The sequence below is a fragment of the Helianthus annuus genome, chromosome 11 (genome assembly GCF_002127325.2).
Source record: "Helianthus annuus cultivar XRQ/B chromosome 11, HanXRQr2.0-SUNRISE, whole genome shotgun sequence".
NCBI classification, from domain to species: domain Eukaryota; kingdom Viridiplantae; phylum Streptophyta; class Magnoliopsida; order Asterales; family Asteraceae; genus Helianthus; species Helianthus annuus.
This window is the reverse complement of record NC_035443.2, coordinates 77,307,837-77,379,925: the sequence shown is the minus strand read 5'-3', so window position 1 is coordinate 77,379,925 and position 72,089 is coordinate 77,307,837. Positions and strand designations below refer to the sequence as shown.

Below are 72,089 nucleotides of genomic sequence, written 5' to 3'. Positions count from 1 at the left end.
TCGGAACATCGAGATGACCAATAAGCTTTCTAATTGGATCCGATTCCTTATACTTGGACATGGACTTGAAGATCAGGAGTGTACGCTCGTTCATAGGATTGACAGGTAGAACATCTGCTTCAGCCTTTGGAAGATCAGGAATCTGATCATCAATCATCATCTGCAAGAATCTAGGATATAGCCAAAACTTGGTAGATGTTCGTTGAGTTGCTGACGGGAGTGGCCTTCGAGCATTTTCTTTCAGATTGTCGAAAATATAACGTGATATGTTGAACGGCTTGTTCAGAATCAAAGCCGTAAACAATCCCGTCAATTCAATCGGCGACAGATCATATCCAGATCGTTTGTTGCTCAGGCAGTGAATAAGGATATGCAATAAGAACTTGTATCGAAGCGGCATAAACCCTTTGTTGATCTGATTTGCAAGAACGTTATCGCTGTACCGTAGCCTCATCAGTAAGCCCCGCTGACATTGTAAATCAATAGAAGTAAAATCTTCTGGTTGATCTCCTAGTTGCAAACGTGCTCTGATGGTGTTCTCTGTAATCACCACGGGTTTCTCAGCAACTGATCCACTAATCACTTCCTTGTTATCCACTGTTTCAACCACAGCCGAATTCCAGAACTCCTTGATATGAGACTGATAAGCAGTGTGCTGTGTAGTGATGGCATAATTGATACGAGCGCGATGAAGATACTCCATTATTCCCGTGAATTCCGGACTGATCTTGCCTTCAGGTTGTAGATAAGCAGCCATGTTATGTCTAGGTTCAGACATAGATTCAACCTCAGATTTTTCCTTCTTCGTTGGCTTTGCCCGTTCCTTCCTCACTTTCGGTGCCATTTCTGTACATCAAAACAATGACACGTAATGAGAAACCAGTCAAACAGTCAACAAGGATTTCACACTTAGAAAAATTTCAATTTCTTGAAAAAATTCTAAGTGTTGAATCCTCGAAGGATGCCATTTAGCCATCGAAGGATGCCATTTAGCCATCGAAGGATTGAAACATGGCTCGAAGGATGACAGACTGTTCGAAAGATGTTACTTTCCTCGAAGGATGAAATTCCTTATCGAAGGATCATCTTTCGAAAGATCATAAACTTGAAAGATATCTTGATCATTCGAAAGGTCTGATCAATCGAAGGATGAATCCTTCGAGAAACTCAACATCTTTCGAGTCTCAATTCGAAAGATATTTTGCAACACATCTTTCGAAGTTGAGAATCAACATCCTTCGTGTTGAATTCCGGCAACACAGTTCATCGGAATATTTTCCGGTGGTAGTTTTTCAAGTGATTTCCGGTGATAGTTTTAAGTGGGATTCAAGTATATTTCATACCAGATAAAAACAACACTAAAAACCATTTAAAACATCAACATTTTAGAATCAACTCGGACACTAAACACAACCCGGATAATAACCACAAACACATGAATTGATTTAGACCAAAACCCAAACAAGCTCTGTTTAACCCAACCCAAAACCCTTGACATCAAGATTCAAACCAAACCTCTGTTATGAACATTATAATCATCAAAAACTTATCATTAACATGTTTACAACATTAGCACATTACTTTCATCACATGTCATTCATCATTTTCAGAAGTACAAAAACAAAGAAAATTAGAATCACATGATCAATGAGGATTATCCTAACACAAAATGTTGTCTGTAAAGTGTATTAGGGTTATCCTACCGTGAATGTTGTTATAAAACCGATAGCCTAAGTTTTGTTTTGATTTTGACAGAGTTTCGGGATGATCAGAGGTTTTGTGATGATGAAATTTGAAAAGTTATGTTGAAATGAAGAAGATGACCACTTTTTATACTCTGACCTCGAAAGTCGAACCGTCTCGAAGGATCAATGACCTTTCGAAAGATGAAAAGGTGTTTCGAAAGATCAGCTTTGGGTCGAAGGATCCATATCTGGATCGAAAGATACCAGATATTTGAAAGATCTGGATCGAAGGATACAAGATATTTGTGGGAATCCTCGAAGGATATCTTTCAACCTTATCCATCTTTCAACAAGGTCTGATCAGCTCGAAAGATCAAATTGGTCAAATCCTTCGTTGACCAATTCATCTTTCGACTGAGATGATTGACTTTCATTGACTTTCATTGACCATCTGATCTTTCGAGGGCCATTGCTTTCTCGAAGGATCAGATTTCCACCAACACTTTGGATTTTGGGAATTTCCAATTCAAACCCTTCAAAAATTTAGAGGTTTTCAGAATTGACCATTTTGAAAAATTGTCCGTTATGAAGTTTTGCAAAGGTTAGTTTTATGAAGTATCTCGGCTTGCCAGGTATCGGATCGAGCACCAACATCAGTTAATCAAAAATAAGATTAAATTGAAAATCTTTTTGGATTTTGATAAAATAAAAGACAACAATTTTAATATCCTTTGAATGTTATCAAACGACATCACCGCTAATGTCATGCTGATATGCACCAAACGACAAAACTGTTTAAAAATAAGACAATAGAAATTAAGCAGTAAATAAATATGTACAAACACAACAATATTTTTGCGAGTTTCTGGCGAAGAGAATCATATCAGCTTGCGGTCTTTTGTCAAAACACATTTCCTGGTAAAATTCTTTTACAGACGCGGATAAGTATTCTACCACAATTACCGATATTGTTATCCACTTAAACTCGGCGATCAAGTGTAATCATAATACAATGAGATACATTTAAGGTATGATTTATACTTACCGACCGGTGTTTATCCACTCACGACACATTCCCGTATCAAGGTATGCACGAGAGTTCATCTTACTGGGGAGTATACCATTTATCATCCGTTTTTAACGTATATAACATGTGAACAAGTCACTTATTTGACTTGAAAACAAGCCCTATGTGATAGAATCACTTATTGATGAGGAACTTGATTTTCGATGCATGAGGGCACAGGAGCAAGTCCGTGAACAGGTCAGTACTTCCGTACAGCAGAGAGACGAACTTGACTCCCGGATAATGTGATATTTTATCACTTATTTGTATGGACATGTGATTGTTTATCACTTATTGAGGCCGAATGCAGTATGAATTATGTACACGTATGTATGGTATCATGGAAGAACTAGACTTTGTCTTTTATAGAAACAACCATGATACCCAGATGATAAACAGCATAAACCCCGAATATCTCAGAACCTCGGCAATCTATCAAACGAAATTTCGGTACCAAGACCATATGCCAATGAGCGGTTCCCACGCGGTTTTCAGTTCGTTATATTTATATCTCCTGCATACTTTAAAATGATCGTGAGTCTACCGGTACATCATTAGTAGAGCTACTTATCATTTTCTTTTTCTTTTGATTTCTAGAAACATGTTTCAACCGACCTCTGATGTAATATCATTTTCTCTTATATTACCAAGAAACTCATTTTTGTTTTTCTATTGTTTTTGTGTTTTTCTGAATTTTCTCCCCCTTAAATGCAGAAGGTAAATAAATTAAAGACATATTTTTGTATTTTTGTGGTTTTTCAATGTTTTTGTATTTTTCTTGAAACTTTCTCCCCCTAAAATTCAAAAATAAAAAAGTAAAAACATATTTTTGGATTTTTGGTTTTAGAAAAATATTTACAAAAACGATTTCCCGATGTCGGTTACTCTTGCTTCACCTTTATGCCGTTTACCAAAAGTAAATAATCGAATCTTGATTTATCAAATGCTTTGGTAAAAAGGTCGGCACGTTGGTGATCGGTATGAATGTGAACCACATCGATAAGTCTCTTTTCAAAGCAATCACGTATGAAGTGATATTTAATATCGATGTGCTTCGTTTTTGAGTGCTGTACAGGATTTCTAGTGATCTGTAAAGCAGCTTCATTATCAACATAAATAGGAGTAGTTAGGAATTCAAAACCGTAGTCCCGCATCTGCTGTTGGATCCATAGAACCTGGGAGCAGCAACTAGACGCAACAATGTATTCCGCTTCACATGTAGATGTAGCCACACATGTCTACTTCTTGCACTGCCAAGTGACTAGGCGATTACCTAAGAACTGACATCCTGCTGTAGTTGATTTGCCATCTTTCTTGCAGCCGCCGAAATCAGAATCACTGTAAGCCTTGAGATCGAAGTTATCATCCTTAGGGTACCATAACCCGGTGTCAGGGCAACCCTTCAGATAACGAAAAATCCTTTTGACAGCAGCATAGTGAGAGACCTTCGGATTCGCTTGGTATCTAGCGAGAAGACAAGTTGGATACATAATGTCGGGTCTTGATGCGGTGAGATACATTAAAGATCCAATCATAGCACGATAAAGTGAAGAGTCTACAGCTTCCCCTTTTTCATCCGGAGTAATCCCGTGATTCTGCGGAAGAGGAGTAGAAATTTGCTTCGAATCGGACATCTGGAACCGGCTCAAGATGTCTCCGACGTACTTGGTTTGATGGATAAAAATTCCAGATTCGGACTGATTAACTTGCAAACCCAAGAAGAACGTCGTTTCACCCATCGCACTCATCTCGAATCGATCTTGCATCACCTTCTCAAATTCCTTGCATAACTTATCATCAGTAGAACCAAAGATAATGTCATCGACATACACTTGTACCAACAGAAGATCTTCACCTTTTTCTTTGATGAAGAGGGTACAATCGATCAAACCCCGTCTAAACCCGTTGTTCAGCAGGTAGGTAGACAATGTCTCATACCAGGCTCTGGGCGCTTGATGAAGACCATATAACGCCTTGTTAAGCAGTAAAACTCTGTCAGGATGTAATGGATCTTCAAACCCCGGTGGTTGCTCGACATATACTTCCTCTTCGACTACTCCGTGAAGAAAAGCACTTTTAACATCCATCTGGTTCACCTTGAATTTCTTGAAGGATGCGTAGGCTAGAAAGATTCTAATAGCCTCCAGACGTGCAACAGGTGCATACACTTCATTGTAGTCAATACCTTCGATCTGACTGAAGCCTTGAACAACTAACCTTGCTTTGTTTCGGACAACAACCCCACGGTCGTCCTTCTTGCACTTAAACACCCAACGAGTTCCGATCTTCTTGTAGTTGTCGGGCCTATCAACCAATTTCCATACGCCCAACTTCTCGAACTACTGAAGTTCCTCTTGCATGGCTTCCACCCAGGAATCATCTTTCAATGCCTCCTTCCAAGATCTAGGCTCTTCTTGGCTAACATAGCAGGCGAACGACCAATCATTTTGTTGTCCCGATTCTCGTATCTCAGCATACAAGCCAGCATTTTCGTTATTTCTGATTTGATTCCTTGTCCTTACACCACTGAGAACATCACCTATAATATTCTGCTGAGGATGAATGTTATGAATTCGGGTTTCAGAAACTGGAGGAATTTCAACATTTGGCCTCAAGTTATTGATATTTAAATTCCCGATATCATTCTGAAGCTGTTGAGTTGTAGAAGATGATGCATTTTCTTCTTGGATAATTGGCGCAGACACTGGATCCGTTGCTTCTGAAGTACCTTGAACCGGACGCGGTGCTTCACCATCATTTGCATCAACATACTCCTCATCTTCCGATGACAAATTGTAATCGACAGCATCATTAAACACCTCATTTGAAACGAGATTGTTGACAGAAGAAGATGCTTGTGAGTCAACAATGATTGGGCGAGCTAACTGAGAGCCAGTCGCATTCTCGCTTTCAGACAACATTTGAGCAATTGCATTGTCATCATCAAATGTCGGCAGATTGAATGAGTCGAAAAGACCATCATAATCGAACATCCATGGATCTCCAGAAGGCTTCGGTGGATTAGAATATCTTTGAACTCTTACTTCACCCCATTCTTCAATCTTCTTGGTAGTCAGGTTCCATACTCGCAGATTAGGAGTAGCATACCCAAGGAAGTAACCTTCGATAGCTTTGGCACCAAACTTCCCGTCAGGCTCAATCATGGTACATGGTGCACCAAAAGGTTCAAGATATTCCAAATCAGGAGTCTTCTTGTGTAGGAGTTCGAAGCACGTTTTGCCATGTCTTTTCACTGTGAGAACCCGGTTTAACGTGTAGCAAGCCGAGGCAACAGCTTCAGTCCAGAATTGAACTGGAAGCTGAGACTCAACCAACATGGTTCTTGCAGTCTCAATTAAGGTTCTGTTCTTTCTTTCAGTGACTCCGTTTTGTTGTGGCGTGTACCGAGAGCTGTATTCATGAAGGATTCCTTTTGCAGTGCAAAATTCATCCATAACCCTGTTTTTGAACTCGGTTCCGTTGTCGCTTCTAATTCGCCTCACCTTTAGATTATAAAGATTTTCCAACAAGGTGATCAAATTCTTTAGAATTTCTGGAGTCTCACTCTTGTGAACCATGAAGTCGACCCATGAAAATCTTGAATAGTCATCAGTAACTACCAAGCAGAAAACCTCCCCATGCACACTCTTGTGTTTGACTGGGCCGAAAAGGTCCATATGCAGACGTTCGAGTGGCATGTTTACAGTGTTAACCTTTTTCAATGGATGTGATTTCTTGATCTGCTTCCCTTTCTGACACGGCACACAGACATCTTGAAGTTGAAAATTCTTCACATTGACACCTCTCACCAGATTATTTTTGACAAGGTGATTCATTTTTCTGAGGTGAATATGACCCATCCGTCTGTGCCAAGAGATCGTCTCCTTTTCAGTGGCTTTTGAAATAAAGCAAGTAACTTGTTTGGACTGAGTTATTGCTTGGCTCATATAAAGGACATACAAATCATTAACTCTTGGTGCTGATAAGAGAATCCATTCTGCGGGAATCTTGAATCCTGGCTTCAGCACATAACAACCGGCATCATCAAAATGCACGGTGAACTTCTTGTCGCAGATCTGAGAAACACTCAGGAGATTGTGATCCAACTGTTGCACATAATTGATTTTGTCGAAACTCACAATTCCGTTTGAGATCATTCCCTCGCCGGTGATATACCCTCCTCTGTCTCCAGCAAACGCAACATATCCTCCTCTTATACTTCGCACATCGAAAAGAAGACGATAGTCGCCCGTCATGTGCCTGGAAGCCCCACTATTAACAATCCAATGACTATTAATATTTCCTCCTGGAGCCGCCTGCACATGCAACTAACTTATCAGTTTGAGAGGGGGACCCAAGCCTTTGTGGACTTGGGTCGTCCTTGATCATCAAGGAAGGTGATCTCAATCACTTGATGATTAGGAAAAAGAACCTGTGGTGCTCCCCCTGATTGAATTACCTGCTTTTACTTCAAAGCTGTTTGTCGTTTACCAGTATTTGAATTTATTGTTTTAGCATTTACTGGTTTTATAGTTTCAGGTTTTGCTTGTACAGGTCTTTCTTCTTTGACCTCTGATTTTAAGGCCTTTTCAGTTACCTTTTGATTCTTTTGCTTTAGCTTCTTTTCCCTTTCTTTCAAGACACGTGGGTCCTGTTTCGGGGAAACTGGTCGTTTTTGGTAATTGATTTCTTGGGGAGCACTCGTTTTTGACTTCAGCTTTTGCAGGTATGGGCAATATCTTACAATATGCCCAACTGTGCCACATTCAAAACACGTTCTCCGCTCTACAAACCTTGGAGAAACATGTTGATGACCAGACGAAGAACCTGACAATGAACTTTGTGATCTAGACGTACTAGGACCTAAATCACATCCGTTGGTGTGTTGGGTGTAATTATTTTGATCATTTCGTTTTAAAATTTTAACTTGTTTTACAAAATCGACGTTAGATTTATCCTGAAATGTTTCAAGTTTGTCTGAACCAGTGGATCCAACAAAGTTCGTTTTTGGTTCTTGTTTCTTAACAGGAGCTCTTTTGTTTTGCACCTTTTGTTGTTGAACCTTAGGTTGCTCAACCCTTGATTGTTGAATTTTAGGTTGTGCAGCCTTAGGTTGAGTAGCCTTAGACTGTTCAACTTTAGGTTGTTGAACCTTTGGTTGTTCAGTCTTAGGCTGCTGAACTTTAGGTGCTTGAACATTCTTGTTCTGAGCCTTCTTTCCCTGTACCTTACCCTTTCCGGAGTTGACTTGTTGTTTTCGCTCAATTGGTAGTTTTTGGTTTCCGTATTGTTTTCTAATTTGTTCACACGGAATTGGATCACATTGAGTGACTGTAACTTTGCCACCTTTGTTCCCCAAAAACTTATCAGTGCATCCTTCAAAAATTTGCTCAATTAAATCTTGATTTACATTTTTAATTGGAAAATCTTTGTTAGAGTAGATTTTGCTATCTCCTTTGAGCGTATACAACAAGTTATTCCCTTCAGAGCTAACTACAAGGGATTCCATTGCTTTTGACATTTCAGTCTTACTCGGTTTCACTGGTGGATCACACAGAATGTGATTCTCGATAGGAATATCTGTTGTGACCGAGTTAGACTGTTGTTTCACAATTTCTTCAGATTCATCGTCCGAAGAATCAGCATCCTCAATAATGGGAGGACTCTGTTCCTTAACACACGATGAATCTGTCACATTCTCAGATTCTGATTGACCCTAGGATGATGTACCAGTTGTGAAGCCGAGGCTTGCTGCAAAGTCATCTAGACCGAGTGGCACAGTAGGTTCAAAACGGGGCATATCCTCGTCATCAGGCAATTTGGAGTAATTGTGATTCATTGGGGGAGGGCATGATTTGAATCCAATACATTTTGCATCCCCCTTTTTCCTTTGAACGTCAATGATGTGATCCAATACATAGCGGGAATTGGAATAGCTTTCCAATTTCTGCTTAATTGTCTCACATTCACATCGAGCTCTTGCTAACTCTACCATTTGCTTTTCAATTGTGTCAATAAGATTATTGTTAGCATGTTGTTTTCGCAAAACAGCCTTTTGTAATTCTGAAACATCATGTCTTAATGACGCAATTGTTGCTTTAAATTCCTTTTCATTTCTGGTTAAAAACAAGTTAGCTTCGGTTGCTTTAGAAAGATCTACAATCAATTCTTGATTGTGTTTGTGTGTGATTTCAAACTGACTTTCCTTTTCTGCATATTTTAAACACTTTGCACATTCAATAGGAACAGAAATAGAGTCAGAATTAGTATCACATACCTGAGAAGTTTGACCTTCTACGTGAGCCATAAAGGCTGTATGAAAAGAAAAAGATCCATCTTCAGAGAAAAACTGAGCAAGCTTCTCGGAAGTTCCAGCAGATTTCTGGCAGAGAATAGATCTCCTCTTGCATAATGCTTCAGCTTCAGCCAAAAGCTCATCAACCTCCAAATCTAAAGCATCACTTGATAAATCACCAGCATCAAGTGATTCCCCATCCATGCTCCCACTATAACCCGAACTATCTTCATCTTCTGAAGACTCACCAGCAGACACGGGTTCCACAACCTTCTCAATCACTTTAGCATAGCATGCTGTTCCACCATTTCCTCCTTCTCCGAGCTGAAGGTTCCAGTTGCAGATCTCATCAGCTTGAACAACCAATCCTCTGTGGGGATTAGTGTTTGTGGATCCAGATGCATTTCCTCCAACAGGAACTATTGATCTGACAGTATTGTTGTTCTGTTGCTGTTGTGGCTGTCCTTGATTCCTGAAGGGATTCTGATTTCCTTGCTTAGGTGGCTTCTGACACTCCCGCTTGAAGTGACCCTTTTCACCACAATTAAAGCAAGTGACAACATTCTTATCAAAACCATACTTGGTGTTGTTGTTTCTTTCCAAGTTGGTTCTCCCCGTCCTTTCCATAAACTCCTTTGCTCTTCGAATTGCACTAGCAAGAGCCCATTTGATATCCATCATTTCAAACTCTTCTTTATCCACTTGCTGATAATCTTCATTGGTTAGATTGATATTCCCAATCTGACCTGCAACTAATCCACAATAAGCACTAACCAAGGTATTCAACATCTCCATATGCTCCTTGGCTATTTCAACAGTGACTTTGGAAAAGTTGGAAGTGTCTAATCTGACTGTGTTCGGATTGGAAGTGGCTTGAAAGTTTGAAGAGCTTCCATAAAACCCTTGCTGTTGCGGTTGAGCTCTGTTTGGGTCTAAGAAAGGCGGTGGTGTGAATTGCTGAGCTGTCTGTTGTTGTTGAGAAGAAGAATCTGGTCTTGAATACATCATCGTGTATGCTGAAGGATCAAACTGATTTGTTGTGGAAGGTCCGGTGTTTGAGATGAAAGCTGTTTGAAGCTTCGCGTGTTGAGAGGCTGGTTTTTCTCCACTGATACCTCCTGCAATCCCATAGTACATCTCTGGATTTTGAGGAGTTAGTGTTCTTTTTGCCTTAAGCTTTTCTTCTACATCCTTGTTCTCCAATCTTTGAATTAACTCATAAACGGTGATTGTGTCTAGAACACCATTTTCTTTAAGAATTTCAAGAAAACTGCTCCACTTTGATGGTAAGCTATCAGCAAATCTCTTCACCATTTCTTGTGGAGTGGCAGTGACTCTAAAAGCAAACATCTCGCTCAGTAAGTGATGGAATCTTGTAGATAACTCTGCCAAAGTCTCATTCTCCATACACGTGAATCCTTCAAACTCTTTCTTCAGTAATTCTTGCTTGATCTTTCTAGATTGAGCATTTCCTTCACATCGTAACGTGAGCATATCTGTCACACCCCCAAAATCCACCTGCGGAGTATCACCGCTTGGGAGCGTGACTGACCAGGATCAAGCCACCAATCATATCGAACATGTTATTAATACCAAATATAATAAATGTAAACCAGTCATTCAATATGAAAGGTGTTCAAACATAATCATAGTTTTAAAGTATAGCGGAAGCATAAGTACGAAAACCCAAATGTGTAACATAAGTTCAATAAGTTTCAAAACATAATCCATGCTCCACAACGACCTGCTCCTCCCTGTGCAAGCTCCATAAGTATCTAACGACCTGCAAGGCATGTAACAGAGGATCAACAACTAGTTGAGCGAGTTCACAGTTAAGAGTTCAGTAATAGTATAGTGTGAGTAGTAGTATGTTCGTTCGTTATGTCATGTATCGTATTAATTTCCATCGCGGCCTCCCAGGCAGGTATGCGAAGATATTAGGGGATGTTCATCCCGAGTATTCTAGACTAGGTTTACCTGTATCGCGGCCTACCAGGCAGGTGTGCGAAGATTAGTAAATTACAGTTCGCGGCCTTCCAAAGGCAGGTGTGCGAAGTCAGTCATAATATCGCGGCCAACCCTTGGCAGGTGTGCGAAGATCAGTTCAATAAGTGTTACTAGTCTAGTAGAAGTTCTAACAGTGGAGTACGTACAACAGTTCATCAAATCACATCACTACGTTCCAGTATAGATAAGTACCAGTAAATAATCAAATCCCATTCCCACCCTGGGAACCCCATGCCTTGGCTGTGTGAACTCACCTTGGTTTGCTCGGTATGCTAAAGGAATACGCACGCTCACAGTTAATTAATCACGACCTATAGTATGCACGTATGTATAATCAGTTAAACTCGTAAAGATTCACATGCCATTCATGTCACGAAGTGTCCAAGCAATTATCATGTATCACATAAACAATTAATCAAAGCCACGCAAATCCATGCATCACACGAGGGTTGTTTCAGTTTATTCGAACGATACTAATCATTAGCATGTCTAACCGCGTTTAACAGGTTTAACGAAGTTCCACACTTGACAAGATATACGCACTTAGCATAACGAACACACGCAACAAAATCACTAAGAATTAATCGGAGTTATCATACATACATAACATACTTACATGTTTAATAATGTTAGCAACTTAACACAACCAAGATACTTGTGCCAAATACCCATGTTAATAAAGTTCATCACATGCAAATGGTTGGACAATATTATTAAGCCCAAAACTCGGACATAAGTTTCCCTGGGCACAAGCTCGGACCCTTTGCACATAAGTTAATAAAATGCGGACACTTGCCCTTTAACATGAAAAAGTCGGACTAGAAGGGCTTTCCCCCTTTAAACTCGGACATGGGGAACACCCCTCAAAACTCGGACAGGGGGGGGGGGTTCCATTCACAAGATCAAACAACATATGCAAGCCAAAACTTCGGACCAAGCATGCGTTTTTAAAGTTCGGACCCCCTTTGTTGGCTTACATAAAAATTAGGACTTCATTTATCAAATACTCGGGCCAAAGGGATTCTTATAAAACTCGGACTATCATCACATTACTTTAAAAGGTCGGATTTTATGTTAACAGGAAACTCAGACCACATACATATGCATAAAATTCGGACAAGGCACTTTAGTACAAAAGTCGGACCCTTCTCTACACAAAAGTCATTATCTAATACAATGCACTCACTTGGTTCTCTATCACTATTGGGCCGAAGCCACAGCCAATGGCTTTCGGTCAACAACCGCCCACCCCCACAAATCATATGTTTACTTATTTGGCTGCACTTTATGCAAAAAAAAATCATTTGTCAAAGAGTTATAAAGTGGCCGACAACTCTCTAAAAAAACATTACATGCATTCTTTGAATCAAATAGCAACTAATGAATCATTTGTTGTGACAATTTAATTGGACCTTTATTTTGATTGCAAGACTCAATGCTTATAAAAAGATCCTGACAGAACCATGTGATGATCTTTCATCTTTGGTTCACTTTTATTGATTTACCATGGTTATCATGATTAAACAACACATACATATAACTAAATTTGGCTATGCACATATGATGAAGACAAAACTAGCCGCCCTAAAAGAAAACTATTGGACCGATTCTACATGTTGGTCGACAACTCCATAATCAACCCTCATCCATTCGTTTATATTCATAAAGTCTTCATGATAATGACAATATTTGATACATGAAATAATATGATTGGAGCTTATAAGGGTTGCAATGAAATGATTGGACCAACAAGGGTGTGATTACATGCTCACCAATTTAATAACATGAGTTTTCTAAAAGGAAAATCGATGCATACGATATGTATGATAATGACTGATGACAACAAGAATAAAGACAAACAATGAACAATAACACCAACCTAGATGGATATCGATTTAAGCCAGAAATCGAAGGAAATTCAGTGATGACAATGATGCCTGCCGTCGCCCACTTAATGAAAATTTAGGGTTTCGATGATTGGTTATGTGCACATGTATAATACTAAACTGATGTAACTTTGGGCCATAACTGGGCTTTGGTGGATCTGGGCTCGGCGAAACACATATGTTTCGTCGAGTGGCTCTCGGCGAATCAACATCCATCTCGTCGAGAATTGTATGGCGAATCACATTTGATTCGTCGGGTCCTTAATGGGCTTTATTCAGTTCGGGTTTATAAATAAGCTTTTCACACTATAACACACTATAACCACGAACACTAACACATATTCAATAATCACGACACGTCTTGACATATCACATCGTGTACAATTACTAGTCAACCAAGTCACACACCTTAAATAGTCGAAGTCAACGGTCAAAGTCAACGTGCATTTAATGTGAAAATGAAAGTCGAAAGTTCGAGTTGTCACATTATCCCCAACTTAAAAGAAATTTCGTCCCGAAATTTGGTACGCACTCACTGAGCAAGCTAGGTAAACTGTATTATTCACTGGTTTTCCTGGGGTGTCACATTATCCCCCCGTTGGTTTGGAATTTCGTCCCGAAATTCTGTAGTAGTAGCTTCAGCCTCAGTAGTGGTTGCATTGGTTTCGAATAACTGGGGGTACTTTTCTTTCATTTGGTCTTTGCGTTCCCAGGTGTACTCTGGGCCACGTCGGGAGTTCCAACGAACTCGAACAAGAGGGATTCTCTTGTGTTTGAGGACCTTAACATCCCGGTCCGTGATTTCAACTAGCTCCTCGACGAACTGCAACCGCTCGTCGATAGTGAGTTCCTTAAAAGGAACTATGAGGGTCTCATCTGACAGGCACTTCTTCAGATTCGACACGTGAACTACATTGTGAACTGCACCGAGTTCAGCTGGTAGGTTCAGTCTGTAGGCTACTGGGCCTATTCTTTCAGTGATTTCGAACGGTCCAACATACCGTGGATTAAGTTTGCCTCGTTTACCAAATCGAACCACACCCTTCCAGGGTGAGACTTTAAGTAAAACCCGGTCCCCGACCTGAAATTCCAATGGCTTCTTACGCTTATCCGCGTAGGCTTTCTGACGGTCGCGTGCTGCCGCCATGCGTTATCGTATCTGTGCAATTCGTTCAGTAGCGTCAACTACCATTTCTAGGGCTGTAATCTAACTATCCTCCACCTCTGCCCAACCGAGAGGTGACCGGCATTTACGTCCGTACAATGCCTCGAATGGAGTGGCTTGAATGCTGGTGTGGTAACTGCTATTGTACGAAAACTCCACTAAAGGGAGATGCTTTTTCCCAGCCGTTGCCGAAATCGATAACACATGCTCGAAGCATGTCTTCAAGAGTTTGGATTGTTCGCTCAGACTGCCCATCGGTCTGAGGATGGTACGCTGTGCTCATGTCTAATCGTGAGCCGAAAGATTTGTGCATCGCTTGCCATAGCTCTGACGTGAATCGTGCATCCCGATCCGAAATAATGGAGGTGGGCACCCCGTGCCTTGAAACAACTTCTTTAAGATAGATGTCTGCGAGAGTGGAGAGCTTATCCGTTTCCTTTATAGCTAGGAAGTGTGCAGACTTGGTGAGTCGATCCACGATCACCCATATGGTATCATTCTCACGCTGGGATCTGGGTAGGCCTGTAACAAAATCCATGGAAATTTCTTCCCATTTCCACTGTGGTATCCTGGGTTGTTGAAGTAGGCCTGCGGGTTTCTGATATTCAACCTTGACTCTCGCACAGGTCAAACACTTGCCGACGTAAGTGGCGATGTGGGCCTTCATGCTAGGCCACCAATATGTTGTTTTGATGTCGTGGTACATTTTATCCAACCCTGGATGTACCGAGTAGCAAGACTTGTGAGCTTCATCCATTACAAGCTCTCGTAGACCGCCATAAGGTGGGACCCAAATACGTCCCGTTACATAGTAGGCACTGTCTTCCTTTTCTTCCATTCGTTGCCTTGAACCGCGTAAGGCTTCAGCCATGACGTTCGGGTTTCAATGCTTCTATCCGAGCAGCTCGTATCTGAGAAGGAAGGCTAGACTGGATAGTAAGCTGTAGCGCTCGCACGCGCTTCGGTAGAGTGTCTTTCCGACTGAGGGCGTCAGCCACAACATTGGCCTTGCCTGGATGGTACTTGATGGCGCATTCGTAATCGTTCAGTAGTTCAACCCATCTCCGTTGACGCATGTTCAAGTCCTTTTGCTTAAGAATATGCTCGAGACTCCTGTGATCGGTGTAAATCGTGCACCTGGTACCGTACAGGTAGTGTCGCCATATCTTAAGTGCGAAAACAACAGCTCCCAGCTCTAAATCGTGCGTCGTATAATTCCGTTCGTGAACCTTAAGTTGCCGCGAAGCGTAAGCAATAACCTTATCCCGTTGCATCAATACGCAACCAAGACCCTGTATCGATGCGTCGCAATAGACCATAAAAGCGTCTGTGCCCTCTGACAATGAGAGAATAGGAGCACTGCAAAGCCTATCCTTTAAGTACTGAAAAGCGGTTTTCTGGGAATCTCCCCAACGGTAGGTGACACCTTCCTGTGTCAGCATAGCAAGCGGCTGCGCGATCTTCGAAAAGTCTTTAATAAACCGTCTGTAATACCCCGCCAAACCCAAGAATTGGCGTATTTCTGTCGGTGTACGCGGTGCAGGCCAGTTCCTGATCGAATCTACCTTGGATGGATCAGCATGAATCCCATCCCTGTTCACCACATGGCCTAAGAAGTGGACTTCACGAAGCCAGAATTCGCATTTAGAAAACTTTGCGTACAATTGCTCCTTTCGAAGAAGTTCCAAGATGAGACGTAAGTGCTGCTCGTGCTCCTTCTGACTCTTGGAGTAGATCAGAATGTCGTCGATGAAGACAATGACGAACTTGTCAAGATAGGGTTTGCACACCCTGTTCATAAGGTCCATAAATACGGCAGGTGCGCTCAATAATATCAAACCATCCATCATATCAAACATAAAGTATAGTAGTTAAAATAATTCATAAAACCCAATACAATTGATGTTCAAACCAAACTTTGTTTGAGTAGCGGAAACATAATAATGAAAACCCAAAATAAGTTATAAGTTCAAATATCGTTCATTGCATCTCCTCGTCCTAACACGAAAACTCGACCTCTTGCCTCATTGCCATTGTTGTTGTTGTTTCCCCCGTTGCCCTGGTTATTGTCATGGTTCTGATTCTGGTTCAACTGAGGACAATCGCGTTTGTAATGACCTTCTGCCCCACACTGGAAACATCCCCGATTTCCACGCTGTGGTTGCTGCTGCTGGTTCTGTGGAGCTGGCGGTGGGAGTTGCTGGTTCTGATTTGCTGGTCGAGAGCTTCTACAATCCTTTGCCTCATGACCCATCTTGAGGCATCTTTGACATCGTTCCCTGCGACATCTTCCGCTATGGTGTCTGTTGCACTTATTACACAGTGGGTGAATTCCCCGATATCCACCCTGCCCCTGACTGCCAGATGATTGCTGACTCGAATTCTGGTAGTCATTTTTCTTGCGCTGCTGAGACTGAACGGAAACTGATCCCTTGCTGGAATCCCCCTCCCATTTCCTCTTGTTGTCACTGGGAGTAGCAGAAGTGGTGACAGCAGTAGTGGTAGCCTTGACACGTTTTGGCAGCCTGTTCTGATCCACTGCCTGATCTGTAATACGATGAGCAAGGCGCTGAATAGCCTGGATATTATCAAGATTAGCCGATGTCACATGGCTCTGGATCTCTGGCGCCAAACCCTTGAGATACATCTCAATACGCTTGTATGGTGGGTCTACCATAGTTGGGCATAGCACGGCCAGCTCGTTCGACCGTTTAGTATACGCTTCGATCTCTGATCCAACCATTTTCAAATTATACAACTCGTCTTCCAACTTGTGAATATCTTCACGAGTGCAGTATTCCCTTTTGATCAATTCCTTGAAATCATTCCAAGGGGTGGCGTTAGCAGCTGCCAACCCTAGGATGTGTACTTGCGCGTTCCACCAAGTCAACGCGATTCCTTCCAAAGTGCCAGTGGCGTACTTGACCCTGCGAGCCTCAGGGCATTCACACATTTCGAACACGGATTCTAGTTTCTCGAACCAATGGAGGAGTCCCACTGCCCCCTCGGTGCCACTGAATGAGCTTGGACGACAGTCCATGAAGTTCTTGAAAGTGCAGACAGGCTGCTGCGCGTGTTGACCTGCTTGAGCAGCTGCAAGTGCCGCAGCAACTTGAGCTTGAACGAGAGCCTCTAGCTGGGCTTGAGTTATGTTAATTCGTCCGGCCATTGATCTTCACATCAAAGGCAATATAAGTGAGAAAGGTTCGCGAATAGTGCGATGACAGAAGAGTGTGTAAGCACGTAAGTGTTCTCAAGCAATAACAAGTAGTGAGCAAAGTAATGTAAGCATACTACGAGCAAAGTTCTATGCAGTTCTAGCAAGCAGGTAATAAACATAAACCTTATTACCTAGGATGTCGAGTCTTGCACGTGGAGCGAAGCGTCGTTGTGGATCGTTGAGAGCACTGTTCTGGTTATAGTCTGGTTTTAATAAAAACGTTTTCCCATATTAAAACCAAGTTCTCTATAACCAATGGCTCTGATACCAATCTGTCACACCCCCAAAATCCACATACGGAGTATCACCGCTTGGGAGCGTGACTGACCAGGATCAAGCCACCAATCATATCGAACATGTTATTAATACCAAATATAATAAATGTAAACCAGTCATTCAATATGAAAGGTGTTCAAACATAATCATAGTTTTAAAGTATAGCGGAAGCATAAGTACGAAAACCCAAATGTGTAACATAAGTTCAATAAGTTTCAAAACATAATCCATGCTCCACAACGACCTGCTCCTCCCTGTGCAAGCTCCATAAGTATCTAACGACCTGCAAGGCATGTAACAGAGGATCAACAACTAGTTGAGCGAGTTCACAGTTAACAGTTCAGTAATAGTATAGTGTGAGTAGTAGTATGTTCGTTCGTTATGTCATGTATCGTATTAATTTCCATCGCGGCCTCCCAGGCAGGTATGCGAAGATATTAGGGGATGTTCATCCCGAGTATTCTAGACTAGGTTTACCTGTATCGCGGCCTACCAGGCAGGTGTGCGAAGATTAGTAATTACAGTTCGCGGCCTTCCAAAGGCAGGTGTGCGAAGTCAGTCATAATATCGCGGCCAACCCTTGGCAGGTGTGAGAAGATCAGTTCAATAAGTGTTACTAGTCTAGTAGAAGTTCTAACAGTGGAGTACGTACAACAGTTCATCAAATCACATCACTACGTTCCAGTATAGATAAGTACCAGTAAATAATCAAATCCCATTCCCACCCTGGGAACCCCATGCCTTGGCTGTGTGAACTCACCTTGGTTTGCTCGGTATGCTAAAGGAATACGCACGCTCACAGTTAATTAATCACGACCTATAGTATGCACGTATGTATAATCAGTTAAACTCGTAAAGATTCACATGCCATTCATGTCACGAAGTGTCCAAGCAATTATCATGTATCACATAAACAATTAATCAAAGCCACGCAAATCCATGCATCACACGAGGGTTGTTTCAGTTTATTCGAACGATACTAATCATTAGCATGTCTAACCACGTTTAACAGGTTTAACGAAGTTCCACACTTGACAAGATATACGCACTTAGCATAACGAACACACGCAACAAAATCACTAAGAATTAATCGGAGTTATCATACATACATAACATACTTACATTTTTAATAATGTTAGCAACTTAACACAACCAAGATACTTGTGCCAAATACCCATGTTAATAAAGTTCATCACATGCAAATGGTTGGACAATATTATTAAGCCCAAAACTCGGACATAAGTTTCCCTAGGCACAAGCTCGGACCCTTTGCACATAAGTTAATAAAATGCGGACACTTGCCCTTTAACATGAAAAAGTCGGACTAGAAGGGCTTTCCCCCTTTAAACTCGGACATGGGGAACACCCCTCAAAACTCGGACAGGGGGGGGGGGTTCCATTCACAAGATCAAACAACATATGCAAGCCAAAACTTCGGACCAAGCATGCGTTTTTAAAGTTCGGACCCCCTTTGTTGGCTTACATAAAAATTAGGACTTCATTTATCAAATACTCGGGCCAAAGGGATTCTTATAAAACTCGGACTATCATCACATTACTTTAAAAGGTCGGATTTTATGTTAACAGGAAACTCAGACCACATACATATGCATAAAATTCGGACAAGGCACTTTAGTACAAAAGTCGGACCCTTCTCTACACAGAAGTCATTATCTAATACAATGCACTCACTTGGTTCTCTATCACTATTGGGCCGAAGCCACAGCCAATGGCTTTCGGTCAACAACCGCCCACCCCCACAAATCATATGTTTACTTATTTGGCTGCACTTTATGCAAAAAAAATCATTTGTCAAAGAGTTATAAAGTGGCCAACAACTCTCTAAAAAACATTACATGCATTCTTTGAATCAAATAGCAACTAATGAATCATTTGTTGTGACAATTTAATTGGACCTTTATTTTGATTGCAAGACTCAATGCTTATAAAAAGATCCTGACAGAACCATGTGATGATCTTTCATCTTTGGTTCACTTTTATTGATTTACCATGGTTATCATGATTAAACAACACATACATATAACTAAATTTGGCTATGCACATATGATGAAGACAAAACTAGCCGCCCTAAAAGAAAACTATTGGACCGATTCTACATGTTGGTCGACAACTCCATAATCAACCCTCATCCATTCGTTTATATTCATAAAGTCTTCATGATAATGACAATATTTGATACATGAAATAATATGATTGGAGCTTATAAGGGTTGCAATGAAATGATTGGACCAACAAGGGTGTGATTACATGCTCACCAATTTAATAACATGAGTTTTCTAAAAGGAAAATCGATGCATACGATATGTATGATAATGACTGATGACAACAAGAATAAAGACAAACAATGAACAATAACACCAACCTAGATGGATATCGATTTAAGCCAGAAATCGAAGGAAATTCAGTGATGACAATGATGCCTGCCGTCGCCCACTTAATGAAAATTTAGGGTTTCGATGATTGGTTATGTGCACACGTATAATACTAAACTGATGTAACTTTGGGCCATAACTGGGCTTTGGTGGATCTGGGCTCGGCGAAACACATATGTTTCGTCGAGTGGCTCTCGGCGAATCAACATCCATCTCGTCGAGAATTGTATGGCGAATCACATTTGATTCGTCGGGTCCTTAATGGGCTTTATTCAGTTCGGGTTTATAAATAAGCTTTTCACACTATAACACACTATAACCACGAACACTAACACATATTCAATAATCACGACACGTCTTGACATATCAGATCGTGTACAATTACTAGTCAACCAAGTCACACACCTTAAATAGTCGAAGTCAACGGTCAAAGTCAACGTGCATTTAATGTGAAAATGAAAGTCGAAAGTTCGAGTTGTCACATTATCCCCAACTTAAAAGAAATTTCGTCCCGAAATTTGGTACGCACTCACTGAGGAAGCTAGGTAAACTGTATTATTCACTGGTTTTCCTGGGGTGTCACAATATCCCACAAGCTTTTAGTAGTCGTGCAGTAAACAAACTGGTGGTAAATGTCTCTGTGAAGAGCTTGTGTGAGAATCATGAATGCTTTCTTTTCTAACTCAAATTTCTTCTTATCATCATCAGACATAGTGCTGTAAGTTTCTGGATTGGATCCTGCAACTTCCAACTCATTTTCAAATGGGGTGAAGAAGCACATCCATAGATCTTGACCTTGCCCCTGAACATAAGTTCTCAGCCTTTCTTTCCACCATCTAGTCATTGATGTGATTTAGCTTTGGCGGTTTTGTGCTTGTACTAGTTTCACTGTCGTTCTGCATCATTGCTTGAATGCTGCTGCTTTGATTTGTGACCAATGCCCATTGATTTGCAGTTATCATTGCAGCTTGAGGTGGCGCAATAGCCTGCATCCATGCAGTTTTGTTGAAATCTGACGCAGATTGCGTGGCTGATGATTGCGTAGCTGATGATTGTGGAGTCAAAGTTGTTGTAGTCCACGCGGTTGGATCCCACTGACCGTTTGTTCCCATTTTAAAAAAAATTAATATATTAAGTGAAAATTGATTTAAAATTTGAAAAACAAGTTTTTCTTTTTGAAAATTCAATGTTCACAAACTATGTTAATATGTTGAAAAGAAACAAACAGCCAAAAGATCCTGGATCGAAAGACCTGAAAAACACAACTGTTAAACTTAAACAGATAAGGATCGAAAGATAATACTTGTTCGAAGGATCAACAGTGTTCGAAAGATCACTGTTGAATTTCGAACAACAATTTCGAAAGATTCTCCAAGACGAAGGATCCTTATCTTTCGAATAGTAACAGTAGCTCGAACAATATATCCTTCGAAAAGATTCCTTGGCTCGAAAGATAACTCACAGACTTCGAAGGATGTTTGAAGGATGAATATCTGTCGAACCTCCTTTGATCGAAAGATAGTCTTTCGACTTCGAAGGATATCTTTCGAACAGATCTGACACAGTTGACAAAAGGTGACAGGTTGGTGAAAAAGGTGATTGGTTGGTAGACAACTTTCGGCAGAAGGTATGTTCAGACCTTACCTTTTAACCAACTCAGATTTGACTAATAAAAAAATTGCCTAAAATAGAAGGTTCTTATCCAGAAACCGGTCACCGGAGTAAGCCGGAATTTTGGCCGGAAATTACCAAACCTTTTAAAACAAGATTTTAAGTTACCCAAACCTTCCTTTAACACACCCGGTTAGTTTAGAACACGTTTTTACGTCAAGAAATCCAAGAAAACCACTAAAAACGGGTGCTAAACCAAGTGAGTTTTGTCCAAACACTCCAAAATCTTGTATAAACTCGGTTTTTAACAAGGAAAAGAGCCACGGCTCTGATACCACTTGTAGGTCCCTCGGAGGTTGAGGTTAAACCTTATCCTTGTTATGTTTAACACTCTAGCAAGTGCGGAATCCAAGCTAGAATGCAAACCGATAGTTTAGATGAGAACAAAAGCTACAAAGAGAAAGAGTAGACACACAAGATATCAAAGTTTTCTCTTGTATTTCAGTGGACACGGTTACAGCCCTTGACCAAACTTAAAATGCTCTCTACAAGACTTGGTTCACTCACAATGTCTATCCAATGTCTCACAAATGTCTTATTGTGAAATGAACCATTACATGGGTATATATACCCATAACAGATTGATATGTCGAAGGATCAGAATGCCTGGTCGAAAGATCATCTATCGACCAGAAACCTTCCGAAGGATCAACATATACCTCGAAGGATGGTATATCCTTCGAGGTCCATTTGTATCCATCGAAGGTTATCCTTCGAGGTCATCGAAGGATATAAACAATCCTTCGATGACATCCTTCGACACAACACATGTTACAAACTAAGTGTTGACTGTTTGGCCAAGTCAAACCAGGAGGATGGTTGACTTGGTCAAACTTACATCCAAACACATATACAAACCAACACAAGACGTAAACAAGACTAACAAAAGACATCGTTTTATATCATTACAAAATACAGACAAAGTACAGACACAAGTGCACCAACATGATTCACGGTTCATTGTATGATTTCATACGATCAATGGAATCACAGTTGATAGTACGTTCTTGTATTCGGTCCACGTACGTGTATGGATTCCGCACGTCACATGTATCGGTTCGCAATCGTTCGGGTGCCAAAAACGATCCTACAGATGTTCCACCTCTAACACACCAGCAAAAAACACACTTGCTTCTATTCTAAGGTTAAGAGGTTGGGAATATTCCCAATTCTGTATGCCCTTACTAGAAAATTGAAACTCATTCAAATCCTGGTTTTCCTCATATCCTTGAACCTTTTTAGATTCTTCATGAGTTGTTGAGAAACTCTTATTTTTCTCATCCAGGTTTCCTTCATCAGTAGACTGATCTCCACCTGCTACCACCACATTCTCCTCCTCAGATTCTGATTCTGATTCAGAGAATGGGTCTTTAGATTTACTCACATCTTGTTTTTCAGAAACAGTGCTTCTATGTACAATTTCATAGTTTCCATGAATTGATTCATCAGAATCACTTTTAGAATCATGAATAATATTAAGTTTAGAGTGTTGTGCACTTGTTTCTCCCATATGTGAGATTTCTGCATGATGTTCTTCTACCACAGGACTCATGTACACATCTTCATTAGCTTGATGAGGTTCTGATTCAGCCTCCTGCTCTATTCCTGGTGCACTTGATTCTTGTGCATCATGCTCCATAGGGGATACACTGTCAAAAACTTCTGTATCCTCTGGCTTGTTGCTTAACATCTTTAGATACTCTGCTCTATAAGGTGAATCCTCTGGTATCAAATTCATCACACTTTCTGACAGAACAGGAACATCAAAATCTGATTTCCAAGACCCCACAGCAAACCAAGGTCTCATGATCTCTGTACTCCATATATTTTCTGATGCAGGAATTTCCATATTCCTTTCAAAAATGAATCAGAAATTATGACTGACAGAAATCTGGGAAAAGGTAGATGTGAATCTTGTTGGTGCATACGTCTGTCGACTTCGTCTTGTAATCGAGTCTTGCATTGTTCATGGCACGAAGTTTGAGAAAATGACAAGAAAGCTAATTCCGCTTGAAAGAGGCTATTTCCGTTTGAAGAGTCAACAAGTAATTCCGCACAGAATTACTTAATATCGTTTGAAATTGTAATTTCGTTTCTGTTTAATTCCGTGTGAGTTAATTTCGCTTGTAATGAGATTCTGTTTGAACCTGTTCTAACGGAATTAGATGGTCCATAAATAGGGATGATTCTGTGTCATTTGGCACGGAATTAGGTTGAGGTTTTCCGATGGCGAAGCTCTGTCGAAGTGTCTACAGACTTGTAATTGTTACCAGATCAATAGAAAGACAGTTAAAAGTGATATTCTAGCTGAATCACACACAATATGTCTGTTTCCGCCTTTCATATTGTGTAGAACGCCTCCGATCGACTCATTCGGGTCCGTGCACGATCCTACAATTGGTAAGAGCTCAGGAGGAGGAGTTCTGCAGATTTATGCATGATTTCATCTCATTTTCTTACTTCTACACCTTCTTTTCTAAATTGAACAAGTTTTAACGGACAAAATGATCTGAATTTCACACATCATAAGCGGAATCATGTTTTAACAAAGCCTTGAGAAAATTGGACCTTAATTCAATCTAAATCTGATAAAACAAGTAATTCCGTTTGAATCAGTTTCGAAAATGCTGACATCATCATAATTCAGTTTGAAATTGCACACTAATTCCGCTCGGAATTACATCATCAGGCTAATTCTGTTTGAGATCATAACTAATTCCGCTCGAAATTTGTAATTCCATTTGAATTCGTTCAAACGAAATTATAATTTCGTTTCAAAACGTAATTCCGTTTGAAACTGGTATCTAATTCCACGCGAAATTAGATCTCATTTGTTCAGTTCAAACGAAATTAGTTAATTCCGTTTGAAAATCCTAATTTCGTTTGAAACCTTAATCCCGTTTGAAGTTGTGTGCAGGTTAATCCTGTTTGAAGGAGTATTCTCGCTTGGAAGTATTTTCGTTCGAAAGCACTAATTTCGTTTGAAAGTGTCTGTGTGTGAACCGTGCTACCAAATCATGAGTGAAGAATTTTACAACGCATTTGCCACATCCCCGACTAGTCCGGCTGTCATTGCTCAAAACATGGACTTGGAAAATGAAACCGGAACTGTGCAAAAACCCCCGAAGCTAATGAGCATTGAGGAGTATTATGGTTGGAAAGATCGATTTGAAAACTGGGTTCAAGCTAATCATTTGAGATCTTGGGAGTGTATTATGAAAAAGTATGTATTACCACGTAGTGAACTGCGAGTGGAAAAAACAATTTCGGAATTCAATGACAAAGAACGAGATATGTACAAAGCTGAAAAGATGATGATTAGTCTACTTCAGCAAGCTATTAAAGAAGACATCTTTGTATTGCTTCAACATGACAAAACTTCAAAGTCAATTTGGGATGCTCTTAAAACCAAATTTGAAGGTAGTGAGAAGATGATTAAGAGTAAAAAGGCACTACTTAAGAAAGAATTTGATCTTTTCACAAGTTTGCCAGGGGAAGTGTAGGTCCCTCGGAGGTTGAGGTTAAACCTTATCCTTGTTATGTTTAACACTCTAGCAAGTGCGGAATCCAAGCTAGAATGCAAACCGATAGTTTAGATGAGAACAAAAGCTACAAAGAGAAAGAGTAGACACACAAGATATCAAAGTTTTCTCTTGTATTTCAGTGGACACGGTTACAGCCCTTGACCAAACTGAAAATGCTCTCTACAAGACTTGGTTCACTCACAATGTCTATCCAATGTCTCACAAATGTCTTACTGTGAAATGAACCATTACATGGGTATATATACCCATAACAGATTGATATGTCGAAGGATTAGAATGCCTGGTCGAAAGATCATCTATCGACCAGAAACCTTCCGAAGGATCAACATATACCTCGAAGGATGGTATATCCTTCGAGGTCCATTTGTATCCATCGAAGGTTATCCTTCGAGGTCATCGAAGGATATAAACAATCCTTCGATGACATCCTTCGACACAACATATGTTACAAACTAAGTGTTGACTGTTTGGCCAAGTCAAACCAGGAGGATGGTTGACTTGGTCAAACTTACATCCAAACACATATACAAACCAACACAAGACGTAAACAAGACTAACAAAAGACATCGTTTTATATCATTACAAAATACAGACAAAGTACAGACACAAGTGCACCAACAAACTCCCCCTTGGCTGTAGCTTTGTCTCAATCTTCGAGTCTTTAAGTCTCTGACGTCCTTTCAGCTGTTAAGTGATGTGATGACCATGCACTTCCCGCATTAACCAGTAAATTGAAGCAGTACAAGGCCATCTTCTGAAACTTCATTGCTTGTTCACGATCTCTAACCAGGTAGTTGATCTCGTGATCTTATTCCGAGATAGTCAAGAGAACTCTCGAATAATAGATCCGATGTGGATTACTAACATGTCCAGGTCGGATATTATTATTCTTAAGGCGGAGGTCGAGGTTAAACCTTATCCTTGTTATGTTTAACACTCTAGCAAGTGCGGAATCCAAGCTAGAATGCAAACCGGTAGTTTATATGAGAACACAAGCTACAAAGAGAAAAAGTAGACACACAAGATATCAAAGTTTTCTCTTGTATTTCAGTGGACACGGTTACAGCCCTTGACCAAACTGAAAATGCTCTCTACAAGACTTGGTTCACTCACATACAACTCTATCGGATGTCTTACTGTTGTCTTTCTGTCTAATGAACCATTACATGGGTATATATACCCATAACAGATTGATATGTCGAAGGATCAGAATGCCTGGTCGAAAGATCATCTATCGACCAGAAACCTTCCGAAGGATCAACATATACCTCGAAGAATGGTATATCCTTCGAGGTCCATTTGTATCCATCGAAGGTTATCCTTCGAGGTCATCGAAGGATATAAACAATCCTTCGATGACATCCTTCGACACAACATATGTTACAAACTAAGTGTTGACTGTTTGGCCAAGTCAAACCAGGAGGATGGTTGACTTGGTCAAACTTACATCCAAACACATATACAAACCAACACAAGACGTAAACAAGACTAACAAAAGACATCGTTTTATATCATTACAAAATACAGACAAAGTACAGACACAAGTGCACCAACAGGAAGATACAAAGAAATTGATTGAAAGATATTGCCACTTAGTACGTTCTATGTCATTGTTAAGCATAACCAAAGAACGAGAGGAATGGGTCTACAAATTAGCTGATGCTTTACCTCAGAAAGAGTAGGGTACATTTCTGATGATATTAAAGAACACCAGAGAATATGATGGTTTGACAATTTCTCAGTTCATTGAGAAGATTGAGGGTCAAGATCTTGAACAACAAAAGATTGCGAGGATGAATAATCCGAGTGGTCAACAAGATGTGAAAATGTATTACAAAGGCAGTGTTCAAGAGGCAGAAATGAGTCCAAAAATACAAACTGCTTTTAGTGCTGGAAATTCATCTAAAACTGTTGATCAAAGTCCAAACAGCATGAGTGGTTTTTCTTCATATCCGAGTGTTAATCTAAAGAGTTCAACTTCAAGTTTTCATTCTCAAAGTTCAAAAAGTGGGAATGTTTGTGTGATACAGTGCAACATTGCATTGAATCTTCCAGATGGTCAAAGTTTTTCTAAAGAAATTGCAAAAGATCACATGGCATTACTTGCAACTGTGCTACAATCCTATGAAGGTTTGGTTGCAGGGAGGATCGGAAATCCTATGCTGACAAAAGAGGATTACGATCAGATAGATGCTGAAGAGATGGAGCTCATGGATATCAAATGGTGTTTAGCTAGTGTCCTGAGAAGAGCTGAAAAATTCAAAATGATTACAGGAAGAAATGATTTTTTGGATGCACATGTTTCAACTTTGGGTTTTGATAAATCTAAAGTTACTTGTTTTCGATGCAGGGAGAAAGGTCATTTCAAGAGAGAATGCAAAAATCAGGGAGCTAGTGGAGCAAAGAATCCGTTTGGAAAAGATGATTACTATCGGAAAGCCATATATCAACAAGTCACTCAACAACAACAAGAACCACAAGTGGCTCATGGTAGAAAAGTAATAGAGGATTCTTCAAAGAGAGCATGTTTGGTCAATCAAGAAAATTTCAGCTGGGATAAATACATTTCAGCCGACAACAAAGCATGCCTAATCAATCAAGATGATGAAAAGTTACCAGAAGGATTTAGCTGGGATATGTTTGTGGATGAGAATGGGGAGTTTATAGCTTTCATTTCTAAAATTGTAAAAGAACCAGATTTATTTACAGAATGGATGAAAGTGGTTGGTATTAATGTGAAGAATCAAGAAGAAGAGTCTGTTTCATCCGATGAAAGTTCAGAAAGAGCAACTGTGTTTGATCAAACACCATCTGATTCTAGTTTTTCAGATGATAGTTCTGAAAAGTCAATAGATTTTGATCAATCACCAACTGATGACAGTGGTGATGATGAGGAAGAAAGGCATATTAATGTTGCAAAAACTCATTTATCTCCTGAAAGTTTCAATTTTATTTTGCGGTTCGTTTGGAGAAACTGAAGGAGAGACGAGCAGCAAAAGAACAAAAGAAAATGAAGTGTGAAAGTGTTGATCAAAAAGAAGAAAACTGTTCAAAATGAAGAGGTTAAAATTGTTGCTGAGGAGATTGTTGAAAAAGAAAAGGTGATTGAAGTTGAAAAAGTTGTTGAAGCTGAGAAGATCATTGAAGTAGAAAAGATTGTGGAAGTTATCAAGCCTTGCTTAAAGTGTTTAGAATCTTGCAAGGAATGTGCAGCTAAAGATGAAAAATTGGCTGAGTTTGAGAAGATGAAAGAACAATTACTGTTTAATCTCAATTATGTGAAAGAGTCGTATGACATGTTGAACAAAACAGTGACTGGTCTACAGAAGACGAATTCTGAAAGAGAAGATGCATTGACCATGTTGAATGCTATGATGATGTCGAAGCAAAAAGCTATAAATCATTACATTGAGGAATGTGCCAAGCTGAAACAAGAGTTGGAGACTGAGAAAATTGAAAATGAAAGAATCAGAAGATTGTTCCAAAGTTATTCTAGTTCTGATTATCTTATTGACCGAATTTATCCAACTGTTGCAGGTTTTGAAGCATTTCAAGATGAGAAGTCAAAGAAGAAGGATACTGGTAAGAAACAGAGTGTTAGTTATAACAAGTGTCCGCCTCCAATCTGGAAAGGATATTCTCCTAGAAAACCAAATGAGGAGCAAGTCCAAAAGGCAGTTAATATAAAGTTAAAATCCGAAACATCTGATGAATTACCAGAAAACATTGACGTCACGTTCACATCGTCTGACACTGATCATGAGTCTGAGTTAATAAAAAAGTTGGTCGATCAGGTGTTGGATACAGATGAGGAGTCGGAGTTAAAGTCTGAGTCTGAAAGTTCAAGTTCGTCAGTCAACAGTCCAAAATCGTCGGTTAAACGGGTTTATAATAAAGAATTTTTTCTATCAAAATCTAATTTGAATGAGGAAACATTTGAAGTTGCATATACTTTGAATGATTCTGACAAAGTATATTCTGATAAAGAATTTCCAATAAGAAGTGTTAAATGTGAAATGATCAAAAAGGTTTTCAAAATGACAGAAATTAATATTTCTGAAATAAAAGATTTAAATCTTAAAGAAAAACCTAAAAAGTACACTTCAAGAGTTCAAAAACGGTTAAACAAGAAAAAGGGTTACGGTTCTGGTTCTGGGTTTCAAAAGAAACCAAACCATAACAGTAATTTCAAAAAGAAAGGTCTTGGTTTTATTCCACATGAAAATCATAAAAATGAGAAAATTACTAAAACAAATATAAATTTTGTTTCAGGGATAAGCTGTGAGGAGGAATCAAAATGCTCATTCTGGACACAATCAAACAGAGAATTCATTATCCAGAAGCAAGAGAGAATGGGGACTGGAGTTTTTCATAGAAAGGAAACTAGAACCTGTTACAAGTGCAATGAAGTTGGTCACATTGCATGGAACTGCTCTCAAGCTACAAAGACAAAACAGGAAGTCTCTAAAAAGCTCAAAGAAAAAGTTGTTGAGAAAAATGAACCACCAACTGAAAAATACAAAATTTTTGAAAATTCAATTTATGAAGTTGGTGAGTGTTCAAAGAAAAATTTTTACAGAAAGAAAGCTAAAGACAACCAAATATGGGTTGTTAAGAAGTTTTCTGAGAAATTTGGCGATGAATCTGATTCCATAAAATCAGTGGAGCCACAGGTTGAGGTTGAAGAGGAAAACTCAGTGCCTCCAATGGATGATGTTAATTTTCCACCATTGAGGACTGAGAATTTTAAATCAAAAGTTTGGAAGGTTGAGATCTCAAATCAATTCTATTCTGAGAAGAAAGAATTTGATGTTGAGAAAACATTTAATGGAAAGGTGAAAAAGATTTTTGGAAAAATGATTGAGGGTAAAGTTCAAGGGGTTAAAGATTTTTATGCAACAAAGAAGGCAACTTATAACCCAACTGAAGAAGAGTTGAGATTACCCAAGGCTGGTCAGGCTTGGGTGGATATTTTCTTTATTTGAAAAACCTGACTTGCCGGAGCTCCCAGGTTGGTAAGAGTGGAGCATGAATCGGCATCATTCTTCATAACAGGTTTGATTGTGCCTATTTACTGTTGGTGCACTACGTCTGTCGACTACGTCTTATATCGAGTCTAGTGTTGTATAGGATAGACATGGCACGAAATCCTAGAAACATATGTTAGAATAGGTTTCGCTTATGTGTCATAGTCTTAGTTTCACTTATATGTCAAAGTGAAATAGGTTCGCTTATGTGAACATGATAGTTCCGCTTATTCGTTATTGATGTAGGTCCGCCTATACGGACATGACCGTATAAGCGAAACCTGTTGGTCTATATAAGGGGAACTTTCAAGCGAACCTAAGCACATAGTGGTAGGTGTTTTCTTCCGGTGAGCCACGAAGTGCTGCCGAAGTGCTGTCAGAGTCTGTAAACGTTATTAAGATCAATAAAACAACAGTTAATAGTGAATCCGATTGAAATAGCACCAAATCATTAGTTTCCGCCTCTTGATTTGGATAGGAATTCTTCTGATCGACTCAATCAGGGCCGAACACGATCCTACAAGTGGTATCAGAGCTCAGGAGGAGGAGTTCTTGCCATTTCAACTGCATTTCATCTGTTTTTCTACACTTCCTTTAAATTTTCAAAATTTTATCGGTCGAAATTGTCTCAAAATTTCATAGAGTGTGCGCAATTGAATATTAACAAACCCTGGAAAGTTTCAGACCAAAATACGGACAAAAAATGGACGAAATGACCTTCGAATTTAGTTCCGCTTTTACGGACACTTGATAGTTTCGCTTCAGTGACAGTGTAGTTTCGCTCCAAAGGACAGTTAGTTTCGCTTCAGTGTCACATAAGTTGATAGTTCCGCTCCAAAATACATCAGTAGTTCCGCTTTTGTGTTCATCACAGATCCGCTTGAACATACAACTTGTAGTTCCACTCAAGAGATCCACTTGAACAAACATCAGTTAGATCCGCTTGAATAGACATCAGGAAGATCCACTTGAACAGACAACTTGTAGTTCCGCTTGTGTGACAACTTTGTGGTTCGCTTATTTGAACAAGTTGAGGTTCAACTTTTCTGAACAGGTTGAGGTTTCGCTTGTCTGTCACATCTTCAGATATCCGCTTATTTGAACAATTTGCCTAAACTTGGAAATTTTGTGAACTTTGAACAATTGAACAATGGACACTGAATTCTATAATGCCTTTGCTAGTCCGATCTCAATTACACAGAATGCTTTGATTGACAATGAAACCGGAACGTCTCAGAAACCGCCTAAACTCATGGATATTGATGATTATGACGTGTGGTCTGAACGATTTGGAAACTGGGTCGAGGCTTATCACTTGGATGCGTGGGAACACACTGAAGAACCATATGTTAGACCCGTTACAAATGGTGGGCAGCAAACAATTCGAGAAATGAGTACTGAAGATAAAAAGAAATATCGAGATGAGAAATTGATGGTGAGTCTGCTTCAGTAAGCGATAAAAGAAGGTATCTTGATATTGCTTCAACATGATGGAACTGCTTATTCAATCTGGACAGAATTGGAAGCAAAATTTGTTGGAAGTGATGATATGCTCAAAAATAAGATGTCTCTCATGAAGAAAGAATTCGATTTATTCCGTGGTTTGAAAACTGAAAACACCAAGCAGATAATTGACAGATATTGTAACTTGGTGAGAAATATGACAAAACTTGGAATTAAGAAAGATACTGACGAATTGATTGAAAAACTTGCAGATGCGCTACCACATGAAACATGGGGAACGTTTCTGATGATGCTGAGATCCAACAGAAAAGATTACAAGAATATGACACTGGGAGATTTCATCGAACACCTGGAAGCTCAAGAGATGGAGCAGAGGAAGATTGCCAGGATGAAGAATTACGATGGAGAACAGGATATCAGCTTGTATTACAAGAGTGGTGTTACTGGATCAACAAATCATTTCCGAAAATAGAAACTGCTTTCAGTGTTAAAGATTCTTCAGAAAAGAAATCATCCCAAGGATCAAGCAGCACAAGATTTTCATCATTCGATCCAAACATTTCTATAACAAAGAATGGAAGAAAACTTCAGTGCAATATTGTCACGGCCCCCGACCTGGTTTTACCCGTTTCAGGAGCCGCAGGACAGAAATCCTGCGTTATTTAAATTTTAGGGGACAGCGGAAGTCTTGTAAAACAGGATCTTTCAATAATTTAAACTGCCCGTTTTATAACTTTTAGGGATAAATTCCCGTAATTTACAATAATGTGATTTCCCAGGGAAATCTTTATTTTTCAAAACATGTTTCTTTTATTTATTTACACTGAGCCACTTTTCTAAGCTGGGAGTGCTTCACGACACTTCTCTTTCTTTGCTCACAACATATCACCTGAAACATGTTTGAAAAAGGTTTTATCAGCGGGGAAATACTGAGTGAATCATTCATTTTACTAAGACAACACATTAGTTATAATTCATAGTATTAAGAGCGATTACAATGTTTCTGATTATCAAACCAACTACCCACGGTACTTTGTCACTCGACCCATTGGCCCACCTGTCCAATGGTGTCTGTGATTATGGTCATATCACCCATTGGCTGCCCCAATGTTGAAGATTATTAAGTAATGTATACAAAACCCCACATACCGGCTGTAACTTGGTGATTACATAAACTTAATCACTGTAATTATAACTTTGAAAATAATTTGGAGTTTTGTAAAACAGTTTGATAAAAAAAAGAGAATGACTCACATTGCAGATTTTACGAGCAGAGTTTAAGCCTTACTGATTTGCCTGTGATTAACCTAATTTAATTAACAATGTACACACAAACGGGTTAGTAACTAATTCAGCAGTTACGTCAATTCACGAGATTAAACCCTCACAACAATTAATAAGTGCAATACTTAAGAATTCAATGGATTCACAACGAATGACAGAGCATAGTCCGAATTCGAACAACACTCAAACATTCAATTCGAAATCACAATGAATAACAAAGTATCAGCTCAATTTGAGCAGCACCCAGACAATCGTTGGATAGTTATAATCGATCGGACGTTGAATCGTAATAGCGATCGAGTTATTACTCTGATTGCGGCAGCACCTTGTGATCGTGTGTGTTTAATTGTACTGTAACTGATCTAATTTGACGTACACAGAGAGTTTGTGCGTCGTTTCAACTTCTTCAGGCAAGTCCCAACGTCTGCCATTTATAGTAATTTTTGAGACTTGCTTACGGACCGTAAGCCCTTTCCCTTGCGGTCCGTAAGCTAAGCAGTCTAATTCATAGGCTGCCTAGGCTCGGGACTAGCTTTGGTGATTCAACAATTGGGCCAATCAGAACATAGCAATGTTTAATTTAGATAATTATTCAACTAGGGTTTGCCTCCCTTGAGTTTTAGGGGCCCTGATCCTGTTTCCGATTGTTCTGAAAATTTTAGGGCCAATGCAGAATTACTTGGGTGTCTCAATTAGGGTTTTCTTATTGACTAATTATCGTCCTAATTATTGATTTTAGTGACAGTTGTTACATCCTCCCCACCTTGAGAAAAAATCTCGTCCTCTAGATTTACTAAAATAGATGATGGTACTTTCGCTTCATTTCTGATTCCAGTTCCCAAGTGTACTCTGGTCCTCTCCTGGATTCCCATTTGACTTTCACTAGCACTAGTCGTTTGTGTTTGAGAAACTTAATCTTCCGGTCTTCTATTTGTAGGGGTTTCTCTACGAATTTCAGCTTTTCATTTACCTCTATATCTTGAAGAGGTACTACCAGGGATTCGTCTGATAGACATTTCTTGAGATTGGATACATGAAACACATCATGTATTCTAGCTAATTCTTCTGGTAGTTGTAAACGATAAGCTACTGGTCCTATTCGTTGGATCACTGGGAATGGTCCAACATATCTTGGACTCAGTTTTCCTTTCTTACCAAATCGTACCACTCCTTTCCAAGGAGAAACTTTCAAGAGTACTTTGTCTCCTACCTAAAATTCTAGTGGCTTGCGGCGATTGTCTGCATAGCTCTTCTGACGATCTCTAGCAGTTTTCAGTCTTTCCTTGATTTGTGTTATTTTGTCAGTGGTTTCTTGCACAATCTCTGGGCCTGATAATTGACTTTCTTGTAACACCCCAAAACCCGAATGTTTATAATTATCGTATGTCCCATATGATTTAACATGAAATAAATGACTAGGCTATTTAACCTAGTTAAGTGTGTGGTTAAAAGTATGAAAAGACAAGAGTTTTGCCAATATTATGAGTAAGTAATAAACATGAGGGACCAAAGTTGAAAAAGGGGAAAGTTATGTTTAAAAACAAAACAAACACACACACAACACACACATCGTGTGTGTTTTAGATCGATCAGGGGAACTCCCCTTGAACCAAACCCTAGTTCTAACATAATCATCAAATTGAGGAGTCAAACGAAGCTCAAATTCATAACCGAGCATAGATTAATGATCACATTCACAAGGGGATCGCAAGGTATGTCTTAAAAGTTAGTTTGGTGATTATGCATGAAGCGGGTTATGATGTAAATCACGAATTTGTATGAAATTGAGCATGAGCATGTGTTAGAATCGTCATTTGGAACATGGATTATGCATGAATTAGGTTAATTTGATGTTTAAGGGTGAAACCCATTAGTTATGGTGAGAATGATGATTTGAATCATCATCCATGTCTAATTCTTGTTGAATGTTGATGTATTTTGATTTGTATGATGGATTCTTGTTAGAGGAATTGAAAGAAATGTGATAGTAGTATGTTTGATGTTTATGCATGTATGATTCATGTTGGTTAGAAGGAAGAAATTGATGAGTTATGTATGAGATTTGAAGGATATGCATGAACTAGTTGTACACTATGCTTAGGAGGTAGTACACACATCAAAAGCATGAAGAAATTATGAAGAACTTAAGATTAGATCACTTGTAAGTGATTAGAAAAATAGTTATGAAGTGGGTTTTGACGATGTGATGAAAGTGATAATATGTTCATATTATTGATGTTTGAAATCGTTTATATATGTGAATGTTTAAAGAAATTTGATAAGAAATGATGAATTGTTGTTAGATGAATTGAATAAAATGTGATGATAATATGTTTGATGTTTAATTTTAAATACCACATGTTGATTAGTAGAAGGATTTGATGAACTATGTATGAATTTAGAAGATTGTGCATGAATTAGTTGTACGTTATGCTTAAAAGGTGGTACGCACACCAATCGTATGATAAAATGTATATATTGTCTTCCGTATAGTCGATTATGATGTTACGGGTATATAATGATAAGTCAAATGTTAAATTAAATGAACCGTTGACTTCTAAAAGTCAACTGGGTATAAGAAGAATGGTTAGACACGTTGTCATAATTGTAAGATTAGAGTAAGTTATACGGTATGTGTTAGACTTATGTGTGTTTAATGCGATGACATGATGAATTACATGAGTGCATACGGATATGGGTATGGCTATATGAGTTGCGTTTGTTAGAAATGACTAATGACATGACCGTTAACATGTATAAATGAGTATGCTAATAAGAGTGTGATTTCGATGAAATGGAAGCATAGGAATCACGTCTCAAGCACGAGGTGTTAACGGGCCAAGAGGAGGCAAGAGATCGGGTACGAACACGGACGCATAAGGTAAGTGATTCCGTAATCACTTCTTAGTTGTTATGTAAAGTTATATGCAACTTAATTATATATGATAATTGAGGTCAAATAGGAATGAATTATATGATGTCGATGAAGTATTAAACGGATCTTAGTTTCGATTCGAGTAAGGTATGTGTGATTAAGAATTGTAGCTAAGTAGTAGGATTGGTTACTTAGGTAAGGAATTCCTTTGTTGTTAAGGATAGAACGAAATTGACAATAACGCCCTTGATAGGTATATCGGGCAAACAACCTTAAAAATGTCTATTGGAACAAGCGAATCGATTAGAGTAATGTTTTTGCCATGTGTGAAAGCGAAGAGTATGGTTTGGTATGTCATAAACCATTTAATGTGCAACTACCCATAACGGGTCAAATAATTAGAAAATGATAATAAGCCGATAGGGCGTAAGATAACAATTTCCTTAATCCGGATGTGGGATTTTAAGCTCACATGATAGAATGTGAATTTACAAGCATGTAGGAAGAAACGGGAGGTTAAACGGGTAAACGGTTCAAAAGTTATGCGCGTTTTGGTGCGTACGAACGATAAAACAACACAGCAGAAAACTGATGTTTCTGGAGGCCGTCGCCGACGCCCCCTGGAAACACCAGTTTTGCCAGACGCCTTAATTTCCTGTCTACGGGTGTTTCTGGCTACGGGTAATTGCAAGGCCCGTCGCCGACGCCCCTAGGGCCGTCAGAGACGGCCTCCCCAAGTCTCGAAAGCTGAAATCTGGTTATTTAAGTTGATTTATGTATCGTGGGCTTCGGTTTGTTATCCGTGGACTACGGCGGGCTTACTAAACATGATTTTGACCATTCCTTAGATGTTTATGGACTAAATCAAAGTTTAAGTCCCATGTAAATAACGTATGAGTACGTAAGAGGTATGCAAGATGTTGTACGTGCATATAGATGCGTATTTATGTATGCATGAAGATATGTACGAGTGTATGCATGTAAGTAAAGATGTAGGAAGGGTATGTCTGTATGCATATGTGTATTTATGTAAGTATGAAGATATGTACGAGTGTATGCATGTATGTAAAGATGTAGGAAGGGTATGTATGTATGCATATGTGAACTTATGTATGTATGAAGATATGTACGAGTGTATGCATGTAAGTAAAGATGTAGGAAGGGTATGTCTGTATGCATATGTGTATTTATGTAAGTATGAAGATATGTACGAGTGTATGCATGTATGTAAAGATGTAGGAAGGGTATGTATGTATGCATATGTGAACTTATGTATGTATGAAGATAGGTACGAGTGTATGCATTTAAGTAAAGATGTAGGAAGGGTATGTCTGTATGCATATGTGTATTTATGTAAGTATGAAGATATGTATGAGTGTATGCATGTATGTAAGGAGGTAGGAAAGGTATGTACGTATGCAGATGTGTATGTATGTATGTATGTATGTATGAGGATATGTACGAGTGTATGCATGGATGTAAAGCTGTAGGAAAGGTATGTACGTATGCAGATGTGTATGTATGTATGTATGAAGATATGTACGAGTGTATACATGTATGTAAAGCTGCAGGAAAGGTATGTATGTATGCAGATGTGTATGTATGTATGTATGTATAAAGATATGTACGAGTGTATGCATGTATGTAAAGGTGTAGTAAAGGTATGTACGTATGTAGTTGTGCATGTATATATGTATAAAGACATGTATGAGTGTTTGCACGTATTTAAAGTTGTAGGAAGGGTATGTACGTATGTAGATGTGTATGTAAGTATGTATGTATGTATGCATGATTTAGATACGTTGAGTGTTAACGTTACTAATGGTATACCTTGAGAATGAAAAGTAATGCAGGTGCATTATTGAAGCCTCACCAAGAAATGGATACACAGATGAAATGCTTAAAGTTTGAAAAATGACGAAATGTGAAGTGTATTTGAATGAATCTTGTTTATATAATGCGTGCTAATGTTATGAATATATGTGGTGAGTGCAGGTTGTACGGTTCATGGGAGATTATTACAAGGGGTAGAGATCGAAGACCGAGTCACAAAAAAGGGATTGTACGGGAATAATCGAGTATGTACTTTAGTAAACGGGAGTTATGCTTTTGTTTTGTAAAAGAGATATTTGTAAAACAAACTTTCTAGCAAGTCAAGACGTTTTTAATGAAAGAAATTTTATGGCACGAATTTCCGCTGTGACTTTTATATAATACGTGTTAGGGTGTAACATTTCTCCTATTTCTGCCCAACAAACGGGAGTTCTGCACTTGCGTCCATACAGTGCTTCGAATGGAGCAGCTTCGATGCTTGAATGATAACTATTATTATAGGAGAATTCAATTAATGGTAAATGGTTATCCCAATTACCACCAAAGTCAATTACACATGCTCGGAGCATGTCTTCCATTGTTTGTATCGTCCTTTCACTTTGTCCGTCCATTTGAGGATGATATGCAGTACTTAAATTGAGTCGAGTTCCCATTGCCTCCTGGAAACTTGTCCAGAAACGGGAAGTGAAACGACCATTTCTATCCGATACAATGGAGAGTGGGACTCCATGTAAGGATACTACTTCATCTACATACAACTTGGCTAACCTTTCCATGCTAAAGGTTTCCTTCATTGGTAGAAAATGAGCTGATTTGGTTAATCGATCCACAATTACCCAAATAGCATCATTACCTTTTCTGGTTTTGGGTAACTTAGTAACAAAGTCCATTGTTATGAGTTCCCATTTCCATACCGGCATTTCTAACTGTTGTAGTAGTCCTAAAGGTTTCTGGTGTTCGGCCTTAACTTGCGAACAAGTAAGACACTTGGTACATATTCAGCTATGTCCTTTTTCATTCCTATCCACCAGAAATTATTTCTTAAATCTTGGTACATCTTATTGTTTCCTGGATGTACGGTATATCTAGATTTATGAGCTTCTTCTAAAATTTTATTTCTTAATTCTCCCTGCTTAGGTACCCAAATTCGTTTCTTGTGGAATCTCCAAATTCCATCCTTTCCTTGTTCTAGTTCCTTTAGGTAACCTTTCATTCCTTCGGCATCATCCTTGATTGCCGTTCGCTGGACCTTTTTCAATTGTTCCATTAAATATAATTGTAGATTTAAACTAAGAGCACGGACTCGTTTTTGCTTTTCATGATACTTACGACTTAAGGCATCTGCGACTACGTTTGCCCTTCCTTCGTGATATTGAATATCACAGTCGTAATCACTTAGGATTTCCATCCACCTTCTTTGCCTCATGTTTAACTCTTTTTGCCCAAATATATACCTTAAACTTTTATGATCTGTATAGATAGTAAACTTACTTCCGTACAGATAATGTCTCCAAATCTTAAGGGCAAAAGTTATGGCTCCTAACTCTAGGTCATGAGTTGTATATTTTTCCTCGTGCTTTTTCAACTGTCTAGAGGCATACGCAATTACCTTTTTGCGTTGCATCAACACACATCCATATCCTAATTTTGAAGCATCACAATATACTTCAAAATCTTTGGTTCCTTCGGGTAAAGCTAAGATTGGAGCGTTTGTCAATTTGTGCTTTAGAATCCTAAAAGCTTCCTCTTGTCTAGGTCCCCATTCAAACTTAACTGCCTTACAGGTTAGCTTAGTCAAAGGTACAGCTATCTTAGAGAAGTCTTTAATAAATCGTCTATAGTATTCAGCTAATCCTAGAAAACTTCTAACTTCGATAGCCGTTCGTGGAACCTTCCAATTGGTGATTGCTTCTACTTTAGCAGGATCTAGGTGAATTCCTTCGTGATTCACCATATGACCTAAAAATTGTACTTCCTGCAGCCAGAATTCACACTTCGAGAATTTGGCATAAAGCTTTTCTTTTCTTAACAAGGTTAAGAGTGCATGCAGGTGCTTACAATGTTCTTCCTGACTTTTGGAATAAATGAGTATATCGTCAATGAACACGATTACAAATTTATCCAAGTATGGTTTACAGATTCTATTCGTCATGTCCATAAATGCAGCTGGAGCATTTGTTAATCCGAAGGGCATGACTGTAAACTCATAATGACCATACCTAGTTCTGAAAGCAGTTTTAGGTATGTCCTCCTCTTGTACTTTCAACTGGTGGTATCCGGATCTTAAATCTATTTTGGAGAAATACCTAGCTCCTTGTAATTGATCAAAAAGATCATCAATCCTAGGTAGTGGGTATCGATTCTTGATTGTAACCTTATTCAATTCCCTATAATCGATACACATTCTCATCGACCCGTCTTTCTTTTTCACAAACAACACTGGTGCACCCCAAGGGGATGAACTAGGTTGTATAAATCCTTTGCTTAGTAATTCATCTAACTGCTTTTTCAATTCTAGCATTTCAGTAAGTGCTAATCGATAAGGTGCCTTAGCTATTGGTGTAGTACCTGGAATTAGATGAATTCTAAATTCTACTTCCCTATCCGGTGGTAACCCAGGTAATTCTTCTGGAAAGACATCTGGGTATTCTGAAACTATAGGGATGTCATGAATTTCCTTACTTTTAGTGTTAATGATTACAGAAATCATATACACCATTTCTTGTTTCCTTGAATAACTAGCCAATTTCATTACTGAAATGAACTTCAGTGGCTTTCGAGGTCTATCTCCTGTAATTAAGATTACTTCTCCTGTGGGGGTACGGATTTCTACGGAATTCTTATCACACAGGATTCGAGCATGGTTGGCGACTAACCAATCCATTCTTAATACTACATCAAATTCGGCTAGATTCATAGGTAATAGGTTTGCAGAAAACTTATGGCCTAATAGTTTTATCTTTCCTTCTTGCAATACTTTGTCTATGTTGACAGAATTTCCATCTGCCGTTTCGACTGTAAAAATCTGCCTAAGGGTAGTTAAGGGTAAGTTAAGAGCTTGGCAGAATGAAGTATTGATGAAACTTTGGTTTGCACCAGAGTCAAATAATACTTTTGCATAGACGTTATGTACTAAGAACGTACCCGCTATCACGTCTGGAATGAGTTCGGCTTCTTGAGTGGTCAGTTGGAATGCACGAGCATTCTTCTTAGTTGCCCCTTCAGCTTGCTTGCCTTTATTATCTGCGGCTTTAATCAATTTAGGGTATTCTGTTTTGTAATGTCCGGTTTCTCCACAATTATAGCAGACTATGGCTTTCTTTTTGCAGTTATCTTCACTATGTCCTACTGATTTGCAAAAATTGCAGGTTATATTGCATCTTCCAAAATGTTTTCTCTTGCAATTCCTGCAGAATGGCGGGGTTGAGGATTGCCCTGTTCCTCTTCTTTTAAAGCGGTTATTATTACCCGTACGAAATCCATGGGTAATCTTCTGAGCCAATTCCTTCTTTCGATCTTCTTCTCTTGTGCGCACCAGTTCATCGGTTAAGGTATTAGCTAATTCTACAGCATCGTCAATAGTACGTGGTCTTGCAGCTTTAACGATGTTACGGATTTCTCCGATTAATCCTCAAATATATCGGGAAATGAGTACCGGTTCTGGCGAAGCCAGGTTAGGTACCACTCTCGCATATTCGAAGAATGTCGAAGTATATCCTCGACAGTCGACGCCTATCATACGATGACTCAGGAACTTGTTTGCCATTTGTTCCTTTTCGTATTCGGGATAGAATTTTCTTTCGACAAGACTCTTAAATTCGTCCCAATTCATCGCATAGGCCACTCTTCTTCCTTTTGCTTGTAGCACTGTGTTCCACCATTCTAGCACCCATTCATTGAACAAGTTTGACGCATACATCACTTGATCTTCTTCAGCACATTTACTTATTGCAATTACTGCTTCGGTTTTCTCTAACCAACGCAGTGTTGCAGTTGCCCCTTCATTACCTGCAAATTCTGCTGGTTTACAGGCAAGAAATTCTTTGTAAGTGCAACCAGGCGTTGCAGCTTTCCTTTTCTTAGGGAGTGGGGCCTGTTGCGGATCATGAGTGTCATGATTGCCGCCTCCATTTATGCTATTACTGCCGTTATCTTCCGGAATGCGTTTACTAGGAATGATTTGGTGTGATTCAACAGGTTTCCTAGCAGCAGCCATAATTTCTGGAATAGCATTGGCTATCCCTTGAGTAATGATATTTTCAATATCTTGTCTAGTCATGTATTGGTTTTCCTGATTTTGCTCAGATTGATTTCCTTCATTAACTGGTTCATTACTAGCGTTTTCCATCTGCTAATTTATATTGATAGGAATTATTAGTATCTAATTATTGGTAACAAAATCAGCACAGATAAACACATAGATTATTATAACATACAAATATAACCAAAATTGTCGATGCCTCGACTTCTGTTTTGTTTTATATATTATACCTGCTTCAATAAACACTGTTTATCTTACATTGTTTTATTACCCATTTTACAGCGTTAGTTTTACTGTATTAGTTATAATACAAACAAACTTTTCCAAACCCTTCCCACTATTCTTGGATCAACTGGCAGTTCAGTAGTGACGTTCCCTTTCGTCATATTTCCAGGAAATCTGCTCCCCAATTTCCCTGATCCTATTCCCAGTGCCTATCAGTTCTTCACCAAACTGATGCAGTTCAACTAAATTTTCATAGCTCATTGGCGGATTAGGGATAGGTTCTGGATCAAACTGTGGGAGAAAACTATAGGGACTATTGACTATATTTTGGAATTGCCAGTCATTGGTCCACCATTCTTCCATTTGGCCTAATGGTCGTGTGTGGACTAGTGGGTCTGGAATCACTGGTTCTAGGTTTATTGGGAGTTGGGCTGTAGCAGGATAAGAGAAGAGATTATTGTTGACAGGCTCTATGACATCACAATTGGCCAGTAGACGGTCTATTTCGTCCTGGAATGTGATCTCCTCCGGCTGTTTAGAGCTTTCTCCGATCTCTATTCCCTTTTGCTTTAGGTCTATCCCTGTTTCTGTTCCTGCTGTTTTGGAACTTTCTTCGGTTTCTATTTCCTTTCCCTTGCTCACACTTACAGGATTTTCTATTTTAGGGAGTCTCCTAGTTGCGGGTTTCCTTCTACGCACTTTTCTCCACCCTACATATCTTCTCCTCTTTTTAGGTTCTGCTTTTTCCAGCAGTGGAGCTTGGAATTCCAGAGGTTCCTCTATGTCAGCAATGTAACCAGTGAAGTTGTGGGAGACTTCAATTGGCACAGGATAGAGGTTGAGGTTCTGAAACGCCTCGGATAGTTCACTCATGCTGTGTAGCATATATATGCAAAAATGCACAAAATGTTAAGTTAAAACTTTGGAACAAAGTTTAACAAATAAACATTTTTATTGCACACCAATTTGTACAACATAACAGCAAACAGAACACACTCCGATTTATTTATTTATTTACTGGGAAGTACTTATTTCTAGATTTAGAGTTTAAAGATTTGCATTTTCTGCTACGGTAGCGAGCAGATACAAATTTGCCCATTTTTCATCTAGGTTATTTTCCCCTGGTGGATTATTGCTAATTTTCTGAATCTCCGGGTTAAACCTCACTCTCTTGGTTTGGGGTTTCTTTTTCTCTTGACCCTTCCTAATAATCAAATTCCTTTTCTCCGGGGTAAGTGGGTTTTCATAATTTGCCTTACGGACAAAGATTCCTCCCTCTAACTTGGTGGGAGATTTGGAGGAAGAGGTTCCCTGTTCTTTAGGTGTATTATCTAATTTGCGGTAGATAGCAGAAATCTTTTGTTTACCCATACTATAATTTTAACAATTAATAAGTTAATGCACATGTAGTCACAGAATGACAAATAAAATTTTCCTAATTATTTTTTTTTCAATAGCCTTAAATCAATTTAGAACAGTGAGCTTAATCAGTAAGCTTAAAACAGTGGCTCTGATACCACCTTATTTCTGTCACGGCCCCCGACCCGGTTTTACCCGTTTCAGGAGCCGCGGGACAGAAATCCTGCGGTATTTAAATTTTAGGCGACAACGGAAGTCTTGTAAAACAGGATCTTTCAATAATTTAAACTGCCCGTTTTATAACTTTTAGGGATAAATTCCCGTAATTTACAATAATGTGATTTCCCAGGGAAATCTTTATTTTTCAAAACATGTTTCTTTTATTTATTTACACTGAGCCACTTTTCTAAGCTGGGAGTGCTTCACGGCACTTCTCTTTCTTTGCTCACAACATATCACCTGAAACATGTTTGAAAAAGTGTTGGTGCACGAAATGTCTGCTGACTACGTCTTATTGAGTCTTGTGTCAAAGATAGGTTAAACGGGTGCATAAACATGATTTATTTAGGGTTGTTTAGGTTAGAATTGTTACTGGCCGTTTGAACAACACTTGGCCGTTTGAACCCTGATCGTTTGAACCCTGACCGTTTGAACAAGTCTGGTCGTTTGAACACTATTCAAATAGAAGGGTGGTTGTCTATATATAGTCGTTCAGTTCAAACGGTCAGCAGTAGTGTATGTGTGTGTTTGTGAGTCGAGGTGTTGTCGAATTTGTATCAGAATCATTGTAAAGACTCGCAATCAGTAATAGAAAGAGAAATTGGAAGGAACAAGCTGTTTTGACTTGGTCTACTCTGTTTCCGCCTTTGTAAACTGAGATGAACTACTTCTACTGACGTTTAAGGTCATCGGAACGGTCCAACAAGTGGTATCAGAGCTCAGGACGAGGAGTTCATACCAAATACAGCTTGAAATCGCCGGATTATCTCATTTCTACCTTTCTTTTCTGATTTGGACTAGTTGTCATGGTCTAAATGGCTTGAAACGTTCACATATCAAACGAAATTCACTTTTAACCAATCCTTGATAATTTGGATCTAAAATTCGACCTAAAACTAATCAAAATCATTGTGTCCGTTTGAGATTGTTCGAGAAAAAGTGACGTCATATCGTTTGAAAATGACACAGTCCGCTTGAAAGTGATCCTATCGTTTGAACGAACCGTTTGAAAACACACAGATCGTTTGAAAATGGAGACCGTTTGAACTTGTCGTTTGAATTAGAACCATATCGTTTGAAGCGTGACCGTTTCAGTCCATTCCGTTTGAAGGTGGTCGTTTGACTATCTGTCGTTTGAAACTATTGTTATTTCAAACGGAACAGTCCATTCCATTTGAAAGTAACCAGTCCGTTTGAAACCACATCGTTTGAACCATTCCGTTTGAACAGGTTCCGTTTGAATCTGATATTTTCCAAAATCAAAATTTTTCTAAGTGTTGTTTGATTTTACAGGTATATTCACGATGGACGATATTTTCTTGAATCCGTTCAGTGACATGTATGCGTTCACGGGAGGTTCTGGGAATAATGATACGTCTTCGAGCAATACGAACGAGAATCAACCGAAAGAGAAAAAGAAAGAAGCTTGGGAGTCCGAGAGTGCATTTGGAACATTCAACAAACCTCCGAAGCTTATGGCAATTGAGGAGTACAGCCGTTGGTCAAGAAAATTTGAAGATTGGTTGATGGCATTTTGTTGGACCGTTGTTTGACCCTAAAACGTCAGTCAAGGTAGCTCATCATCACATATAAAGGCGGAATCAGTACATATGATGTAACAACAGCTTATCCTTTCAATTCTACTGCTTTTACTAGCTTTCTGAATGAATTTTGACAGAGTTTCGGCTCCTAAGCACACACATACGCATATTAGATCCGCTGATACAACTCCTATTTATAGACTAAGTGGTTCGCTGATATGACATTCTGGTTCGCTAATATGACATGTCATATTAGCGGACCTGTTACACTTGGACACAAAAGCGGACCCCTACATGATCTAAAAGCGGACCTACTTGATTACATTGACATAAAAGCGGACCTATGTCTAAATTACATAATTTTGACTGTTTAGACCACCTGTTGACCAATCTTGACCTCATACTTCTTGTAGACGTAGTCAACAGATATCCTATGCATCAACAGACTCCCCCTTGGATGTTGACGTAGTCTTTATCAGTCTTCAGATCCGTAGTCTTCAGTCTTGATATTTTCACCATCTCTCCAACTTTGTCTTCTCTTCGTAAGCATTCTTCACAAGTTCCAGGATTTTCTCCTAGCTCTAACTTCAAGCTTCCCATTAGCTGTTGATCCAGACTCCCTCTTTCACAGACTCCTCCTCTCAGTATGCTGGGATCTAAGGTATCTGATTCAAGCTTTGACAATTTGCCTCCGTGAAAATAATGAAGTTTCCAAACCTGCTACTCAACCAATAACATTACAGTCTATCTTTTCTAAACAATAAAAACAAATTCAATCAGCTCTAAGAAATCCACTCAAGTTTTCAAGTTCAAGTTAATGACCATGAACACCTGATTAATCTACCAAGTTCAATTTAATGACCCTGGTTGATCTTTTGACGAATCAAACTGATTTAGTAAAATCATTTTCAACTTTTTCTGAAAATAACAAGTATCAACTTAATGAACTTGATTTTGTCTTTGAAAAACAATCCATCTTCCAACAATAAAAGCTCTCCTCATTCTTCAGCTCAGAATCTCCTGCATCTGCTTCATCTTTCTAGAATCCGACAATCAACTTTCCACTCTGGTTTGTCTAAAATAAAGCAGAAATAAAATCTTTTTGGATTTTAAGGTGATCTAAACTAAGAATTGAAATACAGAAAATTTAAATTTCAGAAAGTAAACTATTTACAATTTTATTTTTGGCGAGCGTGTTAGGGAATCATATCAGCTTTTCAGACAGATTACAAGTACCGTTAAGCTATATTACATACTCAGACTTAAACAATTCACCTCGATTGTCGATATACTGATCCATCTTAATTTCTCACACAAACTTCAATCTATTCAGGATACCGTTTAAGTGTTTTAAGAACTTAGATCAATTCATGTGTCCCACCTCTTGAATATACTCCCGTATCCAGAATCTCAATATTCAGTCTTACAGGCAAGAATACTACAATGATGTCTGTACATAAATTAGGGGTTAAATGCGAGAACTAAGGGATCTCAGGTCAGAACTTCCGTTCAACAGAGAGATATCAGTTTTGATTTTGCAGTATTTCCCCTTTAGAGGATCTTTTCAGCTACAACAGATGATTATCAATTTTATTGTCTAATCAGCTGAGGGCTTTATGCTATATTTCAAGCATTATGGATAAAGTATTAGCCAAGGACTAGGTCAGAACTACCGTTCAGCAGAAGTCCCGGAATAATACCCGAGACATCATAGAGTATAAACGCCTAGTATATCAGAATACGAGACCTTTCAAACGAGATTTCAGGGGTTACCTATATATCCAAGTAGTGTTCCCCACGAATTTCACCAGTTTAAAATTTTAGGTTTATATCCCGAATAAATCTACTAAATGTACGAAAACCTATCGACACATCATTAGTGAGATTGTTTAACTCATTTTGTCTTTTCAAATCTTTAGCATACTATAATTGTCTAGCCGATGTACAATCATTTTCCCTATATACACAAGCTCTTTTTCAATTTTATCATGTTTTTGGATTTTTGCATTTTTTTACTGTTTTTGTATTTTTCAGAAAACAAACTATGTACAACTATCTATCTCCCCCTAAATACCAAAACACGTAAAAAACCGACAAACCATAGCAGATTGTTTCTCGTCTTCATCCGCAACAGTACTCTCATCAACGCTCACAACCCCATCCGACACCGAAAGCAATTTCATACCATTAAGTTTTAACAAATATTGAAACCAATTTTTATCAAAAGCTTTGGTACGCAAATCAGCTTTTTGTTCGTCAGTGTGGATTTTCTCAATTCGTATCAACTTTTTCTCGAAGCAATCGCGAATAAAGTGATGACGAATTTCGATATGTTTAGTTTTAGCGTGATGTACTGGATTTTTAGTTATATTAATTGCGGCCTCATTATCAACAAACAGAGGTGTGTTAAGAAACTGCAAACCGTAGTCGCGCATCTGTTGCTGTATCCACAGGATCTGAGAGCAGCAACTGCTAGCAGAAACGTACTCCGCTTCACATGTAGAAAGCGCCACAGATGTTTGTTTCTTACACTGCCAGGTAACCAATCTCGGTCCAAAGAACTGGCATCCTGCAGTTGTTGATTTCGCGTTGACTTTGCAGCATCCGAAATCCGAATCGGAATACCCTTCAAGCATAAAATCTCCTTTTCTAGGATACCATAACCCCAATGACGGAGTACCTTTCAGGTAACGTAGTATCCTCTTGACAATAATCATGTGCGATGCTCTCGGGTTAGACTGAAATCTTGCTGCGAGGCACGTTGGGTACATGATGTCAGGACGTGAAGCAGTCAGATACATCAAAGAACCTATCATGGAACGGTAAAACGTTTCATCAGCCCTCTCTCCGGAGAGATCTGGGTGAATCCCATGATTAGTCGCAAGTGGGGTAGCAGCTGGAGAAGAACTTGACATTCCAAATTTCTCTAGAATATCATGCACGTACTTCGTTTGATGAATGAAAATTCCCTCAGGAAGTTGTTCAACTTGTAGACCCAGAAAGAATTTCATCTCCCCCATTGATGACATTTCGAACTTCTGCTTCATCACCTGTTCGAAATCTTTGCACAATTTCTCATTCGTTGACCGAAAAATTATATCGTCCACATAAATTTGTACTATCAGAAGATGACCATCAATGACTTTAGTGAAGAGAGTGGCATCCACTTTTCCACGTATGAACTGGTTAGCGAGTAGGTGTTGAGACAAAGTCTCGTACCAGGCTCTCGGCGCCTGATGTAGACCATACAACGCTTTGTCCAGCAGATAAACTTTTTTCTTGTGGATTGGGTCAGTAAAGCCCGGCGGCTGACCAACATAAACCTCCTCTTTGACCTTCCCATAAAGAAACGCTGACTTTACATCCAACTGATATATACTTTGAAATTCTTCCAAGACGCAAATGCTGGGAAAATTTTGATAGCTTCTAGTCGAGCTACAGGAGCATAGACTTCGGTAAAATCAATCCCCTCCTGTTGACTAAAGCCCTGAACAACAAGTCGAGCTTTGTTCCTTACAACCACTCCTCTGTCGTCCCTCTTACATTTGAAAACCCATTTTGTATTGATTTTCCTTTGACCCTCCGGCAAATCCACTAACTTCCATACACCCAACTTTTCAAACTGACTTAACTCTTCTTGCATCGCTATGACCCAAGAGTCTTCAGTAAGCGCCTCTTTGTAAGTTCTCAGTTCTACCTGCGAGATAAAACAACTTAATGAGAATTCAGTTTGTAAAGGTGCTACTGTAGAATAAAAACATGTTAAGCCCTGGTCAATTTGACGTCTCGTGCGAACGCCCGATTGCAATTCTCCTATGATTAACTCCTCTGGATGATAAGAAAGAGTTCGCGGCATCACTTCGCTTGAAACATCTACATTTCCCTCCAGATTAGTAACATTCTGCTCTGCATCTTGTTCACCAACTTGGTTTGTTTGACTTGACAACTGGATCCGAATCACCATGGTCAAATACTGGCATGTTATCAGCTTCTTGATCATCATTCACCTCCGACTGATTACCAGGAGCAACTTCATCATCATGTTCACCAGCATTACTAGGACTTGCTTCATCGTCATTTGAAGTTTCCCGAGGTCTTCTAGAATACTCCGCTGGGAACCTGAGCTGCGACTCATACTCTCGCAAAATATCCAGCTCATCAAAGAAATCTTCTTCTTCCTCAGATTCTTCTCTCATGTCAAACGAATCCCAAAGTTTGTCATAATGATGTCGCCATGAATCACCAGGATTCTGTGGCGGCATAGTGTACCCCTGACATTCAACATTCGCTGCATCAATAATCCGCTTCTCGCTTGGAACGAAGACACGTCGCATAGGACTTGAATAACCAACAAAGATTCCCTCAATGCTCTTCGAACCAAACTTTCCATTAGGCTCTATTACCGTACAGGGTGACCCAAACGGTTCTAGATACTTCAAATTCGGCTTGCGTTTATTGAGTAGCTCAAAACACGTCTTGTTGAATTTCTTTACAGTAAGAACTCTGTTGAGAGTATAGCATGCAGCAGAAACAGCTTCAGCCCAGAAATTAATTGGTAACTTAGAATCTGCAAGCATTGTTCTGGCTGTCTCGATTAGCGTCCGGTTTTTGCGTTCTACAACTCCATTCTGCTGCGGAGTGTACGGAGCACTAAACTCATGCAGTATACCTCGTTCGTCACAAAATTCTTCCATCTTACTGTTTTTGAACTCAGTACCATTATCACTTCGAATTCTGCAGATAGACCTCTGGTACAGATTCTCAATTCTTTTAAACAACGCCATCAAGCTGTCAAACGTTTCGTCTTTCGATTTCAAGAATGAAACCCACGAAAATCTGGAATAATCATCAGTCACAACCAAATAATAGGAATCTCCTGTTATACTCTTGACATTCACTGGACCAAACAAATCCATGTGAAGTCTTTCCAAAGGACTGGAAACTGAATTAACTTGCTTTGTAGGGTGTGACTTTTTCTTCTGTTTGCCTTTGACACAACTTATGCACTCCCCTTCCAGATGAAAACCTTTGACATGCACTCCTGTCACCAAATCGTTATGCACCAAGTGATTCATCTTCCTTAGGTGAATATGCCCCATCTTTCGGTGCCATAACCGTGATTCTTTCTCCGTTGCTCTGGACACAAAACAATGAGCCTGACCCGTGGTTGTAGTAGCAACTCTCATGTCCAACACGTACAGATCGTTGACTCTTGGTGCCCTCATGATGATCCACTCTTCAGGTATCACAAATCCCGGTTTCAAGATCAAACATTCTTTGTCGGTGAAATGAGTAGTATACATTCTGTCACAGATCTGGGAGATACTCAGCAGGTTGTTCTCCAGCTCAGCGATGTAGTTAACTCTCTCAAACATTACAATGCCATTCGATAACGTTCCTTCACCTATGATCCTTCCTCCTTGATTACCCACAAAACCCACGTAACCACCATTAATGTTATTCACATCATACAGCAACGCGGTCTTCCCTGTCATATGCCTTGACGCTCCACTATCCATTATCCACCTGGATACAAGTTTTGGAAGATCCTGCACATAACAAATCATCATTTAAACAACTTCAAGAAAGATGCCGATTCATGCTTCGCAAACCAGGAAGCTCCGGCAATTCAAACTGCTTAATCAAACATGGTGTCCACCCAGGCTTCATCAGCCTTAGGTGTAACCTTGACTCTCGCAATTTGAATTTTGAAATTTTCAGCCTTGAGAGGTGGAAAATTTGCATTATAATCAACCGTAATTGATTTGTCAGCGTTTTTCACCTCAGAAGTTGAAACCTTGTTCTTGTGGATTGGGTCAGTAAAACCCGAAAGCTGACCAACATAAACCTCCTCTTTGACCTTCCCATAAAGAAACGCTGATTTAACATCTAACTGATATACTTTGAATTTTTTCCAAGACGCAAATGCTAGGAAAATTCTGATAGCCTCTAGTCGTGCGACAGGAGCATAGACTTCGGTAAAATCAATCCCCTCCTGTTGACTAAAACCCTGAACAACGAGTCGAGCTTTGTTCCTTACAACCACTCCTCTATCGTCCCTCTTACATTTGAAAACCCATTTTGTATTGATTTTCCTTTGACCATCCGGCAAATCAACTAACTTCCACACCCCCAACTTTTCAAACTGACTTAATTCTTCTTGCATCGCTATGACCCAAGAGTCTTCAGTAAGCGCCTCTTTGTAAGTTCTCGGTTCGACCTGCGAGATAAAACAACTTAATGAAAATTCAGTTTGTAAAGGTGCTACTGTAGAATAAAAACATGTTAAGCCCTGGTCAATTTGACGTCTCGTACGAACGCCTGATTGCAATTCTCCTATTATCAACTCCTCTGGATGATAAGAAAGAGTTCGCGGCATCACTTCGCTTGGAACCTTTACATTTCTCTCCAGATTAGTAACATTCTGTTCTGCATCTTGTTCACCAACTTGGTTTGTTTGACTTGACAACTGGATCTGCTCCCCCTCAAGATCTGAATCACCATGGTAAAAAACTGGAATGTTATCAGCTTCTTGATCATCATTCAACTCCGACTGATTACCAGGAGCAACTTCATCAACATGTTCACCAGCATTACTAGGACCTGCTTCATCATCATTTGAAGTTTCTCGAGGTCTTCTAGAATACTCTGCCGGGAACCTGAGCTGCGACTCATACTCTCGCAAAATATCCAGCTCATCAAAGAAATCTTCTTCTTCCTCAGATTCTTCTCTCATGTCAAACGAATCCCAAAGTTTGTCATAATGATAACGCCATGAATCACCAGGATTCTGTGGCGGCATAGTGTAACCTTGACATTCAACATTCGCTGCCTCAATAATCTGCTTCTCGCTTGGAATGAAGACACGTCGCAAAGGACTTGAATAACCCACAAAGATGCCCTCAACGCTCTTCGGACCAAACTTTCGTTTAGGCTCTATCACCGTACAGGGTGACCCAAATGGTTCTAGATACTTCAAATTCGGCTTGCGTTTATTGAGTAGCTCAAAACACGTCTTGTTGAACTTCTTTACAGTAAGAACTCTGTTGAGAGGATAGCATGCAGCAGAAACAGCTTCAGCCCAGAAATTAATTGGTAACTTAGAGTCTGCAAGCATCGTTCTGGCTGTCTCGATTAGCGTCCGGTTATTGCGTTCTGCAACTCCATTCTGCTGCGGAGTGTACGGAGCACTAAACTCATGCAGTATACCTCTTTCGTCACAAAATTCTTCCATCTTACTGTTTTTGAACTCAGTACCATTATCACTGCGAATTCTACAGATCGGCCTCTGGTACAGATTCTCAATTCTTTTAAACAACGCTACCAGGCTGTCAAACGTCTCGTCTTTGGATTTCAAAAACATAACCCAAGAAAATATGGAATAATCATCAGTCACGACCAAGCAGTAGGAATCCTGTTATACTCTTGAAATTCACTGGACCAAACAAATCCATGTGAAGTCGTTCCAATGGTCTTGAAACTGAATTGACTTGTTTTGAGGGATGTGACTTTTTCTTCTGTTTGCCTTTGACACAACTTATGCACTCCCCTACCAGATGAAAACCTTTAACATGCACTCCTGTGACCAAGTCGTTATGCACCAAGTGATTCATTTTCCTTAGGTGAATATGCCCCATCTTTCGGTGCCATAACCTTGACTCTTTTTCCGTTGCTCTGGACACAAAACAATGAGCCTGACCCGTGGTTGTAGTAGCGACGCTCATGTCCAACACGTACAGATCGTTGACTCTTGGTGCCCTCATGATGATCCACTCTTCAGGTATCACAAATCCCGGTTTCAAGATCAAACATTCTTTGTCGGTGAAATGAGTAGTATACATCCTGTCACAGATCTGAGAGATACTCAGCAGGTTGTTCTCCAGCTCAGCGATGTAGTTAACTCTCTCAAACGTTATAATGCCATTTGACAATGTTCCTTCACCTATGATCCTTCCTCCCTGATTACCCGCAAAACCCACATAACCACCATTAATGTTATTCACATCATACAGTAATGCGGTCTTCCCTGTCATATGCCTTGACGCTCCACTATCCATGATCCACCTGGATACAAGTTTTGGAAGATCCTGCACATAACAAATCATCATTTAAACAACTTCAAGAAAGATGCCGATTCATGCTTCGCCATCCAGGAAGCTCCGGCAATTCAAACTGTTTAGTCAAACATTGAGTCCACCCAGGCCTCATCAGCCTTAGGTTCAACCTTGACTCTCGCAATTTGAATTTTGAAATTTTCAGCTTTAAGAGGCGGAAAATTTGCATCATAATCAACAATAATTGGCTCTTCAGCCTTTTTCTCATCAGAATTTGAAACATTCTTCTCAACTTTTGATTCAATTTTAGGTTTCCACACCTGTTGAGTTACTGCAACCCTTTTGTAAAATTTGTCATTTTTAGTTACCGATTTCTCTACGGGTTCAGTTTTTACTTTTACATTGTCGATTTTAACGTTTTTCTTTTCAACAACTTTCTTCTCAACATGCATTGGTGCTTTACCCTTCACATCAACTTTCTTTTGTTGATCCTTCACAGCTTCAGTCTTAGGCTTCACATATGTACACTTTCGTGCAATATGACCAACCTGTTCACATCTAAAACAAGTACGAGTATCAGCTACCCGACTCATTCCTTCAGACTGAGCCTGTGAAGCTCTCTTCTCAAAAAATTCTTTGTTCGATTTTGAAAAAAATTCTTTTTCTTCATCAGCAAGTGAACTTGAACTGTTTACAAACATTTTCTTCTTAGCAAACCTCTTGTTTGAAACATTTCTTTTCTGATACGGTTTACCCCATGATAACCACCCGACCAGTTGTTTCTGTTGTTATTGTAAAAACGCGGTGGATAACCAGTTTTCTTGTTGTAAACCCTGTCTTTCTTTCGACTCAAATTGTTCACAGTTGACAATTCTACTTCAACAAGTTTGAAAACATTTGTCAATTTGTTCATGTTAACATTCTCGATCGGAAACTCTGAATCCGAAAACAACTTATCCGAACCCATCATCTTGTACATGACAAGGTTTGATTCTTCATCTAAGTTGTTCTTGGACTTTTGTTTCGGAATGTATTTATCCAAGAAACACTCATCCTCCTCAGAAGTGTCACAATCCGGTTTAAGCACTTTGTCTACCACACTTTTCACCACATCACTTTGGACACCCTCATCATTGGAAGACGTGAACGTGACATCAATGTTTTCAGGAAGTTTAACATCACTTTCTTCCTCAATTTCCACCAAACTAGACTGCTTTTTCGTGTAGTTGTCTAAGATTGGGAACAATTTCCACCAAACTAGACTGCTTTTTCCCTATAAGTTTGGGAACAATATGCTGGAAAACAAAGCTTGCTGAGCTATAACTGTTTAACTTCAACTGAATTCTTTCATTTTCAATTTCAGCTTCTTGAACTTTAAGTTTCAATTTAGCAATTTCATCCAGTTGATTGTTAATTGATTCTTCTTTTATTCTCACCACAGCTCTCAGATGTTCATTTTCTTTATATGTTTTGCCATTTCGATCATCACTCTCTTTGACAATGCTTTTCAATTTTTCAAACTTTTCAGAAATTTAACGATTCTCAAGAATTAAATTTTCATTTTCACATTTTATTTCTCACGATCATTTTTATCATTTTCAATTTGAGTTGTTAATTCTTTTATCCGTTCGGTTGAAGCTTTTACAGTTTTGTCACGACCTAGAATTTGATCCTCAACATTTTTAACTTTCGTTGTCAGATTCTTGATTTTTTCATTGTTAAGATACGTGACAGTGCTACAAAAATTGCATTGTTTGGTGCAATTTTTGCAGTCAACATTTCCATCGACCTTTTTACCTGACGCATTTGTTGACGCAATTTGACTGACCTGCCCCTTTGACTCAGTAACAGAATTAGAGTCTACCTCAAGTGCTTTCGCAACTAGCACTTTGTCAGCCATCTTTCCCAGGTTCTCAGACGTCAACTCCTGTGTAGTATCGATCAAGCCAGTATCAATCTGCTTTGCTTTCTCAACCTCTTCTTTTTCTTTCATCTCTTTCTCCTCTTTCTCCTTTCTCTCTTTCTCTTTTTCTTCTTCAATCATCTTCTCAGTTGGCGTTCCCCACCACTTGTGTTGCCAATATTCATCATCCTCTTTTATCTCCTTGATGATGGCTTCCATATCAAGTGTGCTGTCATCAATCGCAATGTTTCCATGCCGATCAAGATAGCATTCCCTATCTGGATCCCATCTATTTGCTCGTCTTGCTTCCAGATAAACACGAGAAATCCTCAAGATTCTGTTTTCAGCAATCATTTTTCGATAACAATACTTCTGCTCATCAGTACGATCATCTTTCCACGGAATCGGTTCATCATCCTTTGCCATGAATGCGTAACCAACCGCATCTTCTTCCGGTAACACTTCCTTACTCCAATCGTACCCCTCATCATCATAAATCACAGCGAGAGCCCTTGATTTGTCTCTGTTATCTTCAGTCTGTTTCAATCTCGGTGGCTCGGATTTATTTTGATGATAAATTGCCTTTTTGTAGTAATCATCTCGAAATGGATTCTCTGACTCATCTGCGTACATGTTTCTACATTCACGCTTGAAGTGACCCTTCTGCTTACACTTAAAACACGTCACCTTCGATTTGTCGAACCCCAACTTTGTAGATGGACCACCGATCGTCTTTCTCCCAGTAATCTCCATGAAGCGTTGTGCACGTCGAACTGCACTAGCCATCGCCCAACGAATGTCAATAAGCTCCATTTCTTCGGGGTCTATCTGATCGTAATCTTCTTTCGTCAGATTTGTGTTCCAGATCTTACCAGCTACCAACCCTTCATAAGACTCTAGCACAGATGCCAAAAAGACCATCTGTTGCTTAGCCGACTCCTCATCAAAATTCTGTGCGTTCTTTAAATCTATCGCGATATTGCATGAAAACTTCGCATCAGAACGATTTGCAGAAGACGTAGATCCACTGTGATAACCACTGTGACTTCCACTGTTTGAACTGCTTTGACTTTCTTTGTTTGCTGAAGAAACATTCTCAGCAGAAAATGCAGTTTTCGGAGAAGTAGCTTTCGGCATCAAGCTTTTCGGATAGTACAAATCCAGGTTTTGCTGATAAGATGAGTGATTGACTTTGTATGTTTTCTTCAGTTCTAGCTCATGACTTTCAAGTCTCTCAATCACCAAATCTGGAGTCAAATTTTCAGGAGCAATAGTGTTCTTCAACATCAGTGCGTAATATCTCCAATCCACTTCATCTGGTAATGAATCGAACAGTTTGTCAACAAGTTCTTCATCAGAATACGTGATCTTATGTCGTGCAAGTTCCAGCTTCAGATGACCGAACTTTTCGATCATTTTATAAACCGATTCATTTTTAAGACAACTAAACATGTCAACGAAATGATGTCTTCCCGCACCGACTGAAACAATAAAGCCACACACTTTTGCTCGGCTACAAATCCTTCAATTTCTTCTTCTGATCTCAATGCTTCACCATTCTTATTTCCATTTGCATATCCGTTTTTCATACTTTTCCAACTTGCAAATGCGAATGCCATCAGCCAGTCTTCAAACTTTGTAGACCACCTACTATAATCTTCTATAGCCATTAGCTTCGGAGGTTTGTTGAATGTACCAAATGCACTCTCCAACTACAAAGCTTCTTTCTTTTTTTCTTTAGGTGTGTCCTCATTCGCATTGCTCGAAGAGGTATCGTTGTTTCCAGAACTTCCCGTGAAAGCATACATGTCGCTGAAGGGATTCAAGAAGATATAATCCATTTTTGATTGTACCTGCAAATGTATCCAATACTTAGAAAATTTTTCGAAACTTTTGAAAACAGAACCACAAAAGCGAACCTATCTGTACAAATGACAGATAAGTGAACCCTAAAGTGTCACAAAAGCGGACCAAAAGATGTCGTAAAAGCGGACTAGATTGTGTCGCAAAAGCGGATCAGACTTGATATTGTCCGTAAAAGCGGACCAGATATATGTCTTATAAGCGGACCAAGCAATGCACTAACAGCGAACCAAACACTTGCAATGCCCGTAAAAGCGAACCACTTGTACGTAACAGCGAATCACAGTTTTTAACCGGTTTTAACCATTTTTAGTCCGAATTTCACTCTAAAACTTTCTAGGGTTTGTTATTAGTGTGTTTTATACGTTATACTCAAATTTCAGACAATTTCAACCGTAGGAACCACTGAAAATCGAAAAAATATGAGAGAAAGTGAGTAGAAAAGAGAGATTTCTGCAGATGTAAGCTGTAGTAGTATGAACTCCTCGTCCTGAGCTCTGATACCACTTGTTGGACCGTTGTTTGACCCTAAAGCGTCAGTCAAGGTAGCTCATCATCACATATAAAGGCGGAATCAGTACATATGATGTAACAACAGCTTATGTGACAACTGTGTTCTGTAAGCGTCGTATAATGTAAAACAATGTGAATTATCAATAAAACAATGTGCTTTGGTGTTATTATGTGTGTATTTATGTTTGATGATTTTACAATTTGATTCGACTCCGATTTCAAGCTTTAAATCGCTTTCTAGAGAGTTATATGCAAAGCTGGTGCATAAACGCAATCAGTTTAACGCAACGTACACTCTGGAACTATGACGTAAGCTTAACACACCTTAAATATCCTATACATAACTTAGAAATAAGTTCCAAAGGATTCTGTATGGCAAAAACATGTTCATTTGAACTAAAGGACTATTTACGACAAAACTGCGAAACTAACGCTGGTGACCACCCGGATAATATTTAAATCCCAAAAATATTCTGTTATGATTAAAAACTTTATTTTTATCAGGTCCGTGTTGAAAAATAAATTAAAACGCCTAAAAACGCTAATTTTTCAAGTTTAAGCGCGTACCGCGTGTTTCTGCGCGACACAGTGCTTCTACTGCAAAACGCAGACAACGCAGCCAGTCTTGGCAACTGAAATTTTATTCCAACAATATTTTGGTAGGTTTATTTTTGTAGAGTAATAAAAATAATTTAGAACGCCATAAATCGGGATTTAAACGCTAGATAAAATACCCGGTATCTAGTTAAACACCCGTTTTAGCCTACATATGGCATATTTATATAAAAATTTACGCATGGACCCCCTCCCCCACCTAATTTTCGGTTTTAGCTATGTGGCCCCCACCAAATTTTGCAAGATTAGGAAAATATTCCTTTTTACTCTCATTGGCCAAGTGTGGTGCATGTAATCATTCCATGTTCCCCATATCTTCCATATAATCCTCCAATTTCCAAGAACCATCATCACCTCTCTCTCTCCTCCCTCCCAACCGTCCCCCATCTCTCTCTCTCCATCTTCAAACCTTCAAACTCTTGTTCTTCATGTTCATCACTATTTCTAACAACCTTCAAGTGGTGTGAAGATTCAAGGGTGATCTCAAGGTGTTCTCTAGTGATTCAAGCTTCCCATCATCTTCACTAGAATTTCTACCCTAGCTTTGTGCTAGTAGTAAGTCTTACACCTTGCTTCATTTTGTTCTTAGTCAAGATATGTAGTATGATGAAATTTGCAAGAACACTAAAAAGTTTAAACAAGAAATATGAACAAGAAACGTGCTGATTTACATTTCCAGCCAACTTCAACAGGCTGTAACTGGATCATTTTAAGTCGAAAAGTGGATTTTCTAAAGCCTAAAATGAGTATTTTGGAATAAGCAAACAAATGGCACTGGAATCATAATTTTTCGAGATCGTTTACTATTTTTAAAGGGTTATTTTTGGACAGCAGCCCAAGCTGCATTTTTATGGCAGAAAAAGTGTGACATTTTCGGAGTCACAACTTAAGACCTGAATAAAATCAACTCATGAAATTTTTACAGTAGATGGACACCGTTGTCAGGACGACCCTCCAACTGGAATTTCGTCAAACGGACTTACGGTTGATTTTTAGTGAATATTTCCGTAAACTGCGATCAGAAGGTAACAAATCTGATTGCAGTCGAGAAAATGATTTTTTATAAAATATGGGTAACGAATTGGACTTTGATATTTTTACACAATAAATTTTGGAACATATGTCATATTCTGTAAAAATTTGGTGATTTTTAGAAAAGGCTAACTATTTTATAAAAATCCTCGAAAACAGTCCGGTTTCGAGTTATAAAGCTGAAATGAAGTATGCAACGTTTTGTTTGTCGATATGTCGGTTTGGTGATTGAAAATGAAATATTGGTTTTATATAAAAGAAAATGATATGCTATTAAAGCATGGACACCTCTATTTACAGAGGATACTCTGCCGAAATTTTCCGAAAATCCAACACTTAGTAAATATATTCTAGACAAAAGTTTACTAGAACATTGAATGAACAAATATCCCAACATGTCATATGATTAAGTTAAAACATTAACTATTTTAACAAATAATTACCACACGGAACAATATAAGAAACGTGACCCAAAATACTAAACTCTAAGCCAAGGCACGACCCGCTCGTCTAATAGACATTAGTACGTTGTAGGTTGTCGTGTAGCGGACAGGGTTTGAGATTCGATTCAAGACGCACTACTGTGAGTACATAGACCCCTCTCTAACTGTTTTCCAATGTTTTGGGGTGAAACACATGTGCCTACTTGTTACTTTCATGCTTTCCTATTTTCATGTCATATACTTGCTATGTTCATTAGTACACTTATAGTACATGATTTACATTATATTGTTTTGCTATGTATGTTTACTTAGCATACTTAGTACATTGTTTTCATATAACATGCTTACATTTGGTATAACATTTGGTTTGTGCAAACGGGACTTATATACGTTCATTAACATTAGCTACGCCGCTCGGTAGTAAGTAATGGTACCATAGGACTTGACAAATCCCGTTCCTGACATCCTAGGTTTGTTTGGGTGTAAGGAATGACCGAATCCGAAAACATTTCTTTTGATAACCTTGACTTAGGGTTATCCGTCTGTCTCAAGGCTTGAATGTATGCGTTTAACTTACCACATAAATGTTATTATCAATAAAACATGCTTTTACTTTGCAAAACATAACTTTTGATATATTCAAAGTACCTTGTTTTGTACATCTTTACATTTTGTTTATGTGACTACACTTTGCTTACCATACATAACATTTGTTGACTACTTTTGGACTTGTACATTTTACACAACAACATATTTTTTTCAAGACTTTGGTTTACAAAGTAGTCTGTTTTATACAAACTCATACTACTTGGTTATTCATTTAACCATATATTATTCTTTCATTTATACACACCTTCTGATCTTATCGCTTTTCAAATAATTTACGAAACAAAACAATTTACAAGGTTCATGACAAAATTTTATTAAACATTTTCTTAAAACTTAAGTCATGAATCCTATTCTCATAAAACCTATGTATCTCACAGGCATTTTTATGCTGACGTACCTATTTTCACATGTGTTTTCAGGAGCTGTTGCTTAGGATGTTCGTGACACACTAGGGCGGGCCTATGCCTTAGAGACTAAAATAAAGATGGAACCAGTTTAATTATGTGATGAACACTTTGTTTCAGCTAATTTAAGACTATGTAACCTTTGCTTGATGAAGGGCCGTCGCTCAACGGATAAAAGTTACTCTAGGGATAACAGGCTGATCTTCAGAGACTACGAGTGTAATAGGAGCATCCGTCGACATAATTGAATAAAGAATTCATAAAATCTAAATAAAAATAATAAGGAAGACAGAATCAATGAAGTTTTGCTTGATAAAACATAACTTTTAATTACCATGGTTGTGAAACAATAATTCTGTTACAACACTCCCCGACGTTTCCGCCACGATTTGTTGTTTTACGTGGTCGGGGTGTGACAGAAGAGTTGGTATCAGAGCCAATGGTTATAGGGAATTAGGTTATTAGTAATGCTTTGACCTAGACTATAACCTTTCTAGGACCCCAACACAAGTTGTCTTGTGTTTAGATTTTAAAACATGCACTTCACCTATCCTTAGGTGATTACCAAAAACAATACATAATGGAAGGCACGAAGCCAAAATGGATCATTAATCTCTTAAACCCTCCAAGTCTTCAAAATCTCGTCAAAGTTTTGGGTTCTAAATAGTGTGAACACGTGCAAACTGGAAGAGTGAATGCCTGTACCCTGAGTTTTCTGTCTAAGGCTAGAGTGTTCGTACAAATCCACATAATCGGACCAGTCACTCTTACCTGGGAACTCTTGGGGTGAGTGTTCACTTATAGGCGAGCATGTCTTCGCGAAGCATTATTTTTTTGACCCATTTACTTTGATTAGCCACTGTGTGTCGTTTGTCTGCTTTGTGATACGGACGAATGACCACCATCTTTGCTTTTGTTGATTTCTGTTTCATCTCATTCTTTTCATCTAACCTTCTCATCCGTCTCCTCTCATGTTTCCTCTTTTTAGAATGCCTCCTCGACGCGAAAATCCGCTACCAAATGCCGAACTGGCGGAAATCATCGCGCAGCAGATGGCTGCTGCGTTCCCAAATCTTATTGCTCAGTTGAACCAAGCTAACAACAACAACGCTCCATGCAATTTCAAGAGTTTTAACTCGGCTAAACCGCTCAAGTTTAGTGGTTCTGAGGGAGCAACTGGGCTTCTTCAATGGTTCGAGAGCATTGAGAATACTTTTCGTCACGTTCAGTGTCCTGATAATCGCAAAGTCGAGTTTGCTTCCAGTGTGTTTCAGAAGAGGGCGCTTACATGGTGGAACGGGGTTATGAGAGACCGTGGTGCAGAAGTTGCTCTAGCACAAACATGGGCTGAACTTAGGACTCTTATGATGAGGGAATTTTGTCCTCGTCATGAACTGCGAGCCTTGGAAAGGGAGTTTGATGACTTGAAACAGGATAGTGGCGAGCATCGGGCATATACTGATAGGTATGAGGAGCTGAGTTTGTTGTGCCCAACAATGGTTACCCCACTCGATAAGGCTATCGAAAGGTACATCGATGGTCTACCTGACTCAGTGCAAGACATCGTTACTGGTAGTAACCCTACCACAGTCCGTCAGGCGATCGAGTTAGCAGCGACATTGACTGAGTCGCAGATTCGGAAAGGTAAGTTGCACAGGAAGGGGGAGAAAGGTAAGAAGCAGGCGTCTGACAAAGAGGATAGCAAGAAAGGTAAAAACAAGAAGGGTAAGGATTCTGGTTCCTCGAAGGGTTCTAGGAAGCGAAAGGCTTCCCAAAACTACGCCGTTACCGCACAGGCCCAAGCTGCACCAAATCAGCCTGCGGAACCACTTGCCAAGAAGCCTTATCTAGGCAATGCACCTTTGTGCAACAGGTGTAACGGTCATCATCAGCCACACCTCCAGTGTCGTCAATGTACCAACTGTGGAAGACCTGGTCATCTTGCTGCTTCATGCCGCATTCCTGCTAATCAGAATCGGGCAGCTCAGAACCCGGCTCAACAAGTTGCCCAGCCTCTCGCTCAACAACAAGGTCAAGCTGCACGACCTCACTACCCACCAGGTTCTTGTTATAACTGTGGGGATCTGACACACTACCGTAACCAATGTCCAAGATTGATGAATGCGAATCCAACTCAGGCTCAGGCTCAGGCTCGAGGTCGAGTCTTCAACATGAATGCACAAGAGGCGCAAGCGGACAATGAAGTGGTTAACGGTACGTTCTTTGTTAATAATCAACCCGCATCTGTTCTTTTTGATTCTGGTGCCGATAAGAGTTTTGTGTCGTTATCTTTTGAGCCATTGCTTCGCGTGTCTAGAACGAAACTAGGTAAGCCTTTGACAGTAGAAGTTGCGAGTGGTAATCCTGTTGTTCTTGATTCTGTTCTTCGCAATTGCCAATTGAACCTTAACGACCATCTTTTTCCTATTGACCTCACACCTATGCAACTTGGAAGCTTCGACGTTATTGTGGGTATGGATTGGTTAGCCAAGCATCACGCGGAGGTAGTTTGTTTTGAGAAGATTGTTCGGGTGCCGCTTTCGTCAGGCGAGACCCTACAGGTTCGTGGTAAGAAACCTGCTAGTAGTCTCAAGCTCATGTCTTGTACTCAAGCTTGGAAGTATCTGCGAAAGAACTATGTGGCCTTCTTGGCACATGTTACAGCAGATAAAGGCAAAGGTAAGTCTATTCAAGATATCCCTGTTGTCCGGGATTATCAGGAGCTGTTTCCTGAAGAGTTGCCTGGTCTACCCCCAGCACGCCAAGTCGAGTTCCGTATCGATCTCGTACCTGGTGCAAATCCTATTGCCAGAGCTCCATATCGTCTTGCACCGTCTGAGATGCAAGAGCTATCTAAGCAGCTTCAGGAGCTTTCTGACAAAGGTTTCATTCGTCCTAGTTTTTCACCTTGGGGTGCTCCCGTTCTTTTTGTCAAGAAGAAGGATGGATCCTTCAGAATGTGTATCGATTATCGTGAGCTGAATAAGCTTACTATCAAGAATCGATATCCCCTACCTCGCATTGATGATCTCTTTGACCAGTTACAGGGTGCTTCTTATTTTTCGAAGATCGATCTTCGTTCTGGGTATCATCAACTTCGTGTGCATGAAGAGGATATTCCCAAGACTGCTTTCCGCACTCGTTATGGGCATTATGAGTTCACAGTAATGCCGTTCGGTTTGACCAATGCTCCTGCTGTTTTCATGGACTTGATGAATAGGGTTTGCAAACCTTATTTGGATAAGTTCATCATCGTTTTTATTGATGACATCTTGATATACTCCAAGACGCAAGCTGATCATGAGCAACATCTTCGTCTTACTCTCGAACTCCTAAAGAAAGAGCAACTTTTTGCCAAATTCTCCAAGTGCGAATTTTGGCTTAAGGAAGTTCAATTTTTGGGGCATATTGTCGACGAACAAGGTATTCATGTAGATCCCTCCAAGATCAGTGCGATTAAGGATTGGGATACACCTACTACCCCTACTGAGGTTCGTTCTTTTCTTGGTCTCGCGGGTTATTACCGCCGCTTCATAGAGAATTTCTCAAAGATTGCAGTCCCTTTAACTGCTCTAACTCAGAAGAATCAGCCCTTTGAATGGGGTTCTAAACAAGAAGAAGCGTTTCAGACCTTGAAGCAGAAGCTTTGTGACGCGCCTATTCTGACTTTGCCTGAGGGCAATGATGATTTCGTCGTTTATTGCGATGCATCTAAATTGGGTCTTGGCTGTGTTCTGATGCAAAGGAACAAAGTTATAGCCTACGCATCAAGACAATTGAAGGTGCATGAGAAGAACTACACCACTCATGATCTAGAGTTGGGTGCAGTTGTCTTCGCTCTTAAGATCTGGAGACACTATTTGTATGGTACAAAGTGTGTGGTTTTCACTGACCACAAAAGTCTTCAGCATATCTTCAATCAGAAAGAACTCAACATGAGGCAACGACGTTGGGTTGAGCTTCTAAACGACTATGACTGCGAGATTCGCTACCATCCTGGTAAGGCGAATGTCGTAGCCGATGCTTTGAGTCGTAAAGAACGTGTTAAGCTTCATTGTGTTCGTGTTCAATCTGATATTCAAGCTCGACCCGATATTCAAGCCCGCATCTCTCAGGCTCAACATGCTTGTGTTTCACAAGACTTGATGGGTACGGAGTTACCCTATCACACTAAGCCTGATCTTGAACTGAAGGACGATGGATCGTATTATTTCATGGACCGTTTGTGGGTCCCAAGCCTAGATGATCTTCGCACTTTGCTCATGGATGAAGCTCACAAGTCTCGTTATTCTATTCATCCTGGCTCGGATAAGATGTATAAGGATCTTCGTACTCGGTATTGGTGGCCCGGTATGAAGAAAGACATTGCCTTATATGTTTCAAAATGCCTTACTTGTCTTAAGGTCAAAGCTGAACACCAACATCCTTCTGGTCTTTTAGAGCAACCAGAGATTCCAGTTTGGAAATGGGAAAACATCGCTATGGATCTCATTACTAAACTTCCGCGCACTAAGAAAGGTCATGATGCCATCTGGGTAATTGTGGATCGTCTTACTAAATCAGCGCATTTCTTGCCAATCCGTGAGGATTTTTCAGCTGAAAAGTTAGCTAAAATCTATGTGGATGAAATTGTATCTCGACATGGTGTTCCTTTGAACATTATTTCTGATAGGGATGCTCGCTTCTCTTCTCGATTTTGGAGAACCATGCAATCTGCCATGGGGACCCAACTCAATCTGAGCACAGCCTATCATCCACAAACAGATGGCCAAACTGAAAGAACAATCCAGACTTTGGAGGATATGCTTAGAGCTAGTGTGATCGACTTTGGTGGTAGTTGGGATTCACATCTTCCATTGATTGAATTTTCCTACAACAACAGTTATCACTCCAGCATCAACATGGCTCCTTTCGAGGCTCTCTATGGTCGAAAATGTCGTTCACCCGTCTGCTGGAATGAGATAGGTGAAGCTCAACTTACTGGACCTGACCTCATTCTAGAGACAACTGATAAGGTTAAGAAAGTTCGTGATAACCTTCAGACAGCTCGAAGCCGTCAAAAGAGTTACGCGGACCAACGACGCAAGCCCTTGGAATTTCAAGTCGGTGATCGTGTATTACTTAAGGTCTCACCTTGGAAAGGTGTGATCAGATTTGGAAAGAAAGGAAAACTTGCACCTAGATATGTTGGACCATTCAAGATCGTGGAAAGAATTGGTAAGGTAGCCTACAGACTTGAGTTACCTCCTGAACTTGGAAACGTTCACCCAACCTTCCATGTGTCCAATCTCAAAAAGTGTTTAGCTGACGAGAACCTCCACATACCGCTTGACGAAATACGTGTTGATAAAACACTGCATTTTGTCGAGAAACCTGTGGAGATAGTGGACCGTACATTCAGGCAGTTGAAGAACAAACGGATTCATTTGGTCAAGGTTCGCTGGGAATCCAAACGTGGCCCTGAGTTTACTTGGGAACGTAAGGACCAGATGAAGGCGAAATATCCGCATTTGTTTTCACAAGTTTCCTCTAAATAAAATTTCGGGACGAAATTTCCTAAAGTAGGGGAGACTGTGACAACTGTGTTCTGTAAGCGTCGTATAATGTAAAACAATGTGAATTATCAATAAAACAATGTGCTTTGGTGTTATTATGTGTGTATTTATGTTTGATGATTTTACAATTTGATTCGACTCCGATTTCAAGCTTTAAATCGCTTTCTAGAGAGTTATATGCAAAGCTGGTGCATAAACGCAATCAGTTTAACGCAACGTACACTCTGGAACTATGACGTAAGCTTAACACACCTTAAATATCCTATACATAACTTAGAAATAAGTTCCAAAGGATTCTGTATGGCAAAAACATGTTCATTTGAACTAAAGGACTATTTACGACAAAACTGCGAAACTAACGCTGGTGACCGCCCGGATAATATTTAAATCCCAAAAATATTCTGTTATGATTAAAAACTTTATTTTTATCAGGTCCGTGTTGAAAAATAAATTAAAACGCCTAAAAACGCTAATTTTTCAAGTTTAAGCGCGTACCGCGTGTTTCTGCGCGACACAGTGCTTCTACTGCAAAACGCAGACAACGCAGCCAGTCTTGGCAACTGAAATTTTATTCCAACAATATTTTGGTAGGTTTATTTTTGTAGAGTAATAAAAATAATTTAGAACGCCATAAATCGGGATTTAAACGCTAGATAAAATACCCGGTATCTAGTTAAACACCCGTTTTAGCCTACATATGGCATATTTATATAAAAATTTATGCATGGACCCCCTCCCCCACCTAATTTTCGGTTTTAGCTATGTGGCCCCCACCAAATTTTGCAAGATTAGGAAAATATTCCTTTTTACTCTCATTGGCCAAGTGTGGTGCATGTAATCATTCCATGTTCCCCATATCTTCCATATAATCCTCCAACTTCCAAGAACCATCATCACCTCTCTCTCTCCTCCCTCCCAACCGTCCCCCATCTCTCTCTCTCCATCTTCAAACCTTCAAACTCTTGTTCTTCATGTTCATCACTATTTCTAACAACCTTCAAGTGGTGTGAAGATTCAAGGGTGATCTCAAGGTGTTCTCTAGTGATTCAAGCTTCCCATCATCTTCACTAGAATTTCTACCCTAGCTTTGTGCTAGTAGTAAGTCTTACACCTTGCTTCATTTTGTTCTTAGTCAAGATATGTAGTATGATGAAATTTGCAAGAACACTAAAAAGTTTAAACAAGAAATATGAACAAGAAACGTGCTGATTTACATTTCCAGCCAACTTCAACAGGCTGTAACTGGATCATTTTAAGTCGAAAAGTGGATTTTCTAAAGCCTAAAATGAGTATTTTGGAATAAGCAAACAAATGGCACTGGAATCATAATTTTTCGAGATCGTTTACTATTTTTAAAGGGTTATTTTTGGACAGCAGCCCAAGCTGCATTTTTATGGCAGAAAAAGTGTGACATTTTCGGAGTCACAACTTAAGACCTGAATAAAATCAACTCATGAAATTTTTACAGTAGATGGACACCGTTGTCAGGACGACCCTCCAACTGGAATTTCGTCAAACGGACTTACGGTTGATTTTTAGTGAATATTTCCGTAAACTGCGATCAGAAGGTAACAAATCTGATTGCAGTCGAGAAAATGATTTTTTATAAAATATGGGTAACGAATTGGACTTTGATATTTTTACACAATAAATTTTGGAACATATGTCATATTCTGTAAAAATTTGGTGATTTTTAGAAAAGGCTAACTATTTTATAAAAATCCTCGAAAACAGTCCGGTTTCGAGTTATAAAGCTGAAATGAAGTATGCAACGTTTTGTTTGTCGATATGTCGGTTTGGTGATTGAAAATGAAATATTGGTTTTATATAAAAGAAAATGATATGCTATTAAAGCATGGACACCTCTATTTACAGAGGATACTCTGCCGAAATTTTCCGAAAATCCAACACTTAGTAAATATATTCTAGACAAAAGTTTACTAGAACATTGAATGAACAAATATCCCAACATGTCATATGATTAAGTTAAAACATTAACTATTTTAACAAATAATTACCACACGGAACAATATAAGAAACGTGACCCAAAATACTAAACTCTAAGCCAAGGCACGACCCGCTCGTCTAATAGACATTAGTACGTTGTAGGTTGTCGTGTAGCGGACAGGGTTTGAGATTCGATTCAAGACGCACTACTGTGAGTACATAGACCCCTCTCTAACTGTTTTCCAATGTTTTGGGGTGAAACACATGTGCCTACTTGTTACTTTCATGCTTTCCTATTTTCATGTCATATACTTGCTATGTTCATTAGTACACTTATAGTACATGATTTACATTATATTGTTTTGCTATGTATGTTTACTTAGCATACTTAGTACATTGTTTTCATATAACATGCTTACATTTGGTATAACATTTGGTTTGTGCAAACGGGACTTATATACGTTCATTAACATTAGCTACGCCGCTCGGTAGTAAGTAATGGTACCATAGGACTTGACAAATCCCGTTCCTGACATCCTAGGTTTGTTTGGGTGTAAGGAATGACCGAATCCGAAAACATTTCTTTTGATAACCTTGACTTAGGGTTATCCGTCTGTCTCAAGGCTTGAATGTATGCGTTTAACTTACCACATAAATGTTATTATCAATAAAACATGCTTTTACTTTGCAAAACATAACTTTTGATATATTCAAAGTACCTTGTTTTGTACATCTTTACATTTTGTTTATGTGACTACACTTTGCTTACCATACATAACATTTGTTGACTACTTTTGGACTTGTACATTTTACACAACAACATATTTTTTTCAAGACTTTGGTTTACAAAGTAGTCTGTTTTATACAAACTCATACTACTTGGTTATTCATTTAACCATATATTATTCTTTCATTTATACACACCTTCTGATCTTATCGCTTTTCAAATAATTTACGAAACAAAACAATTTACAAGGTTCATGACAAAATTTTATTAAACATTTTCTTAAAACTTAAGTCATGAATCCTATTCTCATAAAACCTATGTATCTCACAGGCATTTTTATGCTGACGTACCTATTTTCACATGTGTTTTCAGGAGCTGTTGCTTAGGATGTTCGTGACACACTAGGGCGGGCCTATGCCTTAGAGACTAAAATAAAGATGGAACCAGTTTAATTATGTGATGAACACTTTGTTTCAGTTAATTTAAGACTATGTAACCTTTGCTTGATGAATAAAACATAACTTTTAATTACCATGGTTGTGAAACAATAATTCTGTTACAACACTCCCCGACGTTTCCGCCACGATTTGTTGTTTTACGTGGTCGGGGTGTGACAGCTTATCCTTTCAATTCTACTGCTTTTACTAGCTTTCTGAATGAATTTTGACAGAGTTTCGGCTCCTAAGCACACACATACGCATATTAGATCCGCTGATACAACTCCTATTTATAGACTAAGTGGTTCGCTGATATGACATTCTGGTTCGCTAATATGACATGTTATATTAGCGGACCTGTTACACTTGGACACAAAAGCGGACCCCTACATGATCTAAAAGCGGACCTACTTGATTACATTGACATAAAAGCGGACCTATGTCTAAATTACATAATTTTGACTGTTTAGACCACCTGTTGACCAATCTTGACCTCAGACTTCTTGTAGACGTAGTCAACAGACATCCTATGCATCAACACATTTGCGTATGCAAGTTGGAAAAGTCTGAAAAATGGGTACACACTCGGAGACAAAACTGGAGAAACTTTATCATCAGCTGAAGAAATTGAGTCGTTTGTAGCTGAACAAAAGTTTATGGCATTGCTATTCCAATCTGTCCGAGAAGACATCATTTCTTTGATCGATTACTCAAATGCAAAAGATTTGTGGAATAAACTTAAGGCAAAATGTATAGGAAGCGAGGAAATTGTGAAAAACAAATGAAAGCTTCTTAGAAAAGAATTTGATCTTTTTGGATGTCTAAAGAATGAATTGGTTTTTAAAATGATAGAAAGGTTCGGTCATCTGAAGTTGGAATTAGTAAGACATGAAATCAAGTTCTCTGATGAAGAACTAGTTGACAAACTGTTCGATTCATTACCAGATGAGGTTGATTGGAGATATTATGCGCTTATGTTGAAGAACACTATTGCTCCTAAAGATTTGACTCCAGATTTGGTGATTGAAAGACTTGAAAGTCACGAGCTGGAGCTGAAGAAAACTTACAAAGTCAATCACTCATCTTATCGGCAGAATTTGGATCTTTATTATCCAAAAAGCATGATGCCAAAAGCAACTTCTCCAAAGACTGCATTTTCAGCTGAGAATGTATCTCCAGCAAGCAAAGAAAGTTAAAGCAGTCCAAGCAGCGGAAGTCACAGTGGTTATCACAGTGGATCTTCGTCTTCTACAAATCATTCTGATGCGAAGTTTTCTTGCAACATCGCGATAGATCTGAAGAACGCACAGAATTTTGATGAGGAGTCGGCTAAGCAACAGATGGTCTTTTTGGCATCCGTGTTAGAATCTTATGAAGGATTGGTGGCTGGTAAAATCGGGAACACAAATCTGACGAAAGAAGATTACGATCAGATAGACCCCGAAGAAATGGAGCTTATTGACATTTGTTGGGCAATGGCGAGTGCTGTTTGACGTGCTCAGCGTTTCATGGAAATTACCGGGAGGAAGACGATCGGTGGTCCGTCTACTAAGCTGGGGTTTGATAAATCGAAGGTGACTTGTTTTAAGTGTAAGCAGAAGGGTCACTTCAAGCGTGAATGCAGAAACGCATACGCTGATGAGTCAGAGAATCCGTTTAGAGACGATTACTACAAAAAGGCAATTTACCATCAGAATAAATCCGAGCCGCCCAGATTGAAGCAGTCTGAAGATAACAGAGACAAATCAAGGGCTCTGGCTGTGATTTATGATGATGAGGGGTACGATTGGAGTAAGGAAGTTTTACCGGAAGAAGACGCTGTCGGTTATGCTTTCATGGCAAAGAATGAGCCCATTCCGTGGAAAGATAATCGAACTGAAGAGCAGAAATATAACTACAGGAAAATGATTGCCCAAAACAAAATCATTAGAATTTCTGGTATATTTCTGGAAGCTAGAAGAGCGAAAAGATGGGATCCGGACAGAGAATGTTATCTTGATCCGTATGGCAACATTGCAATTGATGACAAGACACTTGATATAGAAGCCATTGTCAAGGAGTATGAAGAAGAGGATGAGTATTGGCAACACAAATGGTGGGGAACGCCAACCAAGAAAATGATTGAAGAAGAGAAAGAGAAAGAGAAGAAAGAGAAGATAGAAATAGAAGAAATAGAAAAATCAAAAAAAGTTGATACGGGCATCATCGATACTATGCAGGAGTTGACGGAAGAGAACCTGGGAAAAATGGCTGACAAAGTGCTAGCTGCGAAAGCACTTGAGGTAGACTCTAACTCTGTGACTGAGTCTAAGGGCCAAGTCAGTCCAAGTGCGTCAACAAATGCGTCAGGTAAATAGATCGATGGAAATGCTTACTGCAAAAATTGCACCAAAGAATGCAATTTTTGTAGCACTGTCACGTACCTCAACAGTGAGAAAATTAAAAATCTGACATCGAAGGTCAGAAGTGTTGAGGATCAAATACTTGGTCGTGACAAAACTGTGAAAGCTTCAACTGAACGGATTAGAGAATTAACTGATCAAATTGAAAAAGATAAACTTGATTATGAAAAAGTTAAAAATGAAAATGAAAAGTTAATTCTTGAAAACCGTAAGATTTCTGAAAAATTTGAAAAACTCAAAAGCACCGTTAAAGAAAGTGATGATCGAAATGGTAAAACGTTTAAAGAA

At 39.3% G+C, this 72,089-nt stretch overlaps 3 long non-coding RNA genes across 3 annotated transcripts; all 3 read left to right on the top strand.

Moving 5' to 3' along the window:
* The first annotated feature begins 34,569 nt into the window (after positions 1-34,569).
* On the top strand, positions 34,570-38,003 carry LOC110891962. Its single transcript, XR_002565714.1, has 3 exons — positions 34,570-34,696; positions 35,791-35,865; positions 37,855-38,003. It is a non-coding gene; the product is annotated as an uncharacterized LOC110891962 (long non-coding RNA).
* A 20,588-nt stretch (positions 38,004-58,591) lies between these two features.
* LOC118483816 lies at positions 58,592-60,962 on the top strand. The gene is made up of 3 exons (XR_004871750.1): positions 58,592-58,800; positions 59,812-59,860; positions 60,749-60,962. It is a non-coding gene; the product is annotated as an uncharacterized LOC118483816 (long non-coding RNA).
* A 6,036-nt stretch (positions 60,963-66,998) lies between these two features.
* Positions 66,999-69,521, top strand: LOC118483815. The gene is made up of 3 exons (XR_004871749.1): positions 66,999-67,386; positions 68,398-68,446; positions 69,335-69,521. It is a non-coding gene; the product is annotated as an uncharacterized LOC118483815 (long non-coding RNA).
* The last annotated feature ends 2,568 nt before the right edge of the window (positions 69,522-72,089 follow it).